At 58.1% G+C, this 63,011-nt stretch overlaps 3 protein-coding genes across 7 annotated transcripts in view; 1 reads left to right on the top strand and 2 right to left on the bottom strand.

Moving 5' to 3' along the window:
• The first annotated feature begins 6,986 nt into the window (after window positions 1-6,986).
• On the top strand, window positions 6,987-7,202 carry CTXND1 (cortexin domain containing 1). Its single transcript, XM_032593546.1, has one exon. It carries the CDS (start codon window positions 7,023-7,025, stop codon window positions 7,200-7,202), a length of 180 nt encoding a protein of 59 aa, XP_032449437.1. The 5' UTR covers window positions 6,987-7,022.
• A 9,258-nt stretch (window positions 7,203-16,460) lies between these two features.
• On the bottom strand, window positions 16,461-42,012 carry FAH (fumarylacetoacetate hydrolase). The gene is given in 21 exon segments (XM_030317224.1): window positions 16,461-18,497; window positions 19,844-20,010; window positions 22,368-22,485; window positions 22,626-22,727; window positions 26,047-26,093; window positions 27,961-28,036; window positions 29,463-29,560; window positions 29,563-29,592; window positions 30,275-30,334; window positions 30,337-30,373; window positions 32,606-32,658; window positions 32,754-32,851; window positions 34,956-35,024; window positions 35,026-35,044; window positions 37,651-37,699; window position 38,004; window positions 38,157-38,193; window positions 38,196-38,277; window positions 39,135-39,173; window positions 39,175-39,246; window positions 41,841-42,012. Coding segments are annotated over 20 exon segments (1,248 nt in total). The 5' UTR covers window positions 41,922-42,012; the 3' UTR covers window positions 16,461-18,497; window positions 19,844-19,930.
• Window positions 42,013-54,695: 12,683 nt separating this feature from the next.
• ZFAND6 (zinc finger AN1-type containing 6) overlaps window positions 54,696-63,011 on the bottom strand; it is a 76,017-nt gene continuing 67,701 nt past the window's right edge. For all 5 annotated transcript variants that reach the window (XM_030317219.1, XM_030317216.1, XM_030317220.2 and 2 more), the window contains 2 exons: window positions 57,621-57,734; window positions 54,696-55,616 (listed from right to left, as the gene is read on the bottom strand). In XM_030317219.1, coding sequence (XP_030173079.1) covers window positions 55,468-55,616; window positions 57,621-57,734 — 263 coding nt within the window. In that variant the 3' untranslated portion in view covers window positions 54,696-55,467. The remainder of the gene's footprint in view (window positions 55,617-57,620; window positions 57,735-63,011) is intronic.

The raw sequence follows: 63,011 nt of genomic DNA, 5'->3' as shown, positions 1-63,011 counted from the left end.
GGGCTTCTCCCTACTCCACGGGACAGTCTTCCAAAGGTCTTTTCTGGAGGATGTCATTTCTGTTCCTGGCTTCTGCTGAGATGGCTGGGGGAATCCCAGAGCCACCCAGCTAATCTGTACGGCACTGGCAGAAGGCGGTCCGGTCCCACCCCCGGCGCCTCCCGTCCAGCACACGCTTTCCTGACAGCGAATGTCCTGACGGTAGCATCTTCTGCAATCTGGATGGGTGGAGGGCCCTTGAGGGCACGGGTGTCGTAAGCTCCCGGGGACGCCCAGCTCTCTGCACGCACGGGAGGGAGCAGCTGCAGTAACCCCAGGGCTGGCTGGTAAGAAACCGTAGATGTGAGCTGCCGGGAGCAAGCCGCGCGGAGGCTGGGAGCTGAGCTCGCTGCATGAAGGGAACCCCAGATCCGAGGGACACCAGCCGCAGCAGCGTCTATCATAGAATGACACAGCAGAACCGTGCGAGGGCTTATCAAGGCACGGCGCGGTGACGAGGCATGCTCTTGGCAGACGTGTTCTCTTGCCTTTTATCCAAAACACCGCTGCTTCATTCTGCCTCCTTGTTCTGGAAGGTTCCTTAGAGATTAGAGAGGTTTCAATATTGGAAGGCCTTGCTGACCGTGCGGAATCTGCTTGGGATTCTCTCGCTCTCTCTGTCCCTCCCCGCTTTTGCGCGCTCTGTTTCTAAGTGAACGGATGAATATCGGGAGACAAGTCGTAACCGCAATATTGCATGGATCCTATCCCCTCCACGCCTCTCGTCCATCTGGAAGATGTCACCGTCTTAATCGTCTCTGAACACGCACCCATTCCTCCCTCTGACCAGCCTGCTAATCCCCCTGACAGAGGAGGGAGGCCACCAAGTAGAGGCACGCAGGACAATGTGACTGGTGTGAGGTTAAGACGCCGGGTGACTGCTCTGTCCTGAGCACACGCCGTGCATGTAACCCGTCTGCCATCTGGGGACGTGACCCTGACTCGGCTTTCCCAATGGCTCTTTCCCGTGGCTCTTTCCCAATGGCTCTTCTATTTACAGAAGCGGCTGGTGCTGGCACGTGAGCAGCTCCCATCCGCGTATCTGCGTGAGCTCCCCGGGTCCGCACGGCCCGCCGTTTCTCCCCACAACAATAAGTGGCTGTTCCAGTCACCCCGTCCTCTTACTATCGGTGTCTGCGGGACCACAGCCAGACACTGGTCCTCATCTTCCGGACATCTACCAACGCCCCGCAGGGTGCGGGCCTGGCCCGGCCCCAGGCTCCCCGTGCCCCCCAGTCAGACTCGGACCGTTCCCCGGGGAACTCATACGTGGCCACGGACCGAATTGTGCCCCCCGCCCCCAAATTCATTTGTTGGAGTCCTGACACCCAGTGCGATGAGAGAGGGCTTTCAGGAGGTCAGATGAGTTCGTAAAGGTCAGGGTCCTACTCTGATAAGACGGCGGCCTTACACAGAGAAGAGAGAGCGGTCTCCTTCTCTTTGCGCGCACACACTGAGGCAGGGCCGCCGTGACAAGGTGACCATCTACAAACCAGGAAGAAACAAACCCGCCAGATCCTCCCCCGGGACTTCCAGCCTCCAGAACTGGGAGAAGCTGGCATTCTGTTGCTCGCGTCCCCCCCAGCGGACGAAGACACACACGGGCGCAGAGACGAAGAAACCCACCAGCCCTCCGGCGAGGCCTGAGTGTTTCACCCCAGCCCCAGGCTGGGACACAAATGTACACGCGAATCGCGGATCTGTGTACCCTTGTTGCTAGTTTTCCCTAAAGCCCCGACTGAGATACTTACTTCCAGGTTCTATATTTGGACCGTGGCATTCGGGCAGGACTCGCCTCCATTTGGAGCCACTAGCCCGCCATCCCGAGACCGCGCGCTGGGCTAAGTGTGCCGGGAAGCCCAGAGCCATTTCCCTGGAGGCTCATTCCCACCCAGAATCCCTGACTCTGAAGCCGGTTCACCTCCCGCCTCCCCAAGAAGGTGGCAGATGGACCCCTTGGCTGGTGCGGGCTCCGTGCTCAAGGACAACTCCGTGATGCAGGGGACCCCCGAGCGGGCCTCCGGGGGGGCCGGCTCCTCAGCTCCCATAGCACGGCTGAGCTCTGCGTTCCACTCTCTCTTGGGTGTCGTGTCCTCTCTCTGAAATGGAGCCGGAGGGAACGCGCCTGCCCGGTAATTAAGGTTAATGAGCACACTCCATCTGGAGGGCGGAAAGGCGAATCTGTTTTTCTGAGTGCACATCCTTGGCGTTCATCCCAGCCAGAAGGATCCAGAAAACACGGATAATCTGGGGCATGCTGCAAGGTTCTAGAGCCCCTTGTCCCGGCCCCAGACAAGACAGAGGTGGTCCAAAGGCAGCCTCTCCGAGGTCTGACCTCTACAACCTATGCAGGGTGTCTGATGAGAACTTACGGCAGATCCCGGGCCTGGGATCGCAGAGTCTGTGTCTGAGGCCGGACCGAGTCCTGCTGTGAGCGTCCGGCACATCCCTCCTTCCCTGAGAGCCCCCCAGAGCCCACGGCACAGGCCTGGCCGGGCCAGAAAGGCGGGCTGGCTCCAAGTTCAGCTGTCACTGCTCCGAGACTCCGAGAGAACTCCTGCTCCCCATATTCCAGTCTCTTTGCATGTGAGATAGATGTGTTTTCAGGGTACGGTTCAAGGAACTCTAGGATTTCCGCGGAAGCCTGGAAAGGAAGATGCACACCACCCTCAAGGTAGTGTTTCTGCAGGGTAGCTGGATTGCTTCTGTGGGTTAGCGGTTGCAGGAGACGGGTGTACTTCTGGGGGGAAAAGACAAAGCAAATATGCTCCGGTAGTAGGGTACAGATTCTGCATGATGGGATGTAGGCACTAATTACAACATCGTCTGCACTTGCCTTAAACCTCCGGAACAATTAAAGCAGGAGCGGGTCTTGGCCGAGCCGTGAGCAGGGCACCAACCTCCCGCCCCCGACACGTGCATGCATCCATATCGACCTTCAAAAGTTCTTTTTACTTCCCACGAACTATGTCATATTTGAAGGACTGGTCCTCTACTCTTTCACATTGGCAAAATTTCTTGGCCCTAATTTGTGTGTGTGTGGGCGCACTAGCGCTCCTTTTCAACGGCCTCGGAGTATTTGGCGACACAGATTCAGACCGTGACGGCGGTGACCACTGCAATACTGACGTTCGCTTTGTTGTCCCTTTTTTAACCGTCCCCACAATGCTGCAACAATGACCATCTTTCGAAATCCCGGCGCAAAGGAGCAGGAGAACTCTGACCAGGCACAGGCGTCCTCCCCGCCAGGCCGGGGCTCCCGCGGAATCGCGAGTGGCCGTCAGCTAACCACCAGCGCCGTTAGGTTTCCTGCCCTCGCAGAGATTCAAACATCAGCGGCTGGATAATCTGAGCAGTTCACCTCACACGCTACTCACCTGTCTCAAGGGCCCTGAAGACGAAATCTAGAATTCAAGGCTGCCAACAAGAAACAGCCCAGGGAAACTCCAGCCTCTCGATCTAGAACCCTGGAGCGCCAGACCGCAGAAGTGTTGTCAAAGCAGACGTGGTCACTAGCCTGGTTAACGAGACGTGGACCCCAGCTGAGTGAGCTCAGCTCCATATTGGATTAGCTCACCTGCCCTAAATTCTAGCTGCTTCCCAGAGAAAGCGGTAAGCCTCCTGTACCCGAGGGTAATGCCATCCGGAGCCACGACAATTGTTCAATCAGTGCTTGGCATCCCAGTGAAATTTCTATCATAGATGTATCAAGACATCAACAGAGGCGCCTGGGTGGTTCAATCTCAAGGTTAAGCAGCCGACTCCTGATTTCGGCTCAGGTTGTGATCTCACACTTTGTGAGTTCGAGCCCCGCATGGGGCTCTGTGCTCACAGCACAGAGCCTGCTTCGGATCCTTTGTCTTTCCGCCCCTCCCACGTTCTCTCTCTCTCAAAACTGAATAAATGTTGAAAACAATTAAAAAGAAAAAAAGAAACTGGACCAAAAGAAAGAAAAAACTGTACAAGCAAACCCACGGATGACCCAGACATTAGAGTTATCAGATGTGGTCTTTAAAAAATAGTGATGAGTTGTGTTCAAGATAGTAGCTAACAAGGTGGAAAATCCCACTGGAGAGCTGGAACATTTTTCTAAAGGTTCACATGGAAATTATACAACTGAAAAGTATGGCTTAAATGAACATTTGAATAGACAGATCTAGCAGCTAATTGGATACAGCAGGAGAGAAGATTAGCGGACCGGAAGCTGGTTCGGTAGAAAGCATTCAGACAGCAGCATAAAAAGAAAAACAAACACAGAAATAAAGTGTAACAGACAAAGTGACATAACGAAAAGGCCTATGTGTACTTGGAGAGCCAGAAAGGGGAAAGAGAGAACAGGACAGACGAGTGTTTGAAGAGGGGAATACAGAGAAAGGCATGTCCAGATCATCCACAGGGAACCAAAGACAGAGGGAAGATCTTTAAGGCAGTCAGAGACACAGGCACATTACCTTCAAAGAAGCCAACAGTTAAGACCGAAGGGAGTATTGTCCCCACGAGCCCTTCCTTCCTGAGAGTTGCCGCTGGAGACATCTGCGCTGATGGGCAACCCAGCCGCAGGCCCAGGTGAGCACTGAATGTGTCGAACCAGAAAACGCAGATTAAAAAACAGTATGGAGGGGTGAGATAACAGAACCGGCTACAACGTAAAGAACAGGGAAAGAAGGTGGAAATTGGGATGAGCTCCCCAATTCCTTCACCTGTAATGACTGGGAATAAAAGGACATCGAACGTTGACAGTTCAGTTACAGAAACGTAAGCACAGCCAAGAACAGAGAAACAACCAAGGGCTAATACTGGCCACGAAAATCGGGCGGAGGAAGACAACGGAGACACAGGAGTAGGACTCAGGGATAAAGGAAAAGTCACAAATAGGAAATAAAAATCAGACGAACAAAGAAATATTAATCTCAACTCTGTGCTCCCACGGTCAAGAGAGAGACCAAAAAATCCGAGAGAAAAACGGGTAAGAGGTAACAACAGACTAGAATAGCAGCGATCCGGCCATTCGGCTCTGGATCTACGCACCTCAAGGCATCGAAGCGGGGCCCCCAGGAGACATCCGCGCGCACAGATTCGCGCAGCATCGTCCGCAACGGCCAAGGGCTGGAAGCAGCCCACCTACCCATCCGTGGAGGAACGGAGCGGAATATTACCCAGCTTAGCAAGGAAGGAAGGCCCGACGGCTGCCACAGCACGGATGAGCCTGGTGGACACGATGCTGACCGAAGTGAGCCGCCAGAAAGGGACAGAGGCTGCAGCATCCACTCCCGTGAGGTCCCGAGAGGAGCCAAGTGCACGGAGACACAAAGGAGGTGGTGGGTGCCGGGGGCCGGCTGTTCAATGGCGACCGAGTTTCAGTGTTGCAGGATGAAGACTTCAGGAGGCGGACGGTGGGGCTGGTGGCCCAACGCTGCCAGTGTCCTTAGTGCCCCTGAAATGCACACCGTGGAAAATCTTACGTGACGTACGCTTTACGAGAAATTGTAAAACGCTGTAATTTTTATTTTATTTATTAATAAATGCTTCACGCCCAGCACGGAGCCCAACGTGGGCCTGAACCCATGACCCCGAGATCGAGACCTGAGCTGAGATCAAGAGACAGATGCTTAACCGACGGAGCCACCCAGGCGCCCTGAGACGCTGTAGCTTTTGAAAGAAAGAAGGAGATTGAAAAAGCAGCACTAGAATAAAGCGTTCGGCCCCCGGCACCATGCCCGGTGAAGAGCCACCGGGTCAGCCCTTCCTGCCAGACCAGGTGGCGCCGGGGCCGCGTGTCCCAGGAGGTGACGGGCTCTCTCCTCTTCTGTTGCAGGCTGTCCGCCCGCGCAGGTGCCTGCTCCTGAGTGAAAGGCCACCGCTGTCGCTGGCTCCCCACTGTCACGTCCGGCCACCCACCCCCCGCCCTCCCAGAGCAGCCTGACCCAGAGTGCGGGCCACCCGGCAGCCCTTCTGACGTGGTGACCGCTCCGACCTGCAGGTCGTGCCCTCTGGGGACGGGGGGGGGAATCTGAGCGAGGGGGACGAACGGTCACCGGCGGTGATGGATGTGCCGGGACCCTCCGGCCCGAGGCTCACCTCCGTGTGGTCCTGAAGTCCGGAGGGACGGGGGAGACTGGTCCTCACTTCTGCCTCCTCCAGCGGAGGGAGAGGCCTGCGGAGGCCACGTGTGCGGGGACAGCAGCCCTGCCCTGGGGAGACCCCCTTCGTCAGAGCATGGCCCCCCACCCGCCCCGGGGGCCAGGGACCACAGAGCGCATCCCCACGGGGGACATGGCCTGACCGCAGGCTGGGCCTCGTCCAAGCACGCCCGCAAGCATGGGTGGTGAAGGCGTGCGGGACAGACATTCCCCGCAAGGGCGGGTCCCCCCCCCCCCACCCCCCTGTGATGGCCCAAGACCGGGTCCTCTGACGACCCCTGTGCTTCCCGCCCCTGTCCCTCGGTCCGGGGGAGGGCGCAGACCCTCCGCGGGACCCAGTCCGGCTGCAGTGGCTTCCTGTTCAGGGGGGGGGGCCGTCCCATACGTTTCCGTGCAACATTCCGCTGCCAAACGGCTTCTGCTGCGGCAGCGAACGCACTCGTGACCTCGTTCCTGCACCGCTCTGAGCGCCCCCCGGTCCGGCTGCCGGGCAGACCCAGAGGCGTCATGATATCGCCCTCCCGGGGCCGTGCGGCAGGGACAGAGTGCGTGAGCTCCGTCCTCGGTCACCTGTCCCGCTGCCCGGGCGGCACGGTCCCCGCCACAGACCGCGGTCGCCCACGAGGTCGGCCTTTGGGTCCCGGGGAGGATGCGTGTGTCCCGGGCCCCTCACGCCCTCAGGAGGGGCCGGGCGGTGAGGGGTCGCTCCAGGGGCATGACCCCCTCCCCCCCTCCAGGCCGGGCTGTGGCCCTGCCTCCCCACGGCCCTGGCTCCCTGCAGGCGTGGAAAATGGTACCTGTCAACCCCGGGCTGGAGGAGGAGCCCGCAGCCGCAGCCCCGACATGGAGGAGCCCACGCCCGAGCCCGTCTTCGTGGACGTGGACAAAGGGCTGACCCTGGCCTGCTTCGTCTTCCTCTGCCTCTTCCTCGTGGTCATGATCATTCGCTGCGCCAAGGTCATCATGGACCCGTACAGCGCTATCCCCACGTCCACCTGGGAGGAGCAGCACCTGGATGACTGAGGCGCGGCCGGGGGACCCCGAGTCCCCCGGCCGCCCCGTGTCCCCCGGCCACTCCCGAGTCCCCCCGCACTCCCGAGTCCCCCGTCCGCTCGAGTCCCCCGCCGTCTCCCGAGTCCCCCAGCCGCCCCCGAGTCCCCCCGGCCGCCCCCGAGTCCCCTAGCCGCCCTGTGTCCCCTGGCTGCCCGAGTCCCCCGACACTCCCGAGTCCCCCGCCGCAAATCCCCCGAGTCCCCCTCCCCGTGTCCCCCTGCCTCCCTAGTCCCCCCTTCCCCTCCCTCTTCCCCCTCCCTCCCCTTTCCCCGCCGTCCCTCGTTCCCCTTCCACTCCCTATTCCCCCATCCTCCCCTTTTCCCCTTCCTCTCCGTCATCCCCCCCTTTCCCTATCCCCCTCCCCCCTTCTAGTCCCCCTTACCCCGGCGCTCCGCCTCGTTCCCCTCCTCCCGATCCCCGCCGCTCCCGAGTCCCCCAGCCGCCCCCGAGTCCCCTAGCCGCCCTGTGTTCCCTGGCTGCCCGAGTCCCCCACCACTCCCGAGTCCCCCGGCCGCCCCGATCCCCCCCGCGCCCCGAGTCCCCGGCCGCTCCCGAGTCCCCCGGCCCACTCCCGTGTCCCTGGCCAACCCCGTGTCCCGGCTGTCTGCCTGCAAAGCCCGTGGAGCCGGGATGTAGGCGGTTCGCTGCTCCCTCTGGAGCCCCAGAGGGAAGTGAGTGGGGTGCCAAGGGGGGCTGAGGGTGGCCCAGCCTGGACATGCCAAACGGCACGGGCCCCGGAGGCCCGCGGAGGCCGTCCGTCGCGGGGGACTCACTGTGGGACGACGGGGTGGCCCCCGTCCCTGGCTCCTGCGCACCTTCTGGGAGGGATCCGGGGCAGACACGCACCGTCACGCAACAGCAGCCCTCGCTGTGGGGACACCGTCTGCCCTTAACCTGCAAGAGCGCACTCGCGCCAGCCCCGACCCCGAGTCGGCCCGGAGGCCGGTGGGTGTGCAGGTGGAGGCCGGCGTTCTCACAAGGCACAGGGCTGCTTCCGGGCAGTATTCTTTTTTTTTTTTAAACTAAAACACAGATGGGGTCTATTTTTCCTGTCATAAATGAAATGTGCATCTTGGGAGCTTGGGAAAATACAGAAAAATAGAAGGAAAGGGGAAAAGAACACCTATAATCCCACCTCCCCAAAGCCACCATTTGATATATTTCTCCCAGGCTCTTTTACACGTCTTTTTAAATAGCCCAATTCACAACGTACGCACGACGTCGTGCCGCCTCCTCCGTCCCATCAGCCCCCCCTCGGCCGTCACCCACATCGGTGACCACGGAGCCCGCAATGCTGGTCCCGAATCCCGGCCCCCTTCCTTCCTCGCTACAGGACCCCGAACAGCTCGGTCAGCCTCTCTGAGCCCCAATTCCCTCACCTGTGACACGAGGGAGTGACGTCTACCTCACAAGGTTGTCGTGAGGGACGGAATGAAGGAGCACTCCTTGACTCCCCCACACCCGGGGAGAAGCCAGGGACCTGAGCCGGGAGCGCGTGTGGCTCTGGGACCCCCTCCCCGCAGAGCCTGGGACCCTGGAAGCTCCTCAACCTCCCGGGGCCGCTTCCAAAGCCAAATCTCCCGGCCAGGACCCCTGGTCAAAGGGACACTCACAGCAACCTCTTCCAGCACCTGACCTCAAGGGATATGCTGTCTATCGATTTACACAACTGTCATTGTCATACGTTCAAGCACACACGGTATGCAGTTAGGCTGGACTGCCTGAAGCCCCTTCCTCCGAGGCATCTACGCCGTCCCTGCAAGGGGTGGCCGGCCACCCCCGAGGGACAGACCTGCACCTGTGGGAAACCCAATGCTCCCTTCCCCTCACCGGCACCACCCGCTCCGGGCCCCCCTGCAACCCAGGCCACCCGGCAACACGTTTCCAAAGCACCGTCACCACCAGGTGACCCCGAAAATGAACAAGACCACGGCTGTTCCGGGGCCTGTCCGGCTGTCCTCCCCCCACACACGCGCGCACACGCTAGGTGGGACGCACAAAGGGACAGCTGGGAGAGGCGGCGAGCCCAGGTGCGCTGGAGGCTCTGTCTGAGAGAAGGATCTAGGAGCGAGGACCCTTGTGCATCGCCCCAGGCCCAGCAGCAGCCTTCACTGTGCGGCCCGCCTCAGAGGACACGCACTTCTGTGAAAAAGCGCACCAGCAGGGATTTTGTGGCGTGAATGAGCGCCGTCTCCCCGTCCAGTTAATAGCAAGCCCCAGGAGCAAGGAAAGGTCTGGAAAGGCCTTGGCTGGAGGTACTTCAGGATCCTCGGGAGTGGCGATCAGGCGCCCTCGGGCCGTGCCACCCGAAACATGTGGTGAGAGACAGAGTGCATTCTCCAGAGGGCGGGCACATGCTGGGAATCCAGAAACCCGGGCCCCACCCGGACCTGCGGGGCCAGCGTCCCTGGGGGGTGGCGCCAGGAACCTGATGGGCGAGACCGCTGAGTGCCGGCCGGCACACGGGAGTAGAGAAGCACGGCCCCGGGATCCCCTGGCCCCACTTCCCTCTTTCCACACTTACATCTGTGGGTGTTTCCCACCGTCTCTCTGGACTGGTTTGTTGTTGTTGTTGTTTGGTTTTGGTGGCAAGAGGGAAGAATATTTCAGAAAGATGAAAAATAAAAAACTCACGCCCCATCCAGCCTCCCGTCAAACAGCGATTTTCATTGTGTATCCATACGCCCCCTCTGACCCTTGCCCGAATGCAAGATTACTCCTTAGAAATGTCATCAGTTACATACTCTAAAACCCTACTCTCTCCCTAACGTTACCTCTGGAGCCCGCTGCCACGGCCTTCCCCGTTACCCTCTCGAGTGGCCGTGGACGAGCCGTCTGGTGCATTGTCCACATTCCCATTAGGAAGCGCTTGGGTTGCTCTCAATTCCCTGTTCTGCATGTGCCAGGAGACGCAGGTGACAAGGCCGAGAGCTCGCTCAGGACAGCGGGGAATAAATATTCGAACCACACCCCCTCCACCTAAGAAAGCCGTAGGCCAGGGACGCCTGTCTAAGCCTTTGGCCCCGTTAAGGGGAACTCCAGGCATCTGCCGCTACTCCCTGATGCTAAGGGAGGAGGAGGGGGGTCTTCTGCGATCAGATCCTCTGAGCCAGTTCCTGGCTAGTTGAGGTGAGCTCTGGGTTGTGGATGGAGAGAGAAACCGTCCCGCAAAAGAAATGAGCAGCGTTTTTTGAAGACTGGAAGCTGGCAGAGAGGGGAACGGAAGCAGAGAGAGAGAGAGGACTGTGGAGTTGGCCACAGCTCGAGGCTTAAGGGAAACTGGGACCAGACAGAAACTCCCCGCCGCACAGAACGGGAGAAGGGCTCTGCTACAATCCCTCCCCGTTACTCCAAACCCTCAGTAAAGTCTGACACACAACCCCTTTCGCGTGGTGTCTGGGGCCATCTGCATGGTGGGCGGTGCGACGGAGTGCAGGTGGGGTAACAAAAATGGGCAGAAGCGGGACACCAGGACGACAGTCAGAGGGGGAAACACGGCCCCTGAGGACGCACAGACGGGCCGACCTGAGCAACGGGCCACGAGCTTCACCAGCTCGCAGCATCAATTCCACCGTCTCTGTTGGGTCTTTTCCAACTAGTCGCTCGCGTCTACGTGGTTTTATTGAATCGAAAGACGCGGGTCTCCCTCGCCCAAACATCATCCCAGACCTCGAGGTCAACCCAACCTTAAAGGGGGCCCGTCCTGCTTCCGACACCAGCCGGAGAGGACTGCCAAGCCGGTGTGGTTTCCTGCCCCGCGGTCTCGCCGCTGGGGACCGGTCCTGTGATGGGTGACAACCCTGCGGGGCCCCCTGGCCCATGGCCCAGCCTGCGGACGGGTGCCCCAGCTGAGCTCCCTGGGCACACACAGGTCATCTTCATCCAGGGGACACACGGCCTCAGCTCTGCCAGCCTTCCCCCTGCGTGTCACTCCGGACGGTCACCAGCTAAGGCTCTCCCTCCCTCCCGCGGGGTTTCTGTCTGGGCCCTGAATCAGTCAGCGTCCCGGCAGGAAGCAGAGGGCACAGCCAAAGCGTTTATGCTTCGAGGGCTTAACGAAAGACTATTCAGAGGTCAGGCAGGGCTGAGGGAAGCGACACCGGATGGCAAAGCAACCACACAGGCCACGGGGGGAAGCCGTGGCCAGCTTGGCCTGACGTGGCAAGCAGAAGGAATGTTCTCAGAACCCGGCAGGAGCCGTGGCCACAGGGAGACGGTTAAGACTTGTGCCCGAACTGCAGCCCAGCAGGACGAGCGTGGAGGGAAACACATACCTTGACCTCGACACTCCCCCCGTCCAGCCTCTCCTCTGGACCTTCCATCAGCCAAAAACAACAGAACCTAACGGTCTGGGAGCCCCGGGTGAAGCGGTTCGTGTATGTTAGCGTTCTGGAGCAAACGAAACGTAACGAGTACATCCACCCCTGTTACACTCAGCAATCCGTGCGTGAACTCTGCTTGGATGGGGAAAAATTATATTGCCCTCCACGTAGGGGAACGAAGGTCCATCTGCCGCCATATTGTCTGGGCGGGGGAGGGGCGATACCGACCTGGGCCCACTGCCCACCCGGACCGTACCCGCCTCTAGGTGAGTAAACGAAACGGTTCCTATAACGCACAGCTGCTACGGGCCCTCCCCTCCAGGCCTGGGGCTTGAAACGTGGTGTCCTTTTCCAGCACCTTCTCCACGACCCCCTCACCTCCTGCGTTCCCTTGGCTCTCGGGAGTATTCTATCGGGTGGCATCTCCCAAACCTTCATCTGTGGAGGATCCAGACGCCTGGTGCCCGGTCTTCTTTGGGCCGCCAGCTTCTACAGGCCCACAGGGAACGTGAGGGGTCTGAAGGCCTCACGTGGAGGCGTGTTTGGAAGCTCGGAGCACGCTAGGGCAACACCGCCCCGACCCTGGTCTCGGGACAGAGAACGTCCAGCGTCGCTGGGGAGTCTGTTAGGATCCGAGCTCACGCCCCCACCTCAGACCTGCCGAAGTGGGGGGCACGGGACGGGGGTCCCCAGGGAGCCGCTGGCCCCGGCCGTGTGGAGGGAACCCCGCTTCCCACGGCTCCTGGGATGGGCCCCCCCCGCGGCACGTGAGCCCCTTCTCTGCCCCCGCTTCAACACGAGGCAGCCCGAATGACACAAGGAGGATCTCAGTTTCTAGCCTGACAGACCCACACCCGTGTAACCCCTGGGGGAAGCACTTCCTCTCCCTCGCGAAGAGTTGTTTTTTTTTTTAATGTTTCTTTATTTTGAGAGAGAGAGGAGAGAGAGAGAGAGGAGAGAGAGAGTGAGCAGGGGAGGGGCAGAAAGAGAGGGAGACACAGAAACCTGAAACAGGCTCCAGGCTCCGAGCCGTCAGCACAGAGCCCAACGCGGGGCTCGAACCCACCAGACCGTGAGATCATGACCTGAGCCGAAGTCGCACGTTTAACTGACGGAGCCCGCAGGCACCCCAGCCTCCCAAAGAATTTTCAAAGCCCCAGGTCCGAGGAGACAAGGGTGAGAAGAGAAATTCCATACATGGGTCGTGAGGACTAATAGCGGGAGGATCACTTCTGTCTCCATCCCTTGGCTCCAGGACCTTCCGGGCAGGGGGAGGACGGTGCCCCTGTCTGCCCCAGACACCCCCGAACCATCAGGTCTCCTGCCGCGCTGGGTCCTCAAGGCACCACCGCCCGGCCCCTCCCAGTCCGCGGAAGCCAGCATCAGTGAAGTCCGGGGGGCTCCTGCCTTCAGGCTCCTTTCTCCGCAGTATGGCAGGGACACTCCAGGCATCCCCTCGTGCACTCCCAGCATTCACCGAGGGCGGCTTAATTTAGGGACTATTTGCAGAAGTGCAGACGAGTTTAAGAGAACCAGCAGGGACGGTGAGTCAACCAGGACTGGGGACAGTGAGAAGCCGTTGTCACTGCTTGCCTGAGGAGGAACAGTGGCCCCGGAATCCAGCAAGGGCGGTGGCCACGCCTCTTTGGGAGCCGTGAGCCACGGTGGAGGGATACAGGGGGACACAGGCCCCCAAAACCATGGCCCAGAAGGGAGGGGTGCGGAGAAACAAATACCCCGACCTCCTTCTCCCTCTGCACTTTCCTCCTCTGCTGCCCCCCCCGCCATCCAGGAGCCGCAGGACAGGAGCCTGGTGATGTCGTCCACAGGGGTGGCCTCCCGGGACGAGACAGGGCAGGGAAGGCTGGAGAGGAGGACGGGGCGGAAACTGCATCGGCTCTCGGTGTTTTCCCTGCAGCAGATCTCAGGCACGGCCCCGCTCGTGCACCAAAACCGGCTTTCTGACTTCGAGTGTTGGGGAAAGAGGCTGGGGGCAGCAGTCCTCGATGCCCCCTGGGCTGCTTCTGTGCGGTGGTCCCCTCCCCCTCCGCCCGACTGCCCCGGACACAGGGGCCTTGCCTCGTCCTGGGATCCCCTCCTCCAGGAAAAGGGGCGCTTCCGGTCTGACACACAGTCAAGAGGGTCCACAGAGCTGATAGCCTTTCGGCCTGACCACACACGGAAGCAGCCGCCGGCACCCCCCACAGTCACGCTCGATAAGCCCCCCACCCCCCGCACGGCACTGAGCCATGAGGTGCGGAGGGGTGGGGCTTCACCCCAGAAGCAGACGGGACTCGGAACAGCGACCCCAGGCTGAGAGACTGGACACCCAGGAGGCGGGAGCTGGAACAGACGTCCTGTGAGCACATCCTTCCTCCTGGCGGATCGCCAGGTGAGGCGCTGCTATGACCCAGAAGACCTTGGAGCCGGGCTCCCAGACGTGACAACGGGGCACTCTGCAGGGACAACGCCCCCCACAATTATGAGGCAGCTCCCGTGTGGCAGCGGTTTGGACACAGGAGTAAGGCACAGCCCCGGAGAAGCCCCCTGCCACTGGGTCAAGGCCAGAGTTCCAACCGCTGCGCCATAATTCCCTCGGAGGCTCGAAGTTCTGGAGCCGGGTCCTCAGCTCCGCCACCCAGCTGGAGGTGCAAGAGGGACACGTGGTCTTCATTTACACAGAAAATACCAGAGACAACATGGGGCCCAGAGAGGGGGGCGAGGGGGCCCTTCCTTGGGACTCGTGCTTCCGGGGGCCAGCGTATTACAAACGGCCATGCACGGATCCCCGTAAGGGGGTCACGGGGGCCCCTCTGTCCCGAGAGTCCGCCTGGTGTCACCCAACCTGCACCCTCGGTGCCCCTCCCGTGAGACACGCCGGCGGGCTTCAGGGAGGCGGCGCCCAGGACGGAAGCAACCGGTTCTTGCCCCAACTGGGGCATTTCGCCGTTGTACCAAATATCTATTTCCTTGCTCTCTTTCCGATTTGTGCTTCTGGAAACCCTCACAAATTAGCCTGGTATTCACGACAGCTGCACGTGGCAGTGAGGGCACATTTCACAGTGTTACCTGATTCCCATCAATCGATCTCTACACAGATCTCCTCCTAACAGATGACGAGCGATACGAATTATTTACTTTGGCTGAACATCAGGACTGCAAAGGGTGTTATTTTTATGAGACATACGTGAAAGGATTTAACTTTTTTTTTTAACAAATTTAAACATTTCAGCTTGATTTAAATAGTTTTGGATATGAAGCGTTAACATTCTTCAGTTACAATTTACGTCGTGCCTTTAATCGTAGTGGAGAGTTTCAATATTATCAAAGAAAACTAACGCAGAAAACGCACAGAGGATAACTTTAGTTTTGCAATTTTTAACCTTAAGGGTTTGGGTGAAAATGTTTACCTTTCGTACGTTCTGAGTACAAGTCGGTTTACTTTTTAATCACGGAGATTCGTCTGTCAATGGAGCCCACGTTGTGCGAAAAGCCTGGCTGTGACAAAATAGTGATTCTAACGAAATGAAGGCAATAAACCGTAAAACTTTCTTGGAAAACGTTGTGAAACAAGTCATGTATCTGTAGGTCTTCAGCGGTCATTCCGAAACGGCCAACACTGTTCAGGTACAGCGATCAACTGTTGTGTCTGATGCAAAGAACAGACTGGTGGTCAGCAGAGGGGAGGGGGTGGGGTGAGACAGGGGATCGCGAACGACCGGGTGGCGTATGGGTGTCGAGTCCCCGTACCGTACGTCCGAATGCAACAGGTCACTGGGTGTTAATTAATTAAACTTCAGTTAAAAAAAAAAGGAAAATAAATTAGTTTGCTATGTTGCCCCTTTTCAACCCTCAAACGCCGTAGATAGCTTTGAAATTTTGTCTCGTCCTTATCAAAGCATGTCGGCGTAGGAGAAGAGAATGTGTTTTATTCCACCATCGAGCTTGAGCTCTGAAACGTCGAGGCAGAAGGGAGCCTCCGCGGGTCCCTGGCTTCAGGGGTGGATCTGCGAATACAACAGAATCCCGTCGCCCGTGGTCTCCCGGGATCCGTTCATCTGTTCAGCAAATGCAGGCAAAGTGCCTGCCACGTGCTGGCGGGTCAGTGCTAGGTGCCGGCGAACGTTCCAGCAGCAACAGCGAACAACTCTGCCCTCGGGAGCCCCACATCTAGAGAAGGAAGACGTGGCTCGGATCGTCACAGACAGCAGCGGTCTGTTGATCTCTGGGGTCAAGTCCTCGGTGGCCGCAGAGATGTTCCGTCCCCATCCCCCCGCCCCCAGGAAGGACCCGCTGCCCAGCCTCTGGGTGTGCTCTCGGCACAGCGTTACTAGTCTGTGCGACCGCGAAAAACAAACACATCTGCCAGGAAGCCTCCACTCTGCCCTCTCCCGTTCGTCAGGGGCATCTGGGAGTCCTTTTCTGCCTCTCCCTCGGGCCGGGGACACCGCTGAGGGGAGGGACAGAGAGGGACACATACAGGACACAGATGCACACTCTGGAAGGCAATCCCCCCACGGGAATTTTTCCTGAGGTCGTTAGAAAATATATGCCCCCCGGGGCGCCTGGAGGGGCTCAGTCGGTTGAGCCAGGTCGTGATCTCAACGTCCACCCAGATCACGATCATCACGGTTCGTGGGCTCGAGCCTGTTGCTGACAAGCGAGGAGCCCGCTTGGGATTCTCTTTCTCCCTCTCTCCTCTCTGCCCCTCCCCCCATTTGTTCTCTCTCAAAATAAGTAAATAAACCTGAAAAAAAAAATTTTAATATGCCTCAAATTGAAGAAAGAAAAGAAATGAAAATAGAACTCTTTTGAGATCCATTCTGTGCGAGGGACTGTTGTGGGAGTTTTTACCACAATACCCGGGACCGGCTGTCCCGCCGCTTTGTCCCCGCACAAAACGAGCCGCTGGCAAAAGTTTATTAGAACAGACGAGACCGGAAGAGTGGTAGGAAAGCCCTGTGTACAGACGGGGGACAGTCGGGAGTGAAACGCCTGAGGACTCCAGCGGGGGTCCTCGCCGTAGAAGGTCCTGGTCTCTCCCTCCCCTCTCCCCTCCCCCTCGCGCCTTCCCAGGTCCCACCCTTGCTGGGGCACAACTCTAGGCGCTGGGTGCTCCGCTCCGCTGGTGAGGGGTGGTCTGAGGCCACACTGAGGCCTTCGGTCACATTCCTGGGGGAAACCTGAGGGGGTAGGTGGGGTCTGGCACATTGTTACGAGAAACCTCCCGAGGGGGGCGGCTGTGGCCGGGCACTCCCAGCATTGTTCCAGAATGGGTGTTCCCCCCCACCAGGGACCTCAGGCCCTAATCCTCCTCTCTCGGCCTATTTTGTCTTATCTTTTCCAATTGCAGAATCTTGGGAGAAACAATCCTCACCATACTTAAGCCCTAAAGCTCCCTTGTCCCAAGGAGGGGACAGCCGGAGGCCAGCCTCACCCGGCCCGCTCTAGCTGTGCAGCAGCACTCAAAGCTGGACCAGTGTCAGGGAGAGGGTGCAGGGCAGGGGCGGGGCCGGGGGGCGGCGCTGGAGGCAAAGGGCTCTCCTCCCTCCTACCCCTGCGCAGGAGCGACAGGGGCTCCACCGGGCCCAGGGCAGTGGGGTGCCCCCCGAGTCCAGCCGGCACCCCCAGCGTGACCATCCCGCCAGAAACCCCTCTGGCCTTGGCCCTCCTGCTCAGGGCACGTCCTCAAAGGGATTCTACCCTGGGTCGCAGGGCTCGTGGCTCATCCGCGTACCCTCGCCAGGGGCCTCGAGGGACAGGAAGCAGGAACGAAACAGGCGGAACCGGGAGCGGTTTGCCTCGGGGCGCAAAGACCACTGGTCCCCTTGTCCCCTGGGCTGCCCTGGGCACTTCCGGACCCAGGAGAGCAGCCAGGCCCAAGGAGCAGTCCTTGCTGCACGGATCCCGGCCGGCCCCACCGGCCCCGCGTCTAGGCTCCGATCCGATCCCGCAGATTTCCGCGGCACCGCCTGCCCCCGGGGGCACTTCAAGTGCACGGCGAGGCGGGACCCCTGTGACTTCAACGGCTGAGATCAGCATTCCCTGGCGCCGGCGGGGCCAAACGGACCGATAATGATTCAAACGACTTCCGTCCGCCAGCCGGAGACCTCCGGGAGCCCCCGCCGTGCGTGCCAGCTGTCCTGCTACGTAGACGCGAGGCCTTCAAGGAAAAGACGGTCGCGCGTGCAGACTGGAGCCAGGAGACAGAACTAAAGGAACAATCTCAAAACCCAGCTGGAGAGCGGGGATCTCGGGGGAGCGACAGACACGGACGTGGTCCTGGGGCACCGGCCCCCAGGAACCGAGGAAACCCCCCAGGAAAGGGGCTGGCCTTCCAAACTCAGAGGGTATTTGGATCAGTCTTGTCTGGAGGGTGGGGGCCTGGGTGGTCTGCGGCCGTCGGCGCTGCACAGGATCTTCCGCCGAAACCGGCCGAGACTGGAGACCGTGGCAAGAGTCCCTGGGCAAGAGCAGGTCAGCGCCAGAGCGCGAAGCCCTGCCCAGCCTGCGGGCTGCAGGCTACTGGCGCCCCCCGCCCCAGCATCCCTGCTCCCCTCCTTCTTTAGCAACTGAACCCTGGTTTGAACTGGAGAAACCACGAACGCAGCGAAAAGGTGACATCCCCAGACCTCCCTGCGGTGAGGTATGGTCTTGTCACCAGGTTCCCGCCAACGGTGTGGTGCTGCGCGCCTGGGACGGCCGCGTGAGCGACACAGCTCAGCCGGAAGGGGGCTGCTTCCATCCCCCGCCCCAGCCTCCACCTCTTCATCTTCTTTTTCTGTGCACCTGGAACTCGGGCGTGTTGGCTGGAGCTCCAGCAGCCTGTGGCACCGTGAGGTGGTTTCATCACCGTTAAGGATGAAAAACACGTGTGGGGACAAGCAACGTGGGCCCTCGGTGTCACTGTGGCGTTGCCTTCCGAACGCCACGTTTCCGGGCCCTGGAATGTTCCCGGAAATGAGAAGCATGCTTCATCCCCGGGATTTGTACAGACCGGTCCCTCTGCCTGGAGCATTCCCTCTCCGGACCTCCGACTGGCTTGCTCCCTCACTGCCTCCGGCCATCTGGCAGAAAAGCACTTAGAACCCAAGACACTAAGGCCTTCTCTGAGCACCTGTTTATAGCATCCGTGCCCCCCAGTGCTCCAGAGGACTTACACTTTCCTGCACACTGGGGGTCTTCTCCTTGCCCCTTCACTTATTGTCTGCCCCCCACTGGAACGTGAACATCACAAGAGCAGAGGTTTGGGCTATTCTGTGCTGTGTCCTTATGTGCCCAGAACGTGCTTGACACAGAGAAGACACTTGATGAAGGCAGAATGAATGAATGAATGAATGAATGGCATGATCTGACAGGCTCTGGCATGAGGTCCGTCTGGCTCAAGAAAAGTCACCGTGGGCACGAGGAACCAGGCTGGGACTGGGGCTGCATGTTTGTCGTGGGCAGGGCGGAGGACATGGGGCGGGGCTCACTCTCCGGATCCTTGTGGGTCTTGTGGGCCAACGAGGGAAGGAAAGCTAGCCCCCCTGGCCCCTTTCTGCCCTGGCATCTGTTCAGTTCAGGTGTGTGTGCCCACAACTTGGGGGCTCCGAAGCCAAGGTTCGCCATGTGCTGAGACAGCCACGGAGCCCGGGAACCAAGTCTGCTCCTCCGTGCCCCCGTGAGGCAGCCCCCCAAGAGATACTGGATGTGTGGGGTGCTACGATGATTTTACGTGTCCGCTTGGCCGGGCCATGGTACCCGCAGGTTTGGGCCAACGTTAGTCTAGAGGCTGCTGTGGAGGCATGTTTTAGATGAGGTGAACATTTAAGTGGGTGGACTTTGAGTAAACCAGACCACCTTCCATCATAATGTGGGTGGGCCTCATCTCATCAGGTGAAGGCCTTAGGAGAAAAAGGCCTGCTCTCCCCAGAAGAAGAGGGAATTCTGCAGCAGACCACCTTCGAGCTCACACTTGTAGCTGTTCCCTGGGCCTCCAGCCTCCGGCCCGCCTGCACAATCACGAGTCAATTCCTTAAAGCGCATTTCTCTACACACATCACATCCTATCGTCTCTGTTTCTCAAGAGGACTCTAATGCAGGGGCCGCTGTTTCCACACCAGCGAGCGCGGGGAGGGCCGGGGTGTCTCATAGGAACGGCGACCGATGAGCCTCGCCGGTCAACCGCGGAGACCGGGAAGTGGGACACACCCTGACTTGTGGGTCCAATCAAGGGCACGAGTGGAGGTCACACGGGACAGCACGGGGCTTCGAGCGTGGGCACCGAGCACGACGGCTTTATTTAACCACTGAACAAGGAGCCAGGCCCGCGGCCGCGGACGGCGGGGATCCCCGGGCAGGGGCGGTGAGCTCACGTCCGGGATGCGCAGAGCCTCACGCGGGCAGGAGAGCGGGCAGCACTTTCCCAGCACACTGGCCGAAGCCGACGCGTTACCCGTCCCCCTGGCAGTGCCCTGGGGCGGAGGAGGACAGGGTCAGGCACGCAGCTGGGCCCTCGGCAGCACGACAAACACGACGGTCAACGAAGAGCGACCCTCCCGGAGCTGAGCCGAGCCGCGGGGGCGCGGACACGGAACGGTAGGTGCACCTGCCGCCAGGGACCCTCCGGAGCACTGGACCCGCGGCTTTCCTGACGGGCACGCTCCGCCCCCGAGTGCGTTTGGGGGCCAAACCCCACGTCTGCTGACAGAGTGCCTGGCCGCTCCGTGGCCAGGGGCCCCCAGAACCCAGCTTCCTCATCTGCGAAGCAGATCGCGGGACGGTACCCACGGCGGGGGCTGCCACGGGCTGCCACGCCTGACACAGGGGACCCGCGAACACGCCAGCGGGTGCCAGCTGCTGTGGCGGTGGCGAGCGAGTTGACGGGGGCCGCACGCTCGGCCTCTGAGCGCGGCCCCTCTCTCGGGGTCGTGAGGGTTAGACGACTATCTGGGTGAGGCCCCCGGCGCGATGCTCCGTAGGTGGGAGCTCCAGGCCCTCGATGCCCCGAAACAACGGTGAGGGTCTGCTTAGCGGAAGGGCCTGTGCGGACCGGACTCAGCAGGGAGGACACGGGAGCAGAGAGGAGGGGGCATCTGGGCTGGGATCTGATGGGTGGTAGAGTTCACCGGGACACTGAGGGAACGGAAGGCACACAGGCCAGGGCGGGAGACGAGCGTGGTGCACTTGTTCCGGGAAGCTGCCGGGGGAGGGGGCGGGGGGCTGAGAGCCCCGACGAGCCGTGTTCTGAGGCCACTGAGGCGACACGGACCAGCTTCCAGCCAGACAGTGACACGTTACCGCCGTGTCTCGAAGGGAGCCCATGGTGGCTCTGGAGGACATGGACGGACACACAGACGCGTCGGCGTGAGGCCTCGGGCCCCGGGGCCCCCAGAACTGGATCGCACCCCCGGGACCCCCGGGCCGCTTGGAGGCCAGAGGAGCTGAAGAGGGCCGCGCCAGGCGGTGGTGACCGTGACCCCTGCCGGGGTTGGCCCGTGACCCCGGCTCACACAAAGACACCACCAGATCCCCCCCCTGCTGCAGACGGGCCCCCAAATCAGGGGCCCCACCTGCTACCCGACGGGGAGAGGGGACGAGATGTCGGCAGCCAGGGAGAGCACGGAGGCAGCATTTGTAGAGGGGCCCTCCTCCCGGCGGGGACGCTGCCCTCCGCCCCCGACTCGACACGGGTGCTCCATCCGTCACCGGGGCCCACGCCACCCCCACTAACGCACCACCTGCTACCCGAACAAGGGTCCACGACGAGCCATCCTGGGGCGTGAGGCTGGCCGCTCCCTCCCCATTTACTGTTGGCACAGCAGGTGGCCAAGATGGGTTCTCTCTACCCCAGCGCGAGTGACATCCGGGGCCAGATGTCACTCGCTACGAAGGGCTGTCCGGTGTAGGACGCTCAGCGGCATCCCCGGCCACCACCCAGGTACAACTAAGACGGGTGACTGTCCCCTGAGGGGCGAAGCTGTTCCCGGTTGAGCCCACCGGTCCGGGGGAGGGCAGGAGCCGCACCCAGACGAGCTGGGACCCCAGGGTCTTCCCGAGCCCCCAGGTGCCGCTGCTGGGTCCAGGGGAAAGCTAGGGACAGGTGCATCCACGCAGGGATGGAGGGACCCAAGAGGTCAGGGCATGTCACTGAGCCCTGGACAGAGGGGAAAGCCAGCGCCCCCACCTCCAAACTGTGGACACAGAAGGTGACAGCGTAACTCCTCCTTCTCTGGAACCCGGGTCCCGGCACGCCGACCTCACCGGCCCTTCCCTGGAAACTACCTTCGGGCTACTCCCCACCCCACCCCACCCACAGAGTGGGAAGCTGCCCCCTGCCCCGCACGCTGCACCTGCCAGCCCGCCCAGGCACACAGCCTCACCCCGCAGAGGAGCAAGCCCGGGGACACAGGAGCAGCCCCAGGCAGCGAGCTGGGCCTGACACCAGGGTGTCTCTGCCAGTGGAGCTTCATGGGGTCCCACCCAACTCACACCCTGAACTGAAGCAGAGGAAATGATCCAGGGAAGCGGGGTGGGGGGAGGGGGGCGGCTTGCACCACGCAGAGGTGAGGGTGGTGACCTTCCCATCCCAAGGCAGTCACCGCATTCCAGAGCGTCCCCCCTGTGGAGACTGCGGTTTAAAAGTCCTGGGTAGCCAAGGCCAAGGCCGGTGGAGGCGGGAGGCCAGGACACGCAGACTCGGGCCCGGGGACGCCAGAGTGGGGACGAGGGAGGACAGATGGCTCTTCGGCCAGCCTGGAGCGCCACACGCTCACAACGGGCACGCGGACAAGAGAAGTCGGATGGAGCCCGCGGGCCTGGCCGCCCTCACCTGTTATGATGACTTCATCCCCGTCCAGCAGAAACTTCCTGGTCTGTCCGTTCCCCAGGTCGATGGCCTTCGTTCCCCTCCAGGACAGCTCCAACAAGGAGCCAAAGCTTTCGGGCTCCTTCACAACAGAAAAGGAAGAAAGCCTCAGATGTGGTGAGCGTGTCGGCTGCAGAGTGGACGCCCAGCAGAGCCTACGAGCCCCTGCCTCGTGGGACCGCCCGGCCACAGGGGCAGGCCCAAAGGTCCTCGGAGACTCACCGGCCCGCTGATGGTTCCAGAAGCCAAGAGGTCCCCTGGCCGAAGGTTGCAGCCATTGACAGAGTGGTGGGTCAGCTGCTGGAGCATCGTCCAGTACATGTACTGAGGGTGGGGACACAGGGGGACAGGAAAGGTGGCTCACCCCAGCCTCCGGCCGGCAGCCCATAGCCACTCAAGGCAGACATCCTCCCTAGGTGTTCTCCCGGTGCCCCGAGTGGCTGGCAGCAGCATAAGCTGTCCTCCCGGAGCCACCCAGGCCCCCCCCACCCCAGCTGAGCCACCCAGTTTCGCCCCCCCACCCCAGCTGAGCCACCCAGGCCCACCCACCCCAGCTGAGCCACCCAGGTCTCCCCCCCACCCCAGCTGATCCACCCAGGTCCTGCTCCCCCACACCCAGCTGAGCCACCAGGTCCGCCCCCCACCCCAGCTGAGGCCACCAGTTCCTCCCCCCACCCCAGCTGAGCCACCCAGGTCTCCCCCCCACCCCAGCTGAGCCACCCATGTCTGCCCTCCCCCCCCAGCTGAGCCACCCAGGGTCTGCCCCCCACCCAGCGTAGCCACCCAGGTTGCCCCCCAAAACCCCAGCTGAGCCACCAGGTCCGCCCCCCCCACCCCAGCTGAGCCACCCAGGTTCCGCCCCCCCCCACCCCAGCTGAGCACCAGGTCCGCCCCCCCCACACCCCAGCTGAGCCCCCAGGTCCGCCCCCCCCACCCCAGCTGGAGCCACCCAGGTCCCCCCCCCCCACCCCAGCTGAGCCACCCATGTCCGCCCCCCCCCCACCCCAGCTGAGCCACCCAGGTCCTCCCCCCCGCCCCCCACACCCCAGCTGAGCCACCCAGGTCCGCCCCCCAAACCCCACTGAGCCACCCAGGTCCGCCCCCCCCCCCAGCTGAGCCACCCAGGTCCGCCCCCCCACCCCAGCTGAGCCACCCAGGTCCGCCCCCCCACCCCAGCTGAGCCACCCAGTCCGCCCCCCCACCCCAGCTGAGCCACCCAGTCCGCCCCACCCACCCCAGCTGAGCCACCCAGGTCCGCCCACCCCCACCCCAGCTGAGCCACCCAGTCCTCCCCCCCCACCCCAGCTGAGCCACCATGTCCGCCCCCCCCACCCCACTGAGCCAACCCAGGTCCGCCCCCCCCACCCAGCTGAGCCACCCAGGTCCGCCCCCCCACCCCAGCTGAGCCACCAGTCCGCCCCCCCCACCCAGCTGAGCCACCCAGGTCCGCCCACCCCACCCCAGCTGAGCCACCAGGTCCGCCCCCCACCCCAGCTGAGCCACCCAGGTCCCCCCCCCCCCCCCCAGCTGAGCCACCCAGGTTTCCCCCCCCACCCCTGGCTACAGCTTTGGCTCCTCTGCTCCTTCACACGTCCCCAAGAAGGCAGACCTTCTCCCCACTCACACCCTCAGTCTGCAACCTGCTCATCTGTCCTCAATTACACGCTGCCCTGCAAATACACCTGAGTCCTGAGTTGGCAGGGTTTAGGACCTCATCACAGCAGAGGCTTCCCGTGAGCAGGCCTTGCTTGCACTGCCCCCCACCTCCCCGCCCCCCTGGGCCCCGAAGCAGACATGGGCAATGGAGCAGAATGATTCGAACAGGATGTCAGGGAGAGCCCGGGAACAAAGGAGCACCGGGGTGGGGGGGGCTCCGCTGGGGACAGGGGGGACGGGGGGAACCATGTGGCCACCAAGGTGCTCAGATGCAGTGCAAGTCCACAGCTTCTCAGACCTGACACTCCTGGCGAAGGAAAACTTAGAAATGGGCTCGAACCCAGGAGTCCCCCCAAGAAGGCCCCCTGATCTTTTCTCAGCATGAGGAGCCCATGACAATGTCCAATTCAAGAGGACACTAGAGCAGACGGGAATACGTTGATTCAGATGTGCAAGTGTTCAGCAAACACCTGAAAAAGTGCCCAGCCACACTACCCATCAGGGAGATGCAAACTGACCCCTGCACCCTCAGTGACTACAGGAAAAGGCACACGGCAGCGCCTGTCGGCCAGCGGGGAGCGGCCGAGCAGCCAAAATGCTTACCTGCTGCTAGCGTGAGCAGGGACTGGCACAAGCGCTCTGGGGAACTGTCTGGAAGAGCTTCTAGGCTGAGTGTACAGATGCACGTGCTCTGTGACCCAGCAAGTGTATTTCTGGATACACACCCAACTGAAAAGTGCCCGTGTGTGCACCAAGAGATGTGGCCTAGAATGTTCACCGTAGCTCTGTACTGCCCCGAACGGAAACAACCCGCACGTCCCACGGACCAGAATGTTCTAGAATGTTCGCAGTAGCTCTGTCCTGGCCCCGAACGGAAACAACCACACGTCCCGCGGACCAGAATGCTCTAGAATGTTCGCAGTAGCTCTGTCCTGGCCCCGAACAGAAACAACCCGCACGTCCCGCGGACCAGAATGTTCTAGAATGTTCGCAGTAGCACTGTCCTGGCCCCGAACGGAAACAACCCGCACGTCCCCACGGACCAGAATGCTCTAGAATGTTCGCAGTAGCTCTGTCCTGGCCCCGAACGGAAACAACCCGCACGTCCCGCGGACCAGAATGTTCTAGAATGTTCGCAGTAGCACTGTCCTGGCCCCGAACGGAAACAACCCACACGTCCCGCGGACCAGAATGCTCTAGAATGTTCGCAGTAGCTCTGTCCTGGCCCCGAACGGAACACCCGCACGTCCCGTGGACCAGAATGTTCTAGAATGTTCGCAGTAGCTCTGTCCTGGCCCCGAACGGAAACAACCCGCACATCTGTCAAGAGTAGAACATTTTACGGAATGAGATAACGAACCACCACTTAAACAATCAGACACCTGCCACGTTAGAGAAGCCTGAGGGAGGAGAACACACATTGTATGATTCCATTTCTATAAAAAACAGACCAACTTGACGTACGGCAACAGAAGTCAGAAGAGAGATCACCCTGGTGGGGGTAGGGGGGTGGCGATGATGTGACAGGAGGGGACAGCAGGGGGCAGCTGAGACGCTGCCATTCTGGTGTGGGTGCAGGCGCACGGGGATGTCGACTTGGTGAAACTAACTGAGCTGTGCACTTAGAATCTGCATTTTCCTCCCTGTGTGTTGGGCTTCAATTAGAAGTTTACTTGAAAAGAAGAAAAAAAAAGTGACTTGGATCCATCCGCCCCCGGCAGGACCAAAGAAGCCAGAGGCTAGACCCTCGTGGGAACATCTGCCGTCCCCCGAGAACATCACTGGTCACATCTATGCAGGCTGCATCTGGTGGGGGGTAGTCTCTGTGGCCTCTTTAGAAACAGGCCCACGCACTGCGCCACGACCACATCCCAGGACGGACGCAATCCTCCTGTTCCTGCCGGCAGGACGGCCCTCTTTCCCGAAGGTCCAGGAAGCAGCACCCCCGCCCTCCCCCCCCCCCCCCCCCCCAGGTTTCAAGGCTTACCTTAAAGTTGGACCTGCATATGGTGGCTGCCTGGCTCATTCCTTCTCCTGTTGGAAACAAGTAGCACTGATGGGGGGCCCTCGCTCCATTAATGGGGGGGGGGGGAATGTGTAAGCGGGGGGGGGGGGCATTTGTAAGGTAGATTGTTCTGTGGCCTACGCCTGCCATTATCGGCCACCGATTTCACCACAGAGCCGGGGAAGCAGTGAGCTGGCGGCCATCGGAGCCGTGACACCTGCACAGACGCCATCAGCCGGAGGCGGTGCACGTGTTGAAACCTGTGTGCCACGCCCCCGGGGCCCTGTGGACAGCGGGGCCGTCTGTCCCCGGCGGACTCCTCCAGGGACGGGCAGGGTGCTGCTCGACGACCTACTTTGCCAGCAGTTATTAAACACCTCCTGCAAGCAAGGCGCCGGGCTTTGCTGCTCGGTTCCTCGACGGGGTTCGCGAGGAAGCTCTTTACTCCGTCCGAGGCCCGGGCCCTGGCTTCCCGCCCGCGGCTGCACAGAGCAGGTCAGGTCCCCCACGCCTGCTCCCGCCCACACGCGTCCCGCAGATCCCGACAGGGACCGTCACGACGGCACCTTCGGGACTGCAGGGGGGAGGGGGCCTGGGAAACCATCCCTGGGCTCAGTCCTCCCCTTCTAGGTCTTTCTACATCTCCCGACACCGCCTTCTTGATAAACCCGTCCCCTCCCCAACCGGGCTCTCCCCTGGATGTTTCTGGACAGATGAAGGGAAGACAGAAACGGGCCCCAGAGAGGGTCCGTGGGTAGGAGACTAGCCCGGGACCGACAGCCCTGGGTTTTCCTCTCAGCCTTGCCCTCAGCCCCCTAAGTGCCTTTCCTCTCTGAGCCTCAGTTTCCTCTCTGAGCCTCAGTTTCCCAAAGTCTACCACAGAAGAGCGGGACTGGCTGGTGCGGTTTTGCAGCGGGCGCTACGGCAGCCGTGAGCCCTTCCTACAACTCCTCCCTCTGGGAGCGTCCTGCTCCTGTGGGTGACAGTGCCGTCCCCTCCTGCAGGACACAGCCTGCTGCCGGGAAGCACCTCTGTCAGGGGCGGAGACGCTGGAGCTGGCGGGACAGCAGGGCCCGGCGCGCGTACATAGGTTAAGAGGAGGAGAGCGATCCAGGAAGGGCGCGGCCAGGGGCCTGTGTTGGTCCCTGGGCAAACCCTCCCCTTGGGGGCCTCCAAGGTCCCCCATCAGGAATGGAGGTGACACCGGCCTCTTCCTTGGTACTGGCTCTGTTCTAAACCTTTGCACGACGCCACAATCCTTTACCCTCACGACCACACGGTCCAGTCGATGCCATCACTGTCCCATTTTACGGATGACAGACTGAGGCCCAGACGGGTTCAGCCCCTTGCCCAGAGTCCTACGGCTAAGCAGAGCCATGGTCTGCAGGGCCAAGCCCTTTACACTAATGCTCTACTGGCCTTCGGAGCTGAGCCGTAGAGCCACCGGGGATTGTGGGCCGTGGGCCCCGGGCCGTCTGCGAGGCTCTCGGGCTGACCCGGGGTAGGGTGCAGGGGACAGGGTGTGTGGCCCCAGGGAGCAGAGCCAGGCTTCCCGACAGGCACGAGGGAGGGGTCACCAGTGGTGTGTGAGTGGAGGCTGGGGTGACCCTGGCAGGGGTGGGGGGGCGGTGCTGGAGAGGGGATTCAGACAGAGGAGGCAGGTCCCAGACTCCGTGCTTTCTGGCCCTAACAGTCGAGAGCTCAGCAATACGTCACCAACGTCCTGTGGGCCCAGTGTGGCACGCTTTGCGGGCGGGGTGTCCCTTCCCCCTTTCCTTTGCAAGACCCCCATGGGGCTCTAAGGCTGCAGTGGGAGACACCCTCTCACCAGCCACCCTCTGCCCCCCAGGAGTCCAGGAGCCCACCTGGACACAGTCTCTGAGCGCACGACAGTACCTTTCAGGGTGACAGAGAGGTTGATGTCGAACGTGTAGGGCCGGTCGTGGCGGAGATACGGCAGGGGCTTGGGGTCCTGTGAGGGCAGAGCAGAGCACAGAGGGCTACTGGTTGAGGGGCTGCGCTGGCCCAGGCGGGGCCCCCAGCAGACCAGCTCCCCAGGCACAAGGGGTCTGACGTAGGACCTGTCCCTGGACGGCAGGGACACTGGTGGTCACATGTGCCAGACTCTGGGAAACGCAGCCGAGGGGGGAACATCCGCAGGTCAAAGGTGCAGGGGTCAGATCAGGGATGCCCCAGAAAGCCAGGGAGTGGAGCAGGGGGTGGGGGGGTGTGGAGGGGGCCAGAGATGGGGAACAAGACAAGGCCAGTGGGGGAGGCTGGGCAGCAGCAGCCGAGAGGGGCGCCCGTCGGTGCGGGACGCCGGTGGAGGCCGCCGAGGGCCAGGCCACGAGTCCGCACATCAGCCCGGCACGGTGTTTTCCTGAAGTGCGACACACGAGATAATCTGGGATGACTTTAATGGTTATGTGTTTTTTTTTTTTTTTATGATGAACTTGGTGGCTGGTGACACCAGTAGGACATAGAGAAAAAAAAAAAATCTAAAACAAAAACACTATCCCTGTCTTGTCTAAATACATTTGAGTTTAAAAAAGGCAGGAGTAGCCAGAGTTATGAAGACCCCGCGAAGGTGTTTGCGCAGGGGGAGCCCGAGATCTCACGTGACTGGGAGGCACGGGAGGGGTGCGGCCTGGCGGGCAGTCAGGGGGTCCCGCCAGGGAAGGGGGCAGGCGTCAGGGGCTCACCCAGGTGGGGAGAGCCAGTCTCAGAGAGGAAGAATGACGGACGGGGCGAATCCCCATCGCGAGGCATCTGCTCACGGGGAAAGACCCCAAGCTTGCTTTTAGCACAGCAGACGTGAGCGCGGGGGGGTGGGGGACAGGGTGGATGCAAGAGCCCCAGCAGGGGGAGGCCGGGGGTCAGGGATGGGGGAACGGCAAAGGGCCGTGTGCACCTGAGCATCGCAGGCCTTGGGGAGACACGGGAGTCGGTGGGGGGAGAGGCCTGGCTAAGAGTAGGGGCTGCTGGAGAGGTCCCAGGGCGTTCCTGCGGGCTGATGGCAGAGGAGGTGGGGTGGGGGCCTGCGGGTGAGCCACCTGTTGCCGGGCTCCAGGCTGCATCCCATCAGCGGGGCTCCAGGGGGCGCCGTCCCACAGAACAGACTCTGCGACCCGGGGAGTTGTGCGAGGTGGTGGCCCCGGCCAGGCCCCTTCTTCCCTCAGCTGGCCGGTCCCCCGGCCCCAGAGGATTCTGAAGGCCACACAAGAACTGTGCGGGGCGCAGGGAAAGCACAGGCAGAAGGAGCGGTGCCCGGCCTGCCTGAGGTCACACGCGGGCAGGCCGGGGGGCACAGAGCTTCCCTCCGGGGTCCCGATGCCAGGTGCGCCCGTGGCCTCGGGTGGAGGGGCCTGGCTCTGGAGCCGCTGCAGAGGGTAGCTCACCTGCTCCGGGTTGGGCACGGCAAAGGGCAGGAGGGCGTCCATGGGCACCACCCACGGAGAGATGGTCGTGCCGAAACTCTTCCCCAGGAACGGCCCAGGGGGACGTACTCCCACTTCTGGATGTCTCGAGCTGCGAGAGGAGGGCCGAGCCGGGCTCACAGAGGCTCCGGGGCCTCACGGTGAGCTTCCCTCCTCCGCGGTGCACGGGCCCCAGCCAGGCTGCCCACGGCCGGGGACAGCAGCATTCGGTGCCCAGGTCACTGTGCCGAATCACAGCAAGAGGCAGGCTGACCCAAGGGCAGGTGGACCGTCCCCCCACCCCGAAGGGGCTAGAAACTCGTCATCCACGTGGGGAGGCAGACCCCATCCACGTGGGGTCTCTGGCACACTGCCCAGGGGCTGAGAGCGGCTGGATGCTGGGCTGCTTCGGTTCAAAATCTCAGCCCGACCTCCTCGCCCGCGGCATGGGAATAACCGTGTCACCAGCACCCTGCAGGGATTCGGCACGGGCCCGGCCCGTAAGTGCTCACAAGGGTTAGCCAAGAAGTCAGCCTTGTTCCTACTGAACTCACAAGAAAACGATCAGAGAGGGGAAGTACCTGCCCGAGGGCTCAGAGCTGAAAAGTCTGCGTGGAACCCAGGCCGCACCCCCCTCCCCTGACCTGCACCAGACCCGAGAACCATCAGGCCCGGTGACCGCCTCCCTGGCATCTAGTCTTCACCCAGGGCGGTGTGCTCCCCAGGGCGGAGTGCTCCCCAGAGCAGAGTGCTCGCAGGGGGCCGGGCCTCGGGACGCCCACCCCCGTGATTACCGCTCCAGTCGTTCATGAGGACCATCCCGAAAATGTGCTCGTGGGCCCTGGAGATGGGATCGGCTCTCCCAAGTTGTTCCCGGGGCCTACGAAGAAAGCCTGCGAAGAAAGAAGGCGGTTAGCATTGGCCCCTGCTGCCCCTCACTTGCCTGGAGGCAAAGGTCAGGTATTTCCACAAACCCGCCCGCCCGTGCTGGAACAGAGACAGAGGCCTCCAGGCCCGCCCTGCCCCGCCCCTCCCTCAGCACCCCTGCACACACCCCATGTGCTGCGATCTGACAGCTGTGTGAGGCTGCGGAAGAGACACTTCTGGGTGGGCACTCATGTCAAGAAAAGTCCAAAACCTGCCTCCATAATGCAGCCAAGGAGAGAGCCAGATGGGGTACCCCCCCCACGGCCCCGCCCCCCACCAGAGAACAGCATCACCAAGAACGTGTGCAGGAACCAGCTGGATACCGAGACGGGGGAACGCCGTCAAAAGCACACGAAATCAGCTACGACATTCGTAAACCTGAGCCACAGCTTTTATTTGTTCTGTGTGTCTAAACGTTGCAACTTCTTTTATCAAGATTTAGGACAAAAAAAAAAACCACCAAGGGCACCAATTTGTATAGAACCTGATCCCCATCGAGTGGAGGAAATCTGTGCCCCCCCCCCACCCCCGACCGTCTTCCATACACTGGTTTCACTTTCCTCTCGTCCGCCTGGGGTCTACCCCCAACACGGGGCCCATCTGCCTGCAGGGGGCCCTGTGCCGGTGCCTCAGGCCGGCAGACCCCTCTTGGGGTCCACGTGGCGCCCCCTTGCAGGAGGCAGAGGGCTGGCTGGGAAGGCCTTGCTGGGACTGGGGGCTCTTTGCAAGGGGACACACATTCCTTCCTCTGGACGGAACCCCAAGAAATAGCAGAGCAGGACTAGAGAGATGGGGGGGCTCCAGCCTGCCCCCACCTTACCAGGGGGCCCCCAACCCTTTCTCCTCCACCTGCCACGAGGAGATACTCAGCCCTCTCCGAGGTCTCACCTAAAACCACCATGGGGAGCCCCCGCCATCTGCCCGTGCACCCCCATCATGGGGGGGGAGGGGGAAGGGGGGCGGGGCCTGGCTCCACGACCTGCTGGCCTAACACACTGCCCTGCAGCCAGAGTCCCCCTCCAGCCTGGCGTCTCCTGCCTGTCCCCTCACCCTCGGGGACTTCCAAGTTCCTCATCCCTGTCAAACGCACAGACCTGCAGCGTGAGGGAACCCAGAGTCAATGTCCGTGTCCTGGGGGTGATGCTGTGGGATGGCCACGCGGGGGACAGCGTGTGCAGGGGGTCGGGGTCTCCCTGTATAACTGCTCACACCCGCACGTCACTCTACAATCACCTCAAGATAAAGAGTTTAAGGTAAAAAAAAACATGCAGCCCTGAAGTCACCCCAGTTCTGAGATCACACGGGCCTGGACACAACCTCAGGGGAGCTGAGAGGTGTAGTTGATTCTTGCTACGCGTGGGGTTTATATTCTTTTTGTATTAATTTCTGTTTAGATTTGTTTATTTATTGAGAGAGAGAGAGAGAGAGAGAGAGAGGGAGAGAGAGAAAGCAGGGGAGAGGCAGAGAGGGGGAGAGAGCATCCCCAGCAGGCCCCACACTGTCAGCGCAGGGCCTGCTGTGGGGCTTGATCTCCCCACCCGAGAGATCACGACCTGGGCCAAAGCCGAGTCTGATGCTCCGCGGCCTGAGCCGCCCGGTGCCCCGTGCAGTGATCACACCCACGAAGTCCGCACTCACACCGCATGAGCAGGTGCAGACCCACCGCTCCCGTGGAAAATGCCGGGCCTCCGTCGCACTCACACCAACCGGTCCGTATCTCACCTCGCCTTGCGTGTGTTTCTGTTTGAAGTCACCCCATCGAACGTCTCCCGCTGACTCACTAACACGAGCGCTGAGTGCCCGCACATGCTGTCTCTGTGCTCACTGACGCGAGCACTGCACCCGAGGGGGGTTTTAAACAGCGAAAGCACCCCAAAAAAGCACAAAGATGCAAAAAGCGTGGCCTTACGTGGTGAGAACGCCACCCACGTACAGCAGGAGCTGAGCAGAAGGCAGAGCGTGGCCCCGTCCAGCCCCCGCGGGGAACACACCATGGGGCCTCGAACTCCTTCCCGCTCCGCGTGGGTCCCAAGTGACCCCTGCGGGCCCCGCGAGTACTGGTCTGGAAGTTACCGGTTTCGCTTTTAGAAAGTAGGAGAGCTCGCGGACACAGAGCTTGTGGAGGGTGGAGGGCCCTCCCCGGGAGCACTCCCGCCCCACGCCGGGCACAGGCCGCGCCCAGGAAGCACCCCGCTCACCATCTCCAGCTCCATATCCAGGAGCTTGCAGGGGCCAAAGACGGGGGGTTTAGCTGCAAGACATCAGAAGAGAGGGGCTGTTGTACGTGCTGGGCCACGGGACCCGCCGTGTGGGGACACAGAGCGGGGACCCGTGAGGGTCACTTACCGTCGTCGGGCCTCATCTGCCCCGTGGGCCTTCGGATCGGCGTGCCTGACACCACGACGGAGGAAGCACGGCCGTGGTAACCCACCGGCAAGTGCAGCCTGCGGAAGACGGCGGAAGGAGGTTACCGTGACACGCGGTCAAGGTCACTTCTACAGTTTGCAAGCTAAAAACAAAAAGCAGTCGAAACCCGCGGGGCGCCTGGGTGGCGCAGTGGGTTCGGCATCTGACGCCTGGTTTCGGCTCAGGTCATGATCTCACGGTTCTCGAGTCCAGGCCGCGCAATGGGCTCTGTGCTGAGAGCAGGGAGCCTGCTTGGGATTCTCTCTCTCTCCCTCTCCCTCTGCCCCTCCCCTGCTCACTCGCGGTCTCAGGATAAACAAGCTTAAAAAACAAACAAAACTCAAAAGGAATTGCTAAGTGTCCGTACCACGAACACTGCTCAGCATTAACATGGGAGGAAACAGGGCTCCCGGGGGCTCAGGTCGGTTAAGCGTCCAACTCTTGATTTCAGCTCAAGCCCGGATCCCAGGGTCATGGGAGCAAGCCCCACATCGGGCTGCACTCTGAGTGTGGAGCCTACTTAAGATTCTCTCCCTCTGTCTCTCTCTCTCTGCCCCTCTCTGCTCTCACACGCATGCACTCTCTCCAAAATAAAAATTTTGTAAAACAATACACGTGTTTGGCTTTATAAAATGTCGAAGTTGGGGCGCCTGGGTGGCGCAGTCGGTTAAGCGTCCGACTTCAGCCAGGTCACGATCTCGCGGTCCGTGAGTTCGAGCCCCGCGTCGGGCTCTGGGCTGATGGCTCAGAGCCTGGAGCCTGTTTCCGATTCTGTGTCTCCCTCTCTCTCTGCCCCTCCCCCGTTCATGCTCTGTCTCTCTCTGTCTCAAAATAAATAAACGTTAGGGGCGCCTGGGTGGCGCAGTCGGCTAAGCGTCCGTCTTCAGCCAGGTCACGATCTCGCGGTCCGTGAGTTCGAGCCCCGCGTCGGGCTCTGGGCTGATGGCTCGGAGCCTGGAGCTTGTTTCCGATTCTGTGTCTCCCTCTCTCTCTGCCCCTCCCCCGTTCATGCTCTGTCTCTCTCTGTCCCAAAAATAAATAAAAGTTGAAAAAAAAAAAATTTTAAAAAATAAAAAAAAAATAAACGTTAAAAAAAAAAAAAAATTAAAATGTCGAAGTGCTGTACAGACAAAGCACAGGAGAAAGACGCCACGTCGGGAGAAAACACAGCGCACGACACGGGGAAGGGCTAATTTCTATGAAACGTGACAACATTCTTCCAAATTAACGAAAGAGCAGTGACCGCCCGGAAAAGCCGGCGGGGGGAGTGCAGGAATGTCTGCGAAAGACTATGGAAGACGGAACAGCGTGCTGCCCCGGGAGAAGGGGCTCAGGGGTGGGGCCTGGGCCGATCACAAGACGTAGGTGCATCCTGTGTAATGAAGGACTCGCACAGGCGGCAACAGGAGGCCCAGGGCCCCCTCGCGCCACACATCGACAGGCCCGTCTGCTCTCCCCTGCGGCGGCAGTGGCCCGCGGCTCCCGCCGGAGTCTCCCCTCCCTGCGCGCCTGCGGTCCCAGACTCACCGCCTTGCTCCGCGACCCTGGCCTTGCTGCTTAACCTCTCTGGGTCGTTAACCTGCTGTCTCTTTCCTTCTTCCTTCCTCACCTTGATTCTGACACACATTGCCCTCCCTGCCTGCTGACCCAGGGTGCGTGCCTGCCACTGCGTCTTCAGTCACCGCCACCTCCGGAGCACAGCACAGAACAAAGGGGCAAGGATCTCAGCGCGGGTTCCCCGTGGGGCGTGGCCTTGACCTGGGGGGTTGCAGCCGCCGCTGGTCCCCTCAGGGCTTCTCCGAGCCTGTGCTCCCTCCCGTGCCCTCGGGCTGGCCGTCAGAGCCTCGGGGATCCCTCGAGCACCTGTGTGACTCTCGCCGTGGGCCCACCACACTTGAGAGACACTCCCACGCGGCGGGCGGGGTCCCGGGTGCAGAGGCCAGGCCTCGAGTGTGCCCACAGAACCAGCGCCGGCCAAGAAGCACGGGAGGACCTCACACGCTCGGGGACAGGACTCCACCTGTGCTCCCCACACCAAGGGGCCTGGGCCACAGGCGCGGCGGGGCCCTCCCGTCTCTCCGCCCCGAGACGGGCTGGTTAGCTCCGGGGAGAACGCGCTTCTCGCACTCGGGCCCGACGTACCAGTTTGGCATGAGCGCGTTCTCGCTGCCCCGGAACATGATCCCCACGTTGGCGGCGTGCTGGCGGGAAGTAGAAGTCCGTGTAGTCACCTGCAGGGGAGACACAGTGGGCACCAGCGGTGGCCAGATGCCCGGGACAGGGAGGGGCCTCTCCCGCGTCCCTGCCCCGTGGGTGCTCCCCAGCAGCTCAGTCAGGGCACATCCAAGCCTCATCCACAATTTGTTTCCAGAACTGCCCTCGGAGAAACAAATAAGGAACAAGGAGCCAAGGCCGTCGGGCGCGGACAACGGACACCCTCCGGGGAAGGGGGACAGACTTACATGTGTCACCGCCCCCAGCAAGGACTCTGCTCACTGGCCTTCGCTTGGACCCGGGCCTGCTGCTCGCACAGCCTCTCCCCTCCCCTTGTGTCTGCGTCCGAATCCCGGCAACATTTTGAGGCCCCTCCCCCCACTCTCCCTGGGGGATCACTCCTCCTCTGGAGGAAGAAGAGGAGGAAGAATGAGACAGAAGAGGAGGAGGAGCACAGGGAAGGGAGGAGGGAGGAGATGGTGATGGAGGAGGACAAGGGAGGTTGGGGAGGGGAAGGGAGGAGGACGAGGGAGGAGGGGGAGGGAGGAGGGAGAGGGAGGAGGGGGAGGGAGGGGAGGAGGGAGGAGGGGGAGGGAGGGGAGGAGGGAGAAGGAGGAGGGAGGAGGAGGGGAGGGGGCAGAGGGAGGAGGGAGAGAGGGGAGGAGGAAATCGCGTCTGCATTACTTTATTTTTTTTTTTATTTATTTATTTTTTTAACGTTTTTTTTTTTTTATATTTTTTGAGACAGAGAGAGGACAGAGCATGAACGGGGGAGGGGCAGAGAGAGAGGGAGGCACAAGATCAGAAGAGGCTCCAGGCTCCGAGCCGTCAGGCCCAGAGCCCAACGCGGGGCTCGAACTCACGCACCGCTGAGACTCGTGACCTGGCTGACGTCGGACGCTTAACCGACTGCGCCACCCAGGCGCCCCTAACGTTTATTTATTTTTGAGACAGAGAGAGACAGAGCATGAACGGGGGAGGGGTCAGAGAGAGGGAGACACAGAATCTGAAACAGGCTCCAGGCTCTGAGCTGTCAGCACAGAGCCCGACGCGGGGGCTCGAACTCACGGACCGCGAGATCGTGACCTGAGCTGAAGTCGGCCGCTTTAACCGACTGAGCCACCCAGGCGCCCCTGCATTTACTTTAGAATACAGGTTGCATTTTGCAGTAAGACCCCACCTCCCTGGGAGGAGCCCAGCGCAGGAGCCCATACCACCAATTAAAAACACTAATTTTATAGTCTCCGCCTCTTGTGTATTTGTTTTCAGCACATCTGTGTAAGTCTCTACACAATCATTTAAAAGGGGCTGGAAAGGGAGGTGTCAGCGGGGCTGTGATGCCGTGGGACAGAGGAGGCGCCCACCCCCGGAGGCTCCTGCAGCGAGTTCGGGGGCCACGCGGTTCTCAACTGGACAGTTACGAATCGTTGGGATGTGCCTGGGGGCTCAGTCGGTTAGGCGGTCCGACTTCGGCTCGGGTCGTGATCTCACGGTTCGCGGGCTCGAGCCCCGCGTCGGGCTCTGTGCTGACGGCTCGGAGCCTGGAACCTGCTTCCGATTCTGTGTCTCCCTCTCTCTCTCTCTCTGCGCCTCCCCAACTTGTGCTGTTTCTCTATGTCTCTCAAAAATAACTAAATGTAAAAATAAATAAATAAACAAGCAAACAGACACAAGGCAGCACAGCAGAAACGGGGAGGAAATGCCGGTCGCAGCGCACACACAGGCTTGCGTGCGGCGTGCGACTGCATCCCCACGGAACCTGTAGGAAAGACTGGAGACGGACGGACTGCAGACTGGACGGAGGGGGAGGGGCTGCGCCAGGGCACACGGTGACTGAACCCTCCAGACTGCGACCCTTACGGGGCCGGGCAGGGGGGGTGGGTGCGGGCCGTGTGCACATGTGTGTGCACCATGCCTCTGATAAGCTGCTCAGAGCAAGAGCCCAGGGAAAGGATAGAGCAGCGGCAGGAAGGAGGTGGGACCCGGTCCGAGAGCCGTGGCTGAGCAGGTGGGGGGTTCTCCCCACACGTGGACTCTGACCTGAGCTCCGTGCCCTCTGCGCACTTCAGCTGTTTTGAACCCTCAACCCCCCGGGTGGGGGTGAGTCCCGGCCCACTGTGCGTCTGTCTTTTGGAAGGACGCTCTCCACCAGGAAGGCTTCCGGAGGCCACAGAAACAATCGAGGCAGACGCGGTGTTCCGGAAGCCTCCGGGCACACAGATGCCCAGGCCATCCCGGCAGGCCGGCCGCCCGGGGCTGGGAGGCGAGGGTGGAGACCTCCCTGTGCTTCAGCTGAGAGAGTCTGCCCCACTCCTGCTGTCTGATGAAACCGGGGCGCTCTGCGGCACACTCCCTGCCAGGGGCTCAAACTGGCCCGCTCCAGGGCCTGGACTCACAGGTGAGGTGGGAGCACTTTCCACAGCCTCAGGGACGGGCGGGGTGATGTGCGGGTGGGAGCCTGGGGGCAACTGTAAATCCCAGCAGCCGGCGCCCACCCAGCCAGGGCTCCGGCCTCCATCCGGGCCTGCGTCCGTGACCCCTCCCCCACCACGCAGCAGCGGCCAGGGCCCCAGCCAGCCACCGCGGGCCACAGAGCTGCTCCGGGTGCGGGGAGCCCACTCACCTATGGCGGCTGGCAGGTGCATCGCAGCAGAAGCCTGGGCCGTGAACGCCTGCAGTACAGAACCGGGGGGTTTCAGGGCCGGGTAAGCACGGAGGGGGTCCCTGCTCTGGCCGCCCAAACCAGCCCTGGAACCCGGCTCAGTCTCCAGCGAGCACCCCCCAGGCTGGCCCGGGGCCCACGCTGGGCAGGCCGTCTGCCTCCCAAGCCAAGGGGCCTCCTCATGGCTCCCATTTTCCACTCCAGAAAACAGACTAAATTACTCCTTCTCCGGGAGGCAGACAGACAAGGCCACGGAAGGTGCTGAGGGGGGATGGCTGAGTGAGGGAGGGGGCAGCTCCCGAGCTGGCCGGGACCCTGTAGTCCGGACACAGGGGTCATCCCGGTCGGCCCAGAGCCCTGCCGCCCTGACCCGCAGCCCAGGCAGGGGCTGGGGGAGGCTGCCTCAGAACGGCCCGGCCGCCACACCGTCCCCTCCTCCCCACTGCCAGTGTCCGAGTGTCCCTCACCGTCTCCGAAGGTCCGTGTCGTCTCGGAGCTGGCACAGCTGGTGGACAGCAGGTTCCGCAAGGACTCTCTCGCCTCCCTCCAGGCGGCCTGGCCAAGGCCCATGAAGCTATTGAGAGCCGGCTATGCCAGAGCAGAGAGAGGAGGTCACACGGGGACAGCGGGGCCCACGGCCACCTCCAGCATCCTCAGGCCCGGGGCCTTGTTCTCAGCTCTGCCAGCGGCCCTTCCAGCCTGGGCGAGCGTCACCTCCCCCGACGGGGCGTCATGCCACCGCGGGTTTGCACACGGGCCACAAAGCCTGGGAGCTGCTATCTGGGGGGGCTGCCCGGTCAGCACCGCCTGTGGGAACAGTCCACACGGACCCTCACTCGCGTCCTGAGGGGGTTTTCTCAGCCAGGGACGGCACCGTGCAAACTAAGGGCTGGGATGCCGTAGCCAGGCGACGAGGGAGCATCGTGCCTCACGCAGAGGAGACCCGCACCCATCTAATGGGGACCCGGTTCCGTGCACTGGGCCGTCGTGAGGACTGGACGGAGGCTGTGGGCGGGCACACGCTCAACACACACCATCCCTCCTTCCTGACCCAGAACGGGGGGTGCATATCAGGGCCGGACCACCTCCAGGGAAGTAAAGTCACGTCCATCCCACGGGTACGTGCACTCCGGGGGCCACACAGGAGGCGTCTGTCCATTCCAGCCGTCCGTTCCTCCCTGGCGACGTCTCCAGACCCAGAGGGTCAGCACTGGCCGGGGACAGGCAGAGGCTCACACGGTTACCGGGAGCCCCAGTCCAGAGACGCCTGTGACAGGCCCAGCGCCGCGGACCCAGCACTCTCTGCACCGAGGTGCTGACCGGAGCTGTCCCCGGCGCCTCCGAAGGCACGATCTCTTCCCCGAAACAGAAGGGAAAGAGATTCTCCTGGTGGCGTTTTCACAAATGCCCTGAGATCCCGGACAAGCTGTGTCCCAGCGTCCTACCTGATCAAAGACATCCTGGTGTTTGGAGAGGACAGGCCCGTGTGAAGAGGTGCTTAATGACGCTGAGGTCCAGGATCTGGTCGCCAATGGCCACGCCGATCCTCGGTCTCGGCTGGGAGGGGGACGGCATGGTCAGTTGCCGGGGAAAGCCTCGGCCAGATGCTCTGCTTTACCCGAAAAATCTGTCCAGTTAAGAGCCCGTGGGTCCCCCTCCGGATGGGACGGAGGACTGGATCCTACCACGGCACCCAACCCCCTCCATGTCCCAGGGGACTGAGGTTGCCGCGAGATCTCTGCCCAGGCAGCATCTGGAACCCTCTCTCCTTACAGGACAAGGAAAGCATCCTGTTCACTGAATGGGACGTAAATCAAACACCCTGGGAGTGGGGAAGGAGCAGGCGGTCTAGTCCGAGTCCCTCATCGAGACCAAGTCTCCAGCTAAGTTCCTCAGGCGCTGGGTGAATGCCTCTGGTGAGGAGGACTCACCACCTACCCGGCAGCTGGGTTATCCCCCAGGATTAACCTCAGCCTGCCCTCGGGGATTTTCGTGGCGCCGCGGAGCAGAGAGCGCCCCGTGCGCAGGGCTGAGGCCCGGGGGCTTGGATGACGAGCCCCGTCATGGCTCAGACAGGGATTCATTCAGGCGAAAACATTTATGAAGCCTCTACTCCACACCAGCAGGGACGCTAAGGCTGTCAAAGCATGGGGGACAGAGGCGGGACTGGTGCCAGCTGTCCAGAAGCAAAGGCGGCCACAGGGATCAGTGACATAATAGGTGTGGCTGGAGGGCAGCAGGGGCTCCTCGGGTGAGACAGAAGAAACAATACGTTGCTAAGGTCCTGAGGCAGAAAAATGCTCTTAGAATGTTCCAGAGACCAAAAGCAGCCGGTGGGCTGGAGAGAGCAGAGGCACAGCCGGACTGCAGGACTTTAACAACCTGGCCATCGGCTCCAGACTACCTGGGTGCCCACATCCCAGAAGCCACTATCCCTGTCTTCACAGAGAGAGCCTCTTCCGTTTCACCCAATCCACAAGCACCTTGCCATGGGAGGTGTCTGGTGTGCCTTTGATGCCCAACCCCCAGCCCAGCATCTGGCCCGGAGTTGGGGTTCTGAAGCATTTACCGAATATAAGAACGAACAAAACGTGACTGGATTTAATTCACTGCTCTTCGGCCGAATCTCGAAGAGCTGGCCGCTGGCGTGTGCCTTGGCAATCACGCCAGCCTGGCGAGGCCGGCACAACCCCTGGAACGTGCAACGTGGGCAGAGATGGCTTCAGACCGGGCCTGTTCCCACTCGAACGCCCTGAACCTTCTAGAATGCCAGAGGGGCAGTGCTCTTTCCAGAGGGCCATGGGAAGGGGCTCTGTCTCCCGAGCGTCCTTAGGGGCTGTCCCTGCACATTCTAATGTGCCAGCAGCAAGAGCCTGGGGTTCAAGGGACATGAATTCTAGAGCCCTCCGGGAAGGCAAGTCAAAGCACCTGTCCTGCCTCTGGCAAGTGTCTCTAATTGTTCTGTACTCCCAGGAAAGGCAAGGGCGCTGTGCGGAGAGCCGAGCGTGGCTGGCTAACCCGGGTCAAGGTTTAACCTGCCTCACGTATTCGGGTCCCTCCAGGGGACCAAGTGTTAACTTTGTGTTCTTGCGACATTTAGTCCGGCCTGGCTCTTGTGAAACCCAACTGGCGCTTGAGGACCGGCCTGCTGCAGGCGGGGCACAGGAGGGCGGCCCCTGGGGGTCAAAGATCAGCTTGTGGGGGAAGGGGCGGACCGCCAGCGGCTGCATTTTGCAATTATTTCTTCAACACTGGTGTGGGAAGCAGACTCGGGGGTCTACGGTTTACACAGCGAATCAGGAGCTGACCTTCAAGGTTGGGAGTGGAAATGCGAGCCACAAATACCATGAATAAATCCAAGGGGACCTGCTTTCCCCACCCAGGGACCTTAATATTTGCTGACGAACGCCGGGTTTTCAAAGATTTCTTTCTGCCGGTCAGACTACACTTACTAAGCAAAAGCTCCTGTCTCCAAAAGGCTTCTTCTGACAGCTGGGGAACGCCGGCGAGGCCACCCCACAGCCCAAGACTTCCAGCTGGAGGCAAAGTCCCCCAACATCCCAGATCCCAAAGGCCACGGGCCAGCTCACCCTCTAGCGCCCGGTTAACCTGCGGGGGGAGCTAGGGCCCTAACGCGGTGCCCTGGGGGCAGGAAACAAACCCCAGGAACTCTGGAGGAAGCAGGATGACCCCTCGGTAACAACAATCGAACTTGATCTGCTGGCCTGGGAACGACAGTCCTATGTTCTGTTTCAATTCGCATTTAATCCTCACACAAATCTGCACAAACCGCGGCCGCCAGGTCCAACAACGCGCACATCTAGAAAGTGGGGTTCGGACCCACATACCCTCGGCACCACTGCTCCTCAAGAGACAGCCCAAAAGCCTCCCCCCCCCCACCCCCCCGCCTCTGTCTCACTTCTCCTACACCAGTGACCCGGGAGCCTCCGCGGGGCGCGCTCAGCAGGGGAACGCGGGCCCCAGTGACCCCGGGGAGGGGGAGGGCTCCGCGGAGCGCGTCCAGAAGAGGACGACTGGCCGGCGTCCCGCCTGGTCGCGCTGCCGGCACTGGTGGCGGGGGGTTGGGGCGCGGGTCCCGGCGGAGTAGGCACCCTCCGGCCCCCGCCCGGAAGCCAAGTGCAGCAGCTCACGTTGTCTGGGGTGGAAAAGACGCCGTAGGGCAGGTTTTGGATGGGGAAGTCAGAATCCTCGGCCACAGGGACGAAGGACATGCTGGCCAGCAGGGAGCAGGGCGGCGAGCTGCACTCGGCTGGGTCCGGCCGGATCGCGCCCCTCGTGGCTCAGCGCCTGACCCAGGGCTCCGTCCCTGGCTCCGCCCCGCGGCCCCACCCCTGGCTCCACCCCCACCCCTCCGAGGCTCGCCCCGACGCTCCGCCCCCATCGTTCCACCCCGCCTCCGCCTCCGAGGCTCCTCCCCCTCCTGCACCGTCTGAGGCTCAGCTCCGCGGCCCCACCCCCACCCCCAGTTCCGCCCCCGTTGCTCCACTCCCGGCCCCGCTCCTGGCTCCGCCCTCAGCCCATACCCCCACCCAGGTTCCGCCCCCCTGCCCCTGCCCCAGCCCGAGAGGTCAGGGAGAAGCCGCGGGGACCGGCCAGCGCGCTCTTCCGCCCCTCCGCCCCCGCCCCGGCTCCCCGCCCTCCCCAGCCCCGCCCCCTCCGCAGAGCCCCGCCCCGGAGACTTGGGTCCCTGCCCAGAGACCCCAGCCCTACGTCCCCCCCCCGGACCCCCCCCGGAGGGCCCGCGGGCTCGGGGGAGTCCGGCCAGAGCCCTGTGGACCCGTCGGCGGTGACACGTCCACCCTGTGGACCACAGGGTCAGGCGCGCCTCCCAAGACTCACAACGACGAGAACTACGTCTAAGAGCGCAGCTCACCTGCCACACTTCACGTTCCGACTTTCAGGACGCCGTGACCAGCCGTCAGACCTCGGGCAAGTTACTCAGGACTCGTCTGCCAGGGCCGCGTGGACGCCGCCGCCCCCGCCCGTGCAGGGCTCTGCGGGGGTGAGGGCCGGTGCGCGCTGGTGCCCGGCGCACAGGGACCCCAGCGCGCACGCGCTGGAGAGAGCGCGCAGAGAGGGGGACGGAGTGGGGGTGCACCGGGACCCCTCCAGTGCAGGGGGCAGCGCACAGCTGAGTGCAGGGAGACTTGAGGCCCGCCTCTGGCTCTGTTCAGCCTGCAGCAGGTTCAGCTCTGGCCTCAGTTGGCTCATCTGCAAAACAGGGGTAAGAATCATGCCTCCTCCGACATTTCCATGGCAGTCAGGGGATGCCTGGCACACACGTGGTGATCAACCCGGTATTTTCCCACCCAGCCGGAACGTTAGCATTCCTCAGTTAGTGAGTTCTGCTTCCCTTTATGAAGGAGACAAACAAAAAAGGAGGGAACACAACTATAAAAGCGGTCATCACTGGTTAAAAATAAGTTTATAAGGGGCGCCTGGGTGGCGCAGTCGGTTAAGCATACGACTTCAGCCAGGTCACGATCTCGCGGTCCGGGAGTTCGAGCCCCGCGTCGGGCCCTGGGCTGATGGCTCAGAGCCTGGAGCCTGTTTCCGATTCTGTGTCTCCCTCTCTCTCTGCCCCTCCCCCGTTCATGCTCTGTCTCTCTCTGTCCCCAAAAAATAAATAAACGTTGAAAAAAAAATTTTTTTTTTTAAAAATAAGTTTATAATATAGATGCAAATTTCTTAGAAACCTGTGGCTCAGTGGGTTGAGGGACTGAGTTCAGCTCAGGACAGGATGGGGGGGGGGACCCGGAACCTGCTTCGAATTCTGGGTCTCCCTCTCTCTGCCCCTCCCCCACTTGTGCACGAGCACCTGTGCGCTCTCTCTCAAAAATAAATGAACTTTAAAAAAAGTTAAACTTACACAAGTATAGGCTGTGCAACACTTATCAATACAGAAACCAATGCCGGAGACACAGACTTTGGGTTGATTTGCTTTGGAATTCTTACATCAGAGTGGAAAGCTAATGAATTAATACGAAAAAGACACATGCACCCCTATGTTTACGGCATTATTTACAACAGCCAAGATACAGAACCGATCCAAGTGTCCATCCACAGATGAATGGATAAAGACGTGGTGTGCGCACACACACACACACACACACACACACACACACACACACACAAGTGCAATATCAGCCATTACAAGAGAATGAGATCCTGCCCTTTACGAGCACACGGAGGGACCTAGAGGGCATTACGCTAAGCAAAGTGAGTCAGACAGAGACAGACAATGCTATATGAGTTCACGTGTGTGGCATCTAAAAAGCCTAACAAACCAAAGAGAAGCAGACTCATAACACAGAGCACAACCCGTGGCCCGAGAGGGGGGTGAGATGGCAGATGAGATCACATAGAGAGAGGAGGGGACGAAGAGGTAAAACTTCCAGTTACACAGTGAAGAAGTCACGGGGATGAAAAAGTACACCGCGCGGAACATAGCCAATAATATTGGAGTAACTTCATACGGTGACAGATGGCGATGCCACTTACCTTGGTGAGCACTTCACAATGTATTTATATGCGGTGTTGAGTCACTATGTGTGCGTCCGAAACTAGTGCGGTATTGTCAACTACAATTAAAAATTCATTTTAGAAAAACAAAACAAAAAAAAAAATTCATTTTTAGAAAATTGAAAAGTTTGAAGGTCTAAGGTACAGCATGGTGGTTACAGCTAATAACACTGCTCTCGTCCACTTGACTGTTGCTAGGATAGACCTCAGGCGTCCTCACCATAAAGAACTCAGTAGCGATGTGGCCGGATGGACGGGGTAGCTAAACGCTATGGTGGTAATCATTTTGCAACTTACTACCGTATCAGTCACCATATTGCACACCTTGAAGGGACCCAATGTTGTGTGTGTCCATTATTGGGGGGAAATGTTAACAAATTAATGGCTACACGGGTACAGCTGACTGAAAATACACTTGAAAACAAATTTAGGCCAAAATCCTAGAAATTACTCGTGGACGAACATTGAAAGGTGCAGAACCAGGGGCCCCCGGGTGGCTCAGTCGGTAAGCGTCTGACTCTAGATCTCAGCTCAGGTCTTGATCTGAGGGTTGTGAGTTCAAGCCCTGCATTGGGTGCCACGTAGAGCCTACTTTAAAAAAAAAAAAAAAGGCTGGGGCACTGGGTGCTCAGTCGGTGGGCATCTGACTTCGGCTCAGGTCATGATCTCGAGGTTCGTGAGTTGGAGCCCCGCTTCGGGCTCTGTGCCGACAGCTCAGAGCCTGGAGCCTGCTTCGGATTCTGTGTCTCCCTCTCTCTCTCTCTGCCCCTCCCATGCTCATGCTCTATCTCTGTCTCTGATAATAGATAAACATTTAAAAAAATTTGTAGATCCATCCAAGGTTTGCAAAATAGCCCTTTTCCTTCAAAAACATTTTTTAAAGTTTTTATTTTTCTTTATTTTGAGAGAGACAGAGAGAGAGGCAGAAAGAGAGAACAAGAGAGAATCCCAAACAGGCTCCGTGCTGTCAGCATAGAGCCCAACATGGGGCTAGAACTCACGAGCCCTGAGATCACGACCTGAGCCGAGACCAAGCACAGATGCCTGACCGACTGAGCCGCCTAAGTGTCCCTGCAAAACATTTTTTAATGAATAATAATGACAAACAGGCAGAGAGGCCTGTAAATAAGTCGCGATCCCTCTGCCTGAGGGTCTCGGCCAGCTTCTCCTCTGGTCTGCTGTGCTCCTCCCTCGATCAGCCTCAGTGATCTTCATGGTTCAAAGCCCGCGTCTGTCCACAGCCAGTCCCCTGCCGGGTCATCACCTCTAAGACGGCTGTGCCTTTTCAACAAGGTCTGTGGTAAAGTGTGGACCAAATAACGTGCAGTTAGGACAGAGTATTAAAACCGTGAGTGACTGATGGAAGCAAAGAGGAGGAGTGGGTGGGGGAGGGGGAGGAGGGGGAGAGGAGGGGGAGGGGAGGGGAACAGAAGAAGAGGAAGGCAGAAGGCAGAGTGTGTTAGGGCGGATTCAGGCAGTGTCTGCCGTAACCACTCAAGGGACACAGCTGAGAGGGGCTGTGAGTCAGCAGCGGGGGTGATGTCACAAGGCGTCCTCGGGGCTCCCTGGGGAATGGCGCAGTGAGCACAGAGCCAGGGAGGCTGTCCTGCTCTCGGAGGGAGGGGATCCCGGGACAGGAGGGTCCGAAGCAGACGAGGCCCCGAAGGTGTCAGGGGCTCGGCCTTGCCGGCCTCCTGGCTGTCACCCCCAGGTAGGTTCCAGGGAGGGGAAAGGAGGGGACAGTTCCAGCTGGGTTCTGGGCCCTGGCCGGTTCCGGGGTGCTGGGGCTGCAGGGCAGGGCGCCGCGTGCCCGGGCTGGCCCTGCGCTCTGTCCGCAGGACCGGACTGTCGTGCTGTGCGCGGCCCTGTCCACACCCAGCCCGACGGCGGGCTCAGAATCGGTGCTCCGTAACACGGAAGTAAGTGCTTACTGTAAAGCGTCCGTGGAAGGCGATTCGATACCCGACGAGCCCCACACCTGCCGGGCCTGGGGGGGGGGCCCTGGCAGCTCAGTACCTTCTCTCCACACACACACACACACACACACACACACACACACACGCACACAGGCTGACGGAGGCCTACACGGTAGAGCCATGAGAAGAGAAAACCCCAGACCTTTGGGGGAAGGGCGTGGGGCAGAGGTGTGTGCGGGAAGGGGCGAAGGCATGAGAGCCGTGACGGGGGCGGGGGGGGGGGGAGGTTTCCTGTTTTAAAATAGACACGCCAACCCACTAATTACGTCTCTCGCCTCCAGAGGCCAAAGCCGCTCTCCGTTCGGAAGAAACCATTCGAAGTAACTTGCAGATTCCCTGTATTTTCTTTCCTCTCTCCCTCTCGAGGAGGAGGGCGTGCTGATGAGCACGGACGGACATTCCAAGGACCACAGACTAGAATCGGGAGGAGGGACCGCCGCCCCAGTCCTCACACGCCCTTGCGGTTTGCTCGTGCCATTTGCACGTCCGTCCCTTTTCCATCTTTGTGAGCTTCAAACAGAAGCCAAGTTTTCCCTCTTTCCCTGTGTGTTTCCCCGGAGCGCTTCTCCACGTGGCCAGAGAGGTTCCCTCGCTATCATCTGAGTGGCCGAGGCGGTTCCCGTGCCGGCACGGCGTTTCCCTTCTCCAGCACCACTGTCGGAGGGGGACCCCGGGCCGGACGGTGTGGACGCCAGCTTCAGCCCCTCCACGGCCGGGGCCCGCGTGAGCCTCTGTGGCGCCAAACTCGGGGCCTCCCTCGGAGGCGAGGCCACCCCGCCGGCCTCCGCACACAGGAGGCCTCTCCCCCGTGTGGTTTGCGAGAGCGGCGGGAAGGGGCTTGAATCTGGTGGGGCTGCCGGCTGCCCGATGGGCAGGAGGCGGACGCTGCCCCCACCGGGACGACACGGGGCGGGGGGCGTCCCCGCGGCACGCGGGAGTCCCAACCGGGTCCTTCCACCCACCCTGCAAATGTCACTGCCCCTTGAATTGCTGGAGTCAGGTTCCCAAGGTGCCTTGGATGGGGAGCTCCTTTGAGGGGACAGTGTCACTCGGGCTGGCATAGGACATACGCTCCTCTGAGGACAGAACGTAGAGGCACGCGCCAAGCACAAGGTGTCCTCCCTACAAGGTGGGCGAGAAACTTTGGACGCGAGCCTTCAGGAGAGGAGGCCCTTGCTCTATCCAAGAGCGTAGCCGTTATCACAGCCCCCTCCTCTCGGGTCCCCGGCGGGCGGGCGCAGAGCCAGGTGACCCAGCCCAGCCGGCGCTGGGTGGGGGTGTGGGGGGGGGGGGGTTGTGCCGCCCCAAGAGTCTCCTTCCTGCCCTCCTCTGTCTCCGTCTGTCTTCAGGCCGCCGCAGGGTCTCAGGTTCTACCGGATCCCTGTTGTGATGGCACGGCGCCTCGCGGCCCCCTGGGGACTGAAGCCGGACGGAAGCCCCAGACACCGGCGGCAGGGTGGGCAGAGGGGCCAGCACTGCCCACTGACCCGCTGAGACGCTGCAGCACACGGAGCTCTCCCCGAGCCCGGCTCCCCTCGGTCCACAGGGCTGCTCGCAAACACCCCCGCCCCTCTTCTCAGAGTCCCCAGGACCGGAGCCTCAAGGTCAGGCCGCTTTCTCTCCCCTCGGGTTTCGGGATCAGGAGCTCTCCTGCCACTCTGCCACCTGCCTCCCCGGCCTCGGACCCCCTCCCCCATCCCTCTGTGCCCGACAGGCCAGGGGAGTCCCGAAGCCTCACGTGCACCGTGGCTGGGCTCTCTTTTGAGGGGCGCGGGCCTCCTCGGGGCTCTCCTCCTGCTTGTGCACCGAGGAGCCCAGAGCAGCCCGGGACGCCATCACTGGGCCAGACCGTCCCTGTCTAACGGTATGACCCGCAGCGACGGAGGTGTTCTAGATGTGTGCTATCCCATCGGAGCCACCAGAGCATCTGAAGTGTGATCAGCGAGCGACCAACCCGTCTGCATTTGTTATAGCCGCTGAACCAGTGTTGACCCATCATCGTCAACCGAAAGCCCGTGATTTACGTCATGGTTCTACACTCTATGTTGTGCGGTTGTGAGTGTGGACAAATCCGTGTCATTGATCCACTGTTACGGTATCATCCAGACGGAGGAGGTTCACCGCCCTACAAATCAGTGCTGCCGCGATTCGCCCTCCCGCGCTCCACCCGCACCCAGAACCACCACTCTGTGTACTGTCACTGTAATTCTGCCTTTTTCCAGAAGGTCATACGGTTGCCGTCTTTTCAGACCGGCTTCTTCCAACTTCCCAATTTACAGTGAAGGTACCTCTGTGTCTTTGTGCCTTCGTAGCTCACTTCTTGTAACCGCTGAATGTCGTCCCACGGTGTCGATCCATTCACCTACTGAAAGACACCTGGGTTGCTTCCAATCTGGAGCAGTTATGAATAAAGCTACTGAAACATTCGTGTACGGGTTTCGTGTGAACATACTTTTTAAGTGATGTGGACAAAAACCTAGGAGTGCAATCGCTGGCTTGTCGGGTTAAGACTCTCTTTAGAAACCCCCGAACTGTCTTTTAAGAAACTGTCCAACTGTCTTTTTTTGTTGTTGTTGTTAAGATTTTATTTTTAGCAACGCTCAGCGTGGGGCTCGAACCCACAACCCCGAGAGATCAAGGGTCACACGCTCCATTCACTGAGCCAGCCAGCCTGGTGCCCCCGTCAAACTGTCTTTCAACGTGTCAGTGCCGTGTTGCATCCCCAGCAGAAATGAATGAGAGTTTCTGTTGTTCCACACCGTCCGTAGCATTTGCGGTGTTCTGATTTGGGCCAGTCTCTGCGTACGTAGGCACGCGGCGGTATCTCACGGTCAATGTGCATTTCCCCAGTGACTTAGGACGTTGAGCGCCTCTTCATTTGCTTACTTATCGTCGGTAGATCTTCTTTGGTGAGGCGACTCTTCAGATATTTTGCCCATCTTTTAATTGGGTTGTTTCTTAGAGTTAAGGTTTAAGAATTATTTATATATTTTGAATAAAAGTCCTATAGGAGATATGTGTTCTGCCAATATTTTCTTCCCCATCTGTGGCTTGCCTTTTCATTCTTTTAACGGGGTCTTCTGCAGAGCAATTTTTAGCTTTGATGAAGTACACCCTATCAATTTTTTCTCTCAGTGCAGCATGATTTTGAGGTTTTATCTAAAAAATCATCAAACCCAAAGTCATCTGGATTTTCTTTTCTAGAAGTTCTATAGTTTTGCCGTACTGGCTCTTCTGGGCTGTTTGCCTCTCCATCCAACTTCTGAATCACTTTCATCAGTATCTACAAAACAGCTGGCTGAGATTTGGGTCGGGATTGGGTTGAATTTATAAATCAAGTCGGGAAGAAGTGACAATACTAAGTCGTCCTTCAATGAACATGGAATAGTTCTCCAGTTGTTTAGATCTTCTTTGATTTTTCTTCATTAATTTTGTAGTCTTCCTCACAGACATCTTGTGCATATTTTGTTAGACTTTTACTAAAGTATTCCATGTTTTTTCAAGCACTAATGGAAAATGGTGTATTAATTTCAAATTTTTTGTTGTTGGTATTTATTATGTCAACTGGCTTTCGTGTATTATCAACGTAACCCTGCAACCTTGCTATAATCGCTTATTTGTCCCAGGCAGGGATGTTTTGTTGTTTTTTTTTAAAGAATTGACAATTTTGATTTATTTTTAAAAAGTATTTAACATTTTAAAAAATGTTTTTGTTTTTGAGAAAGAGCTCAAGCAGGGGAGAGGCAGAGAGACGCAGACACAGAATCCAAAGCAGGCTCCAGGCTCTGAGCTGTCAGCACAGAGCTCGACACAGGGCTCAAACTCACGGACTGTGAGATCGTGACCTGAGCCCAAGTCAGATGCTTAACCGACTGAGCCACCCAGGCGCCCCTGATTAAATTTCTCTTGATAAAGGCCTGTGAGGTGATTTCTTTCTCCTGTTTTTGTAGTTATGCCTTTCAAGGAAGTGGTCCATTTCGTCTAAGTTATCACCGTAAGCCGAGCTGTTCACGGTATCCCTTTACTCTTACGATGCCCATGGGAACAGCAGTAGTGGCCTCTCATGTCTCATAGGGCCACGTTTTAATGTTATAGATGTCAGTGGCCTTTTGGGAGGCTGCCCTCTACATGGTTTACCAGGTTTTGTTGGTTAGATTCTATCCGTCTCCTCTCTGCATCCTTGACTTTCCTCCATTCCGAGTCTCTAAATTTCTCTCGTTCTGTGTGTTAATGAAAGACGGAAAACAAGGCCAGGGAGCCAGCCAGTCTTTGAAAAGATACAACTCCAGGAGTCCCTCTTTAAATCCCCAAGAACATCTACTTAGATGTTCTAGGCAACCTCTGAGAAAAGGGGCCGTCCAGCGATTATCACTTCAGTATAAACCGTCTTCACATCAGGAAGAGCGTGTCTTCTGAGACTCGAGCTTAGACCACAGGAATAGTTTCGAGATTGCACTCCCCAGTACAAAAGTTAGGGTTCCGGGAAAACTGGGGGAAAGGACACTTTGCTAGATTGGATTACAGAAATCCCAAAGTAGGTACGAAGACCGAACAACAACGCAGTTTGTGACTTATGACTTTAATATTTAGGTGTGAAGGTGAAGCCAGAGGTCTTTGTGGGAACGGCTTTTTGGTGACAATTTTGTAAAAACAAAAACCAAAAAAGCAAAAAGCCCTGAATTACAGGGGCCCCTCGGTGGCTCAGTGGACTAAGCGTCTGACTTCGGCTCAGGTCATGATCTTGCAGTTCATGAGCTCCAGCCCTGTGTCGGGCTCTGTGCTGGGCTGGGAACCTGGAGCTGCTTCGGATTCTGTGCCTCCCTCTCTCTGCCCCTCCCCCGTCTCTAAAAAAGTAAACGTCAAAAAGATTTTTAAAGAGTGAATTGCAAATTGAACGCTGGGGCTGATTCAATGTCATTTCGTACGTAACCCTCAATTCCACAATGTGCTCATCAAAACAGCTTTAGAGAGAACATTTTACCACTTTGGACCTTGGGTACAGAAAACTGGGTTAGTTCTAATGTTTGGTTCATGACATTCAGCACTGGTTCACACATGGTCCGCCTTTAGTTACATCCAACGTGAGTGTCCTGAATGGACTTCTCAAAAATGTTGAGGGCTTGACCACACGGTACCACATCCCCTGCCTCCTCCCTTCTAAGCATTCCATCCTTACGTTTCTCTTCAGCACTTTTTCTCCTCCTGTAAGTCACATCTACAGGACTTGAAGTGTATTTTACTCACCTTTTTATAGGCGAGCATGCTGTATATTTTGAGACCTTTCTGCTCACTCTATCTCTAAGGCTTACCATGCCTTCTGTTTGGTTAGTCGGGGGTCACTAGTTTTAATTACTACACAGTATTCCACTGGAAGATCATATCCCATTTTATTCATCCAGTCTTCAATGGGACTTCGGTCGTTTCTAGGTTTTTGCTTTCTGTGAATGGTGCAAGGAACTCTTGACTCCTGTTATCCATGTGCACGTTTTCCCTCAGTACACACTTAGGGCTGACATTTCTGGATTACAGGATGTGCAGAAGTCCAACCCTAAAAGATAACACATCTTCTAAAGGACTGACCCACTTCTGAGTAACACCAGCAGCTTATAAGAAACCAAAGTAGAACTGCTGGGTCGTATGGTATATTTACTTTTCGTCGAGGGACCTCCACACTGCTCTCCACAGCGGCCGCACCAGTGTGCATTCCCACCAACCGTGCCCGAGGGTTCCCCTTTCTCCGCATCGCCAACACCTGTGTCTCCTGAGTTGTTAACGTTGGCCACTCTGACAGCTGTTGAGGCGGTACCTCGTTGTGGTTTTGGTTGGCATTTCCCTGATGACGAGTGACGCTGAGCATCTTTTCGTGTCTGTTGGCCGTCTGGATGTCTTCTTTGGAGAAGTTTCTACTCAGGTCTTCTGCCTGTTTTTTTTTTTTTTTAAATCAAGTATTTTTGGGGGGTGTTCAAATGCACTTCTTTACGTATTTTGGATATTGACCCCTTACCATATATGTCATCTGCAAATCTCTCCTCCCATTCAATAGGTTGCCTTTTCATTCTGTCCACGGTTTCTTTCACCATGTGAAAGCTTTTTAGTTTGATGGAGTCCCAGTTGTTTCTTTCTGCTTTTGTCGCCCTTTCTCGTAGCCGTAGTATGGTTTAACATCCAGGAACGTGGTACCTCCACCTTTGTTCTTCTCAAGACTGATTTGGTTTCTTGGCCTCTCGTGGTTCCCGATTTTACGATCATTTATTCTGATTCTGTGAAAGATGCTATTGGTGTGTTGAAAGGGACGGCATGGAGTCTGTAGACTGCTTCGGGTATTATGGGCATTCTGACGACATTATTTCTTCAAATCTGTGAGCACAGAGGATCTTTCTGTTCGTACCACCTTCCATTTTTTTTTTTTTACCCAGGTCTTCTGTGTACAGGTCTTTCTCCTCCTTGGTTAAATGTATTCCTGGGTGTAAAACACCTCATTTTAATGCCAGTCTTGTCAGTAGAACTTTCAGCTCATGCTTCATGTCTCAAGGGCAAAGCAGCAGTTCTCTTTCCTTTTTTCCCCCAGGTCTTAAAATTTTGTGTTACATTTAAGACATTAACTTCCTATGGCATGAGGTAGGAAATCAACTTTCACCCTTTCCCACAGATACATACCCAGTCATTCCAGCTCCAATTATCAAATTCTCTTTCCCCAATGTGACGTGCCACCTCTTACGCCGAAGTCCAGTCCACGTGTGCCCTTCTCTGGGCATTCTGGGCTGCTCCACTGGGAAACGTGTACAGCCCTTGGCTCACACCGAGCTCTCTTCGTTAACATAGCTTCATGTGAACAGGTCTTAACATCCGACAGGACAAGTGCCCCCCGCCCTGCCTTTTCTTTTCTGAAACGCTGTAGCCCTTGGCGATCTTTCACCTTTTATTTTGAAATTGCTTTAACAAGTTCCATGAGAAAACTTGGTGTGATTTTGATTGGAATATATTTGAATCTATAGGTCCATTTGGGGACACATGACAACTTTCTATTGTCTTCCTAGCTATTAACATGTCTCTTCCTATTTACTGAGGTCTTAGTTATTGTCTCTTAATAATACTTAAAAAAAAAAAAAAGGAAAAAAGTTCTGAAGTTTGAGAGAGAGAGGAGAGAGAGGGAGAGGGAGAGGGAGAGAGAGAGAGAGAAAAAGGAGGGAGGGAGGGAGGGAGAGAGAGAGAGAGAGAGAGAGAGAGAGAGAGAGAGAGAGAGAGAAAGGAGGGAGAATCCCAAGCAGGTCCTAGACTCTTGGTGCAGAGCCCCACAGGGGGGCTCAGACTCATGGACCGTGAAGTCATGACCTGAGCCGAAATCAAGAGTCAGAGATTTAACTGGCTGAGCCACTGAGGTGCCCCTAGTGTTTTCTTAAAAAGGCCTTCAGTATGTATTGTTAACGTCCTAGGTACTTGGTGATGATGCTGCCATAAAAGCTATCTTCTGGCTTTCTAGTTATTGCCATGAAGAAATGCACCTGGCTTCTGAGAGGTAATGCCACACCTCGCTACCTAACTACACCCTCTATTTCTAGTACTTTCTCTAGATTCCTTTAGACTTTCTGTAAGAACAAACAGGTTAACATGCAAATATCAAGCATCTCCTCCTTCCTGCTTCCTATGACTGACTCTGTTTTGACTCTACTGAACACAGATCTCCAACTCACCGCAGGCAGCCCTGTGTTCCCGACTTTAAAAGGGAATGAGCTTCCTCTTTTTGGAAGATGGCCGCTTTTCATTTCTTTGTTTGGTTTTACACAGAAACCATCAGCTTAAGGAAATTCCTTCCTGGTTGTGACTTACCAAGAGTTTTCATCATGAGTGGGTGTTGAATTCTATTAGGTGCTTAACCTGAATCTGCTGAGCTAGTCAGAACGGTTTTCTCTCTTGAATCTGTTCATGTAGTAAATTGACAGATTACATTTAAATACGTTACATTTACAGATTTTAACGCTGAGCCATCATTACATCCAAGAAGTGGTAGACAAACTTAAACCTAGAAATCTGGATTGTAAAATAGTGCTTTTCATCTGTTTTCTGTAGTATTTCATGGGTAAAAACGGCTGGCTGGCAGATAAGAGTGTGAAACCCATGGGACAGACGGTCTCTCTCGTCCACAATCCTGTAGCTGCTGTGTTTGATTTAGGCCCTTTCCACTTCGAATTCGACCGGAAAAAGGAGCTCCTTCCTGACCAGACGCTAACCCAGCGTGACGGGCTGAGGAGCAGAGCCGGAGAATGTGATCTCTGAGCGACTGAGAGCAGTTCTTGGCGTTAAAGAAACGCTGAGGTCCTCCACGCAAAGCGACGGGAGATCACCACTCACCGTGGCAAGATCGGTCGCAAGCGGACGTGACAAGGGCGGCGGCGGCAGCTGCGCGGAGTCAGTGGAGGAGAAACGAAAGCACCACAGGTCAAGGTGAGCCGCCAGCAAGAGTAAGAGAAACGGCAGAACAAGGGAGCGTGTGGTTTTCCTTTTTATTTAATCACAGACAGGTGGGGTAAACATAAACACAGCACGATGACTCCAGATCGTTCTTCGTATCGTGTACACACCCAGACCGGTGAACACTACCGAAAGAAGCCTGCGGTCGGCGATGAAACGCACACAGCCGTTCCTTCCCTCTCTCAAACAATTCAGAAACACACAAACGTAGAATCTCATCGGCACACACTCTCCTGTGACAAATGATTCAGACATAAATAGTGGGTGCAAAGAAACTATATGCTAACACAGGTATAACCTTTGTTAATGAAACAACAGAAGCAGCCATAATGATTAAGATACATTCAGTTACTGGTAACTAGTTGTGCCCTAACGGGCATTATCAAAAGAGAAATCGTGCTGCAGAGAAAAGCTCTATATACACACACAATGAGAAAAATAAACTGCAAGTTCAACGCATGCATGTTTAATACTGGAAAAATCACAGCCCTCCAAAAGGTCTCCACGTTTGTTAGAAAAGCCCTCTGCGCTCAACTAAAATTAAAATGATCTTAGAAGGATAATACTTGTAAAGTTTACTTAAGTCTTTTCAGCCACAGAAACTGCAATGGAAATAAATGTTCAGAGTCATTTTCAAAACAAAACCAAAAATCTATTCTTCTGGTTGACATGCATGATTAAAAGGTCTGTGCCACGCACACTGCTCTACACTCCCCAGGACTAGGAAAAAAGACCTCAAGTCAACTTTTAGTTTGCAGATGGTCAAAGGAGTTTGTATTCCAGCAGGAGTTCAGATCTTCTGGATCTTTTCGCCGACAACTACCGGGTTTTCTTTTCTGATTTTCTCCGCGGCATCAGCTTTGTAATTGTACGAGCAATTGTGCACGTCTGAGTAACGATGTACACCACAGTACACATGTCCACACCGGCATTCAAACCCTGCAAACGGATCAGTACACATGCGTGAGCGGGAGGGAGGGACTGACTGCGCGGTGCCTCAGCACCGTCAACACTAACAGCATCGGCTACGTGGCGCGGCGTCTAAACAAGCACGCTGGGCAGTTGCAGGACCTAGTAACGGTTTGGGTTCAGACTGCACCAGCTGATCGCTTCCTTCCTCGTTCCTACCCTACGAATGCAGGTGCATAGCCCGGCAAATCACAACCGCTGCCCTGCGCTCGGGTCTCCACCTGGAACGTGGCCACAATTACCTCCTACCAAAGTCGGGATCGCTGCACCGAATGTAAAACGGTTCTCAAATCCAAATTCTAAGTGTGCAGGAAAGCACACCGTCAGAGGCAACCTTAAAATTTAGTGAAGAAGGTGTAAGGAAACTTCTGGGAGGCCTGGATCCACGCTGGCTTCCCGCGGCAGACCCCTGTGGGGGCGGGGCTCCGGCGGCTCAGCACGAGCAGGAGCAGGGGTGCATCAGGGCCGCCTCAGCGTGAATCCGCTCGCTAATGCAGGCCAGTTACCGAGCTTCTCCGAGCCTCAGTTTCTGCATCTGTAACTTTGGAATAAGTTACTGTAGGGACTGAACGGGGAAGGTGGTGAGCACTTAACACACGGTAAACGTGCAATAATGCGATTTAATTTTAGGGAAATGCCCACAGGGCTGAAGCCGAAAGAGAGATCTCGAGTGTGGGTGGAGGGCCTTTATAGAAAACCAGTCCTGCTTCTCATGACAGAGTGTTTTGATGTGACGGAGCTGCTGGAAACGGAGCACAGGAATCGACATTTTGAACACTGACGTTTGATGGAAGTTTCCTCCACCACCTTTTTGTTTGTCTGTTTCAGAAACACATTCTGTCCCCTCGTGACAATGAATGGAAAATGAAGCCAACTCTAACGCCAGACCGACAGACTGGACAAGATGAATATTACTGAGTCTCCACCTTCCCATCACGAAGTCTGAGTGTTTCTGAGACTCAGAAAGACTGTATTTGACACTAAATACGTCTATTTCGAAACGTCTTATTTGTCCGTGCTTGTATTCTCTAAATAAACACATCTGCCCAAGTACGGGCCAGTCGTAAGTGTCTCTGACATCAGATTATAATCCCCTTTCCACTTGGTCTCCAACCTACTCCTTGGCGGGAGAACCCTTCCTAAAAAGCATCCGATTTTATCCGGTATTGTCAGCTCTGTACGTCAAGTTCTTATGCTACGGAGCACAGAGCACGGCGCCTGGCGCGCACACAGCGAGAAATGGTCATTGTTTAGAAGCTGTGACCGCCGTCCACCAGGAAGCACAGTGCACATCGTGAGCCTGTCCGTGTTTCTGTCTCACCGCGTATCCGACGCCCCCGTTCACACGCTCCGTGCCGCGGCCACACTCCCCATCCGCGGCCCCTGACGAGGCCCCGTTCTTTCCTTCCTCCGACCTTCTGGTCGAGCTGTTCTTTCTGTCTGAAACGCCCCTACTCCATCAGCTCTGGGTCCCAGCCCTCCTTCAGGGCCTGCCTCAAACGTGCTGCCGTCGTGGTACTTTCCGTGACGGGCTCCTACTCCCCCCTCTTCCATTCGGATGAACCGCGGCACCTGTCCGACTTCCCAGAGTCTGCTGACTGTGCTTCCTCTGCTCCACACCCAAGTGGCATCTCACTACATTTTCTCCCTCCCCGAGTAACGGTGCATCTCACAGCGGGGCCGGCCGAGCTTGGGTCCCCTCCTGTGTGCACTCTCTGGCCCTCGGAGCACCTGGCGCCCGGGCCCGACCCGTCTGACATTCGAAGACTCTGCTGGGATGGACCAGTAAAAGAGCATCTATTCATGTCACTCTCAGGTATATAATTAAAGACACTTTAAGAAAACTCAGAAGCGGGAATGAATCCAGGATTAGCTCTCACGGGAACACACGTGAACCTCCTGGGGCCTGGAACAGTAAGGCACGCGTTATTTTAAAGAACACTGAGGCTGACGCCACTGCACTTCGGCCCTTACCAGTAAGTCCTACTTTCTTCCTGCACATGAAACAGCGGTTCTTTTTCTGTTTTGGCTTTTCAAGAGACTTGCTTTGCTCCTCAGATGGCTGCTGTGCCGTATCTGATACTGAAGCTGACAAAACAGGAAGGAGGTACAGTTTAATTATTCAGTAAGATTCTGACACTGGTTGGTGGCCGTCCCCCTCCCACCCCACCAGTCTGTTACTGTGAGGGCCACTGAGGACTCCGTTAGCCTGGAAGAGGCTTACACGGAGTGACAAAGCCGATTACATAATATGACCCCCTATTCCTCAAACGTATGTGTGCATGTGACGTACGTGTGGATGTGCACACGCAGGAAATCTGGAAGAACGTATATCGATATGTTAACACTGACTCTGGATCTAGCACGGCATTCCCTATGTTTTTTAAATTATGTATTTGAAATAAAAGGTGCAAGCACTCACACACACACACGCACACACGCACACAAATACTCCTGGGGTATTTTCTACGGGAGTGTGTAAGGAGATGGCCACAGGCCAACTTCTGAATATTGCTGGGGTCCGAACTACGTAGATTTCTCAGAACAAGGGCAAAAAAAGGCTGAAAGCAAGACCGGGCAGAGCACCATGTTTAAAAGTCTCAGAATGTTCCACACAAAACCTTTAAAACGTTAGCAAGGTCGATGTAGTAGAATGTCACAAACAGGATAACAAAATGACGCACTTAAGCAGTGAAGCGAAGGCCGGCTGCACCAAGACTGCAATTCCTGCACCTAAACCCTACCTCACTGAGCCCTCCGGGCCGCGGTCACCAGGCAGGGGCGGTCACGTGGCCCAGCACACACGCCATCCCGCTCCCAAACAGTGACCCTCCACGGTCGCTGTGGGGCCAGGCACCACCCACGGCCGGGACCCGAGGGCCCTTTCCTCGACCTCCTCACACCTGGGTGCACCTGCTCTTCTTTCTCAGGAGCAGCTCGAGTATCCCCTCCTCCACAGAAGCCGTCCCACTTCTCCACGAGGCTCACTCGGCACCCCTGGCTCCCTGGGCCAAATCCCTCCACCAAATCCTGGGCCCGCCACGTGCGCGCCTCTCCGGGCCACACTTGACACGGCACGGAGCCCACGCCCCGCGATGTGACTCACCCCCAGGACAAAGCCTGGAGGCCCGGCGGCACCCTCCCCCTGCTACAGCCGCCCCGAAGCGCCTGTCTCTCTGAACACACACGGTCTCTGGCCTCTGGTCTCGTCGGCCTCCTTTCCGTGTGGAATGCTTGCCCACGGCCCTCGGGTCCCACTCTTCACGGGGCTGGCTCTCATTTTTAAGCGTCTACCATCAACTCTTCCCCACCCCCTACGCACCGACCTGGATTAGGAAGCTTACCGTGCGCCCCAGCAGTGCTGCCCACACGGTGGGAACCGCCTGTCTGCCTGAAGCTGGCTCAGCGGTGTGCTCCTCCAGGGTGGGAGCTTGTCCGGTGAGCTCCTCCAGGGCGGGGGCTCGTCCTTCCCGCTCCTGCTCCCGGTGCCGATCCTCACGCCCCGACCGCAAGCTGGCGCCGCACAGAGACCCGAACCGCATTCCTGAACTACTCGCCCTCTGTAATCGCGTGCCCCGCTTTCCCCAATTACGGGGTCAGCCCACCCAGGAGGGACGGTACCGTATTTCCCGTCTGCACCTCCAGCTCCCGTCCAGCGAGCTACGCGGAGCGGGCTCTCAGTCACGTGAGGTCAGGGATTCTAACCTATGTTAACCGTATGACCTCCTATTTTAACAAAACACGACGAAGACAAAACAGCACAAACCGAAAAGTGAACACACACAAATGAACAACTCTGTGATCACTCCACCTAGAAATTCTGAAGCCAGATGGGAGACAGTTCTACTAACACGAACGTTTTATTTTGAAACACATTATGGACACATAAAACCTCTTATTATCAACAAACAAACAGCCTCAGGACTCGAGCTCCAGGGGGGCAGGGGCGGAGTGTTGTTTACTTGTCGTATCCCCAGCCCCCGGAACAATATCAGATAACGTCCCTCTATGTGTAAAGGGCTCAAAAATAGTTTAACTTGCAATCCAGAGAGAATGTATTTGTTGTCTCTGAAATCTGTAAGCCGTAATATCTAACCTGTTCTCCCAAGAAACCGTGATATTCAAATAAACACATAAACAATGCTTTAGTGGCAGTAACAGCACTACCACAAGAAAACATTTTTTAACAAGACAGGTTTAATTACCGAGGCACAAACTCTGGTATGTGGAAACAGAGAGGTGAAAACAGGCACTCGCCTGCCACACACACGAATGCTGTTGCACGGAAGCGTCTCAAGGAAGACATTTCACAGTATGGACCCTGAAGGTCCGTCTACAGCAAACGCACAGCCTGTAGAGCTAAGAGTCCACAAGGAATCTAAGAGCTCAGGAGCTGGGGCGAGCATCTGACGCTGATCACTGTCCGCTAGATCCCCAGGGGACCAAGGTGACCTTAGCTTACCTCAAACTAGTGGTCGGTAGCTAGAGTTGAAACATTCACAAATCAACTCGTGGGCAAGAGGATACAGCGTTTGGCGTAAGTCTACGATTCCCAGAGATTCTGTTTCCTTACTTTCTATGAGACTTACGACCAAAGCATGCCTGATCAAACTCATGATTACGTAAAAGGAAACAATCCAGTCTTTTAAAAGGGCCGTACTCATATTGAACCTGAAGCCAAAATAGGAAGTCTGCTCGGAACTGGGCAGTTTTTCGCAATCTGAAATGAGCACCGAAGACAAGAGGGCACCTGCTCTTTAAGGGTTAGCGACCGGCAGCTGCCTACGTCGTATCTGCACGACCGAAGGTCTACTCGGGCCGCCTGTGCGATGGCATTAAGGCTGTGGAATCAACTTCATTTTTAACGGGAATCTCAACTAGACAAAGTCGATCGGCCAGTGACTTCAAGATGCTTCAAAACCACAGGGCAGGGGCACCCGGGGGGCTCAGTGGGTTACGCGTCCAACTCCTGATTTCGGCTCAAGTCACGACCTCACGGTTTGTGGGAGTGAGCCCGGCATCAGGCTCTGTGCTGACAGCATGGAGCCTGCTCGGGGTTCCCTCTCTCGCCCTCTCTCCCTGTCTCTGCTCCTCCCCCTCATTCACACTCATTTTCTCACTCTCAACATAAATAAACTTAAAAAACATTTTAAAAAGCACAGGGCAGATAAAATTATAGTTCAACTACCCACATGGATGATCACATTCAAGAGAAACAAGGCCCTCTACTCTGGGTCCTGTTAAGGAAAAAAAGTACACAAACATAACAGTGAGAGTTTTATACACTCATTTTAATGAGTGTATCATGAGCATTTTAATACACATTGTGAAAAGTGACACACAGGAGGACATTAACAGGCAGCCCGACAAAGCTGACGGTGGACACGGCACCCCTGTGACGTGACCCCCGGGCCTTGCTGCCTTGCTGACCCAGGAGGACGAGGGTCCCGCTCACCACCTCCGCCCAGGGCGGACACAGAGTGGCCACACGGCAGGCACTGACTGCGCGTGCACACTTTTCCGATGACCCCCTGCGGTAACACTCCCTGTCCTCCTCTGTACTTCGTTTCACGCGAAGTGAGGAGGTGGACCGAATCATCTTTGAGTTACTCCTAGCTTAAGAATTCTTTACAAAATGAGAACACTGTAAATATTTGTGAGAAAAGTGAGCCCGTATAGTAGCAGGGTCCAAAAAAATATGCCGAGCCACAGATTTCATTTTATATTTTCCAGCCATCGTGTTAGGAAGTTTAAGAAGGGTAAGTTAATACATATTATCATTTAAAAATGTAACTGCTATGAAAGTATTAACGAGGTATTTCTCATACTTTTGATACTCAGTCTTCAAAACCCAGCATATCCGCAAACGAGCACGCACTGAACTGCATAGTTCCGGCCCAGCCACGCCTCGGGTGCCCACGCTACCCGAGACCAGTGGCCGCCGTTCCGGATGGAGCAGCTCTGTGCACGAGACCAGTTTCTGTTAGCAGCTGTCTGGGGGCCAAGAAGCGTCACATCGATCTTCTTGAAATACGACTTTGGGCCATCTTAAGAAAAATGAAAAAGGAACCGAACTTCACAAGGCGGTCTCCCCTACCCACCAGTCAGAACCCAGCACCTCAGGAATCTTCCACGACTTGGTTTAGACAGGTTCTTGGCGTCAGGCCCCGACGGGCGTCCAGCGGCTGCGGCCCCTTGGCTGGTTCCCGAGCACTTCCCCTCCCAGGGCTCCTTCTCCAGCAGAGAGCCCTCCTCACGGCGCCCACCTGCCGTCCGAATGAACCATTCAACCCGTGGCTTGTGTACCTGGTTTCTTCTGCTTGCCCTGTTTCCAAAGCCCACCCACGTGGGGGGGCCCCGGAACCGGTCTCCCTTCCAGGCCAAGCAGCACTCCGGGGCGTACAGAGCCCGCCTCTCTGTGTCCGCTCAGAGCCTGTCTGCTGACGGCCATCTGGTCGGTCGCTGTAAGCAGTGCGGCTGTGAACATCCTTACACAAGTTTGTGTGTGTGGACATGGGCTTTCCATCTCCTGGGATTTAGGAAAGGAGTCTCTGGGCCATACAGTTAACCCCCTTTCTGAATTAAATCTGTGACTGCCAAACTGTTTCTCGAAGAGGCCGTGTCCTTTTATATCCCCAACAAACATGTATTACGGTTCTAATTCCTCCATATCCTCAACACGTGGACCGTCTGTGTATCTTCTCTGGAGAAACGTCTATTCAAATCCTCTCCTTTGCCCTTTAAAAGACTGGTCTTTCTACTGTTGAACGATGACACCTCTTTACACATTCCTATCAGATACAGGATTCACAAATATTCTTAACCATTCTCTGGATTGCCTTTTCGCGCTCCTGACGGCGCTCCATGAAGCACCCGGGTCCTGACTCTGCTGTAGGTCAATGCGCCCGTTTTCCTCCGGTCCCTTGTGCTCTAGGCGTCCCGTCCAAGGAGGCACTGCCTCACCCAAGGCCATGAGGAGTTATGCCTGTTTTCCAGTTTCAGCTCCTACCATTTGGGTCTTTGATGTGTTTTGGGGCAAACGTCTGTAAAAGGTGAAGGAGAGGTCTCATTCTTTCAAGTGTCCCAGCATCACCTGCCGAAGCCCAGGCTTCGCCTACTGGATGGTCTCGGCTCCCTGCGGAAAATCAGCTGCCCGCGAACCGCGGGGTGTATCTCCGGACGCCCGGTGTCACTCCAGGGCCCGACGGTAGTGTCCTCTCGCCTGTTCCCGCGGTCTTGGGGACTGCAGCAGGTGGTACGCTTTGAACTCTGCTCCGCTCTTTCCAGGACCGCTCGGCTATTCTCGCCCACCCTCTCCAGTCCGAAGAAATCTTTGAGTTTTAAGCGGCGTCACACAGAGTAAGA

The sequence above is a fragment of the Lynx canadensis genome, chromosome B3, assembly GCF_007474595.2.
Source record: "Lynx canadensis isolate LIC74 chromosome B3, mLynCan4.pri.v2, whole genome shotgun sequence".
Lineage (NCBI taxonomy): Eukaryota > Metazoa > Chordata > Mammalia > Carnivora > Felidae > Lynx > Lynx canadensis.
The sequence above is the reverse complement of the archived record's forward strand: the minus strand, read 5'-3'. Positions and strand labels throughout refer to the sequence as shown.

Bases quoted from the DNA above. Each gene is read 5' to 3' on its own strand.
- CTXND1 (XM_032593546.1), top strand. From the start codon at position 7,023: ATGGAGGAGCCCACGCCCGAGCCCGTCTTCGTGGACGTGGACAAAGGG.